Source organism: Acanthopagrus latus, chromosome 19 (genome assembly GCF_904848185.1).
Source record: "Acanthopagrus latus isolate v.2019 chromosome 19, fAcaLat1.1, whole genome shotgun sequence".
NCBI classification, from domain to species: Eukaryota; Metazoa; Chordata; class Actinopteri; order Spariformes; family Sparidae; genus Acanthopagrus; species Acanthopagrus latus.
In genome coordinates, this window is record NC_051057.1 from 18296014 (window position 1) to 18367711 (window position 71698).

Genomic DNA, 71698 nt, shown 5'->3' on the forward strand with positions numbered 1-71698 from the left:
CCTTGTGTCTCCATCTACATGTGTTTGTGTGTGTGACACATGTGTCTGCAGGCGGAGCTGGAAAACAACAAGAGGCCACAGTCACATTGCCAGAGGACACTAGATGACCGGAGTGGAAACCATCAGCACGTTGAAAACCCTCCCACACACTGATGAAGACACACAAACACAGATCCAGTCACACACACACACATTATCCAGATGCATGTACACAAACGCTCCCTCCGACTCCTGCGTCTGATGTGCCGTAGTTGACAGTAGGAGCCGCCGATGACTCACCAGCTGAGAAGTGATCAGCCGGCCCCTCTCTGAGTCACCTGAGCGCTCTGATCGCCATTTGTCAGGGTAATTGCGGTCACAGGTGGGGGCAGAGGGCCAGACTCACCTGCCATCCCTCTGTTTACCTCCAGGCTATGTACATAAAGTCTTACTTTCACGTGTTTCGCTCCACAGTGAAACACAAGACCTGTCCCCCAGTGGACTCAGAAAGCTGAGTCTGCCAATGCGAAAACCCCTGCCCATTCATACAATCGCTGTAATTATGATAGATTGTTAATGCCACCAACTGATCGCCGTCCACGTAAAACTCTAATGGTGATTTAATGGCCTGCATAACAAAGCGACCTCCGATTTCAAGCTGCATTTAAGGCGACACATTAGCAGCGTGGACACGAGCTGAATCGCAAAGCCCTTGACAGAAAGCCAGAGCATTTAAAAAGCATGAGGAAGAGTCACTTAAGGCTTTCTCACAGCAGGAGAAAAAAGCACAACCCCCTCCTCCTCCTCTCCAAAGTAATTACCAACAAAAAAAGGGGACTCTCGAGGGGAGGCTGGGCGTGTGTGCAGCAGCTCAGCTGTTGCCGGAGAATGTCGCACTGGCCTAACCTGATAACAGCACATTTTTCCTCTCGCAGTGCATATTCCACCCACATGAGAGCACGCATAACAGCTTCCAATGGGTTATTCTCATTTTGGACATTGTTTTTTCATCAGCTCTCTCTCTGTTTGTCCCCCTTCAATTCTCACCCCTCCCTCCGCACTGTTTGAATATTATTACACTGTCGATGTCTGCGGGCTCAGGTTTTGTCAAAAACAGTGTGTACACAGAGGCACGGAGCTGAGGCTCAGCAGCAAAACTCAGCCCTGTCAGCCTTAAGATGTTTACATAAGCATCACTTGCCTACAGATAGTCCAATATTAGACATGTAGGACTGAAATGAGATTTTTTTATAAATATATATATGTTCTGTTGTTTGTCTTATCTGACTGAAGGGAGCAGAACTCTCACACTCCTGTGGTCAGATTATTAACCAGGAGCAGTTTACTTGCAGTCACGGTGCCTCTGTTTAGATTCAACACACGCATCTGTAATACAATAAATAGGAAAGTTTTATTTTATGAGCTATAAGCTAAGAGGAGACATTACGGAGGGACATCACCCACATCCTGGTGGAAAAATGTTTTCCAAAACACACTTTAGTTTGAATTTCTGCTCTTAAAGTCGAAATATGGAAGACATTTTGATGAAAACACTCAAACATTAGCTAAAAGTTCAACAAAATGTGAGGAAATAACAGTTTTGATCTATATTTATCATGTTTGGGAGGTCTATGGAAGATAGCACGCTAACCAGCTAGCCCCATCTTATGCCAAAGCTCTGAGGGCTAGCTACACGGCTAACCGAGCTAACTGGCTAACATTAGCTACAGTTAGCAGCAATGAGCTGTCACTCCGGCGATATGATGTCCCTTATTTGTTTTAAGTATGAATTCGACACATAGCCTACTGTTACATATTGCACCTTTAACATTCATGCAGAATGGTGCATTTTTAATTAAATAGTCTCATTAGCATAAAAAATGAGAAACGCTGTAATACATAAAATCATTGTGTGTCTCCTCTTAAACGCGCAAAATGTAAGAATATAACAACCACCAAAGTAACAGTCGCTAACTGCTGCTATCTGTAGCTGACGTTGGCTAGGAAGCTCAGTTAACCATGCAGTCTCTTGAGGTACAAACTGGCAAGGTGCTAGCTGGCTAGCATGCTCACCTCAACAGATATCTCTCGATATTATGTCTAATCGGTTATTTCTTGCACAGTGCACCTTTAAACGTGTTCCTGTCTGATCTTCAAACTGTTTAAGATTCACAGGCAGAGAAACTCATTTTCACATCCCTTCTCACCAACACCAATCTGCACACCTCTGACAGCTCCTCTGAATACATTTCCTGCATTTTGTTATCTGTCTGCGCCACAGTTCCCTCTAATCCCTTTGGTCCTACCGATGATACGGTGCCTCCATTTTGCTCTGGAAAGCTGACAAAGTTCATTCCCCTCCACCATCATACTGCCAGCGTCGTGCAGCACTATGCAAACAATCCTCTCCGGTGTTTTTTTTTTTTTTTTTGTCCTGGCTTGACACAAGGACCCAACACGAGGACCCGACGCAGAGTGACGCACACGCTTTGTTGTTGTCAGATTTGGTGCTGTGATCTGTTTATGAACATACGCACAAACACAGCAGAGCTGATTCAGCTGATTGAAGGAGCTACAATTGGAAATAAGTGCAGGAACTGTTAGCGTAATTGGATGGTGAATCACGTCAGCACGGGGAAAATTGATACCATCATATCCAGAACGCACGGCGAACATGATAAAAACGATTGGTCGGATGTGCTGTGGAGCATCAGAACTAGGATTTGTGCAAATAACACGTCTGTAGCACGGCAGCTGCAATGTCTGGACCACCTACGTGAAGGCTGTGCTCCAGTTTCAGCCTTACCTGACGATGAGATGACAAAAACACAACCCCCAGTGTTCCCTACATTCAGGCTAACCCTGCAAGAATCCGACCGTGTTACGCTTTATGGGCCCTTCATAGCATGCCATCTCGTGTGCGTTTTTATATATGTTGATCGAGGCAGGCATGCATTGCCCTGTGGGGTCCGCGGTTGACTGGTGAATGAGGTTAACGCCAAGAGACAGCTCCCCATCGGGTCAAAAAACCAAGCCCGAGCGGTGGTGGGCAGTGTCACAGCAAATATGTCAGAGGCCCAGGGAAAAGCAGCCGGGAACGTGCTGAGCTGTGTTTCCCCATCCGCTTGTATTCGTGGTGAGAAGCTGAGCCGAACCTCTATCCTTCTGTCTCATCCGCTGCTTCTCACTCGAAACAAAAAAAAGCTCCCGGATCAGTCAGAAGAAATGAGAAACCTGGGAGTAAAACCAACGCCGCTGACTGGATAACGTTGCCGCGGCTTGACATTTTTTTTTTTTTTTTTTTGAGCAATCTAGAAAACACTGCCAGGACGTTCAGGAAAATCTGCTGTGATGAAAGCGGCCGCCTTGCAATGGCACTTCAGCGGCAATCCTTCTTTTTAATCTCGCCGTATAATTTCAAAGGGGTGCCTCGAGGGCACAGTGGGAATAAAAACTTTGCTTGCAAAACTGTTAGGAAAAGAAACGTAATGAGCATCTACCAGAAAACAGCTCACAGGTTGAATAATAAAATCATCGATGACGGTTATGAGTCAATTAAACGAAAGCACCTGAGGGGCTAAAAGATATTGGGGTGATAATTAAAGAAGCCATCTGATTTTGACAAATTGCGCTGCTGACAGAAAAGATGGCGATCATTAAAGGGAAGTCATTATTCTCAGGTTTAGAGACCGGGAGCCGCGGCGGCAGATGGGTTAGGACTTGACATCAGCAGGGTCATTTTGACAGAAGAACAATGTGTGCTGTCTTGTTTGCCCAGCTCCTCACCCCCCCACCCATCCCCTCCTGCTGAACGTTAGTACAGGAAATAAAGCAGGGCACCCTCTCTTAACCTCCTTATTGACTTCCCATTTGCCTTATCTCTCGCTCCCGATGTCACCAGCACAAATTGTACGACATTAAAGATTGACTTCGGGCAATTTTGCTGCCTTTGATAGTAGGAGACTGAGAGGTGGCAACGATCCCAGACAGGGCCTGGGACATATTGGATGTTGTTTTATGCTTGAGAGATGCTCAAGTGGTTGGTTGTTTCCACCGCTTTGGTCCAGACTGAAATATCACAACAACAATTGGATGGATTGCCAATGAATACTAACCTTCCTGCCTTCCCCTGCAAAATAACATTTTCTTTAATAGTCATGTAGGACTGAAACAAGATTTTTGACATGATCTGCTGTTTGTCTTATCTGACTGAACAGAGCAGAAGTCTTAACAGTGCTGTGTTCAGATTATTAACCAAAATCTGTTTACTTGCAGTCACAGTGCCTCTGTTAAAGTTCAACACACGTCTGTGATGAAATAAATAAAAAAGCAATGTTGCGTGTTTTATGAATGTTGAGACAAGTTAAAAGGAGACACTACAGCGACATCACCATGACATGTCTCTTTTCATACTAGCGGAAAGAAATTGTCCAAAAAGCACATTTGGTTTAGTTAGCTCAAATTTCTGCTCTTAAAGTTGCAATATGAAAGAAATGTAGATGAAAAAAAATTACCTCAAATTTAAACAAAATGTGAAGAAATAACAGTTTTGATGTATAATTACTATCTTTGGAGGTCAACATGCTAATCAGCTAGCCTTCTAACCTTATTCCAAAACTCTGAAGGCTAGCTACATTGCTAACCGAGCTAACAAGCTAACATTAGCTACACTTAGTAACAATGAGCTATTACTCAGGTAATATGTTGTCCCCTATTTGTTTTGAGTATAAATTCTACAGAAGTTAGCATGCTAACCAGCTAGCTCCCCGATTGAAGGTTTTTTTGTTGATTCTAGCGACCCCCTTGGGACAAAAGCGGTACGACACCAGCACCTGCTGTTGTAAAGATCTTTGCTATAGCGACAGAGATAATGTATCGCGATGTGGTAATGTATTTATATGTGATGTTATATGTCATGAAGGCGATCCGACCCGAGCACAGACGTTAATAATAACTATATAAAAAAAGCTTTCTTTTCGCAGATGGTCTCGTTTGCTGTTTAGCGGTCTTTTATAATCATCAGAGGAATCACAAGACTGTTTTATAAACACTTAAAAGTTCCACATAGATGTTTTAACTTAAGACCAGTGGTGAAGTTGCTGTACCTGGTATCGCTCCTCTGATCAGGAGGAGTAGGAGCACGGGTTGCTAATGTCACCCCACAAAGCACTGCTAATATTATTTCCTTTTCTTATTTAAATCATTTGCCACAGTTGACAGTTGCACGCTGGCATGTCGCTGCTGACAGAAACACGATGACTGACTGTTTTTTTTTCATGACAGCGGGTTGATTATCTAATCATCTCCTGATAGTGAGAAAACAAACTCATGAGATAACGGCATCAAAATAATAATTGCAAGAACGGCCGTACTTGGCTTCCGTAGACGACGCGTGACGTGACGAGTGTTGAGCAGATTGCTTAAAAAAAGATAAAAGCAATCACATATAGCCAGCTGATAATTACAGCAGGAGACGAGAACAACTGGCCTCTAGGAGAGATTGTCCTCTTGCATGAAGGAATGTAATTACAGCCTGTATGTTTGTGGTCTAACACACACACACACACACACACACACACACACACACACACACACACACACACACAGGGCGCTTATTGAGATTATTTCCAGGCACTGGCAACACTCCGGCACACTGTGCACACCGCATGACACTTGTATGAAAACGCAGCTCGCAGCATTACCAAATATAGGCTGCAGCGCGCCATGATATCTGTGATCGGGGTGGGAAGGTGACAGAAAACTGGAAATAGAAGCCAGTGAGTGTGCCGTACCTACAGATATGAACTGAGAAATGGCTGATTATACTTTTTTTTGATCCGGCTCAAGTCAGATATAAACATGGCAGGGAATTTGCCTGCATTTGATTTTATTTCACACGTTCCACTCTAGCCATTTTTCTAGTGACATGAAAAATCAATATTTACTTTCATGTGGAGATGTGTGAGCACTGTGCTTGAAGAAATGACTTCAAACCTCCCTCCAGCCTAACAGCATCTCGGCACCTTTTTCCCCCCCCATCCTTCCCACCACGTCCGTGCCTCCTTCTTTCCCTCCCCTCTCTCTTTCTCCGCTAGTTATTCTATTTCACGATTTGTCATGCTGCAACGACAGGCTGAGGCAAACGGGCACGATGCTGGTGCCTGTGAGCCGAGCCTCTCAGGGGTTGAGATAAAGTTAAGCTGACAAGTGGGTTCGACTGCGTCACAGTGTCCTTTGAAAACGTTCCCTGGAAGAAGGGAGGAAAGCCGAGGCGAGGCATGTTCCTCCAGAGGTGGCCCCCTTTTACACTTCACCTCTTGGCTCCTCCTGGCACGCAGCTGCTGGCTCGTGCCTCCGGGCTGCTTCTTCAAACAATGCCACCTTCGTGTCGCAAAAGAAAAAAAAGAAAAAAGAAAAAAGAAAGCCCACACGAAGGTGATGGGAACAACAAATTCACCCAGAGGTGACACCCCTCGCGGCTCTGTGCTCTGTTGATTGAAGTTCTTTTCTTTTTCTCTTTCTGCCACATTTCAACATTTCTACTCCAAAAAGATGTGTGTCGGCTGTGGAGCTACTGAGCTGCCACATATTCATCTTAGAAATATAATCCCTCTCTCAACACACACAAACATGCAGGTGTGCCAGATGAAGGCTTTCTGAAAAGCTCCACTCACTCCTCCAGCGGATAGACAAATCCATCTCCCTCTCGTCTTTCTTCCCCCCACACAGTGTTTTCTCTCCCTGGATTGCCCATCCCCCCCCTTCAGCTGAGGAGCACCCTGGTAAATAATTGAGGCATATTCCCGCTCTGCTACTGTAGCTTCCCTGCTTGGATTTTTATCATTTTTTTTGGTGCATATTTTGGGTGTCATCAATATTTTGGGTTTTGGTGAGATTTACAGATGTTGAGGACACATTTTGACATACGAGATGATGTACACTGGCCTTGCAGCTTGTGTACCAGACGGGTTCACGCAGCAAAAATAAATGAGAACTCTTTCCATCATCAGCTGGAGGACCACATCTTCCCATTTCTAATATTTGATCCCCTCCACTTGGTTCTGATATCATTTTGAGGAGAGCTTTCCTTGACCAGCCCAGCAGGTACTGTATAAATATAGAGAGCTAAAAATGAATATATGCAGCAGTTAATGAGATGAATGGTACAAATGATGCATCATGTCACTGAGTCTGAAAAGGCATCAGTTCCTCCTGTTCTGCAAGATCGAACAAACAAATCCTGTAATTCTACTGCAGACTTCAGGGCAGATGTGATATTTGCAGAAAAACGCTCTACAGAAACACTTCATGTCTCTATTCATTATTGGAAATGTAATCCAGCAGGACCCACTTTGACAGTAATTTAGATGCTGCAATGGCAAAAAAAAAAAAAAAAAAATATATATATATATATTTTTTTTTTTTTGACTGACTGACTCCAGTTGGGATCCATAATGAGGCGTTTGCTGACACCTGCTGTCTCGAAGCACAAAGTAACGCTTCCACACACGTTCAACACAGTTAGAGCGAATAGAGAATAAAAAAGACAGAGTGGAATAATTAGAAACCATAACTGGTGTTTACAATTCAGAGAAATGTAGAATATTCTCTACAACGCCTGATGGACAGAAGAGAGAATGCGACATTGTAAAACAGAAACAGCAAAAAGGACAAGGGGTGAACATTTCAGAAGAGGAATGGCAACATCTTCATGTGCTTTACTTCAAGACTTAAAGCACCCTTAGATTAAGAGCAAGTACTTGTCTTTAGCACATGGAAATGTTGTAGGAAATGTGGTGTATTCACCATTCACATGTATTTTGGCCTGAAATTGTACAGTTTTGGATATTATCAAGATTCTGGGCAAGGAAATACCCAAATCATGTGTAGTACTTTGTTTTTTTTCTGAGTATTTTTCCAGGAAATACTGTGAAAATCCTGTTGGCAGGCTGCAAAAAGCCCATTACAAAGAGCTGGTACAAGGCAGAACCACCAACACAGGATGGATGGCTGACACAATTAACTAATAGACGACGTTTACATGTCAGCGACAAGATAAGAGAATAAATCACTAAATGTGTCACAGGAATTAATTGATTTTGTGGAGAAAGGGCAGACCAGACCTTTTCATGTGGGTTTTTCCTTTCCTTTCTTTCTTTTGTGTGCGTGTATGTACTTTCCTGCTTAATGGAAATCAATAAAAAGTAATGTATTCAAGGAAGAAAGAGAGACTCTGCTGCAGGTTTAACTTGAGCATCTTCTTTTTATAAATATCTGAACATTTTTTTGTCCATCCATAAAAATCTGAAACATAATTGAATTAAAATCTTTACAAAGAGGGCAAACAGAAAACAATCAGAGAGCTGCGTCGAAAACATGGCTCGCTCATTTACACCAATCAGAAGTCAAACCGACACATAATCTATTTAAAATTAGACATAAGGCAAAGAGGCTTAAATGGTAAATGCCTGAGATTAACTCTGATTACATTTTTTTTTTAACATCTGAACTCAAACTCATCCCATGGGAAAATAAAAACATTAATTTCTAAAATACAAAACATAAAAACCACATGATGGATCTGTGTGAACTTCAGCTCTTTTTCTAACAGTGTTTCGTACTATTTAGCAGGCGACAATGGTTAAGAGCAACAAAACAGAATATGATTCAACTTTGGCTTTTAGTGCAAACTAGGATGAGTTTAACAGCAACTATGACTCAACTAAGGCTTCATCCTGCTCGGGGTTGAGACATCAAGTATGCCGAAACCATAAGAATACATTCAGATTGTATAAACTGTCCGGCCTGCTTTCCAGTCAACATACTATCTTTCTTAAATGTGCAGTTTAGCATGCAGCAATGGCTCCTGCATATAGATAAAATAAAATTCCAGTGATACATCTTTTCTGTAACCTCCTCTAATGCAGCTCAGTTATGAGTGAAAGAGGTTACTTATACTCTGGTACAGCCATCTTCCTAACTGTCAGGCGCAGCAGTCTCCGACGTCTCCTCCTCCTTAATATTGGCTGGGATTGAGGGCTCGGAACTAGTTTCTTGTGCCTCTCGGATATCAAGGTCACTCAGGTTCTCCGTGGTAACTTCAAGGCCTATGAGGTCGTCCGGTGTCTCTCTGCTCGGGGAAGCGGTAGCGATCAAGTCGATAACTCGCCCTTGCTCGGTCTCCAGGGTGTCTGAGTCTTCTTCCCTCCCTGGAGATGAAGGTCTTTGGTCAAGAGATGAGGTATCTGCAAAGATAAATCGATAAACAAGTGTAGCTAAAGGAGAGTTCCACCTCAGGATACTGTTTGGGGTCAAGGAGCTTTCTCATTTCCTTTGACTTGCCTCATGTAACACTTAGTTAGTTCTCTTAGGGTAAACTTAAAGGTGCACTATGTAAGAATCAGCTTGTTGAACTCGTGCTCCAAACAAATAGGGTTAGCATATCACCAGAGTAACCACTATTCCTGCTAACTTTACTCTATTTATACATCCATGACTGAAGCTGCTGTTAGCTAGTACAGCTGTATTAGTAGTTAGCTGTACCGTTAGCCAGGCAACTCAGATAGCATAGACCAGAGGTAGCTGACTAGCATGCTAACTTCAGAGGATATCTCTGCAGCACAATACTCCTTTGACCTAACAGAAATAACTGCAAATAACTGCTTTATTTTCACGTTTGACATATATTTAAGTACTATATGTATCATACAGGAACAATTTACTTATATGGCATTAATCTAAATATAAAGCAAGGAATCTCTTTGTTTGTTTGTTACTTGCATATCTTGAGAACTGTTCATCCGACCTACTTCATGTTTGGCAGGTGTATTTCTGAGGACCCAACAACATGCAGTGTGAAATTCTGGACACACCAAATACTCAAAATCAATAGATGTTCTCTTGGGGAAGCAGAAAATCGAGTGCTATGCAGCACTGTCGGCTGCTCCAGGACACCTCTCTCATTGGTCGTTCTGGTCTGGTTTGTAAAGTACCAATGTAAATCATCCAGAATTTAAAAATTGTACCAATCAAACATGTTTGAGTTTGAGTCTGTTAGCAGTCCAGGAGGCTTTAAACTGAATCTCTAAACCCCTGACATAGCCAAATAATCTTTGTTGAACAGCATGTTTTGAACAAGCACTGCACTGGTAAAACAAATATGTGAGGCTCACCAACAGCTGGATTAAACGGTTTGTCCTTTTTAAGCAGGATGGCATTGAAAGCATGTAATTGCGCCATTCAGCTGCACAATTCAATCACTTGTAGAGAGTGTAGAGGTACTTACCCAAGCTGCACTGATCACCTGAGTCATCTCCATAATTGGCAAACATGGAGCTCTGGCCGATGTCATTGGTGGAAACCATGTCTGACAAGTCTGGCGTCATTGCTTCGGGTATGTTGGAAATATCTGGAATTCACAAAAGGACAAATGTCCATTTTAATCTGAGTGAAAACAAAGAGATTGTCAGACACTCAAAACAAATTCTCTTAAAATTAGATCTGTTACCGAAGTCTGCAGCAGCCTGTGTGGGTGAGGTTACACATAAGTCCTGCACAGCTCCTTCAATTTGATTCAAATCTACTTTACTGACGTTCGAGGGGCTACACACAGCTTCTGAAGGCACCTGAGAGCAGAGAGACAGAAAAGCACTCAGCAAAAGATGTTTTCGACCACAGAACATTTAATAAAAGGGATATAAAGATGTGATAAGGTCTACCTCAGTGTGGTCACTTGCACCCAGCTCTTCACTGCTGCCAATCACTGTGGATTGAAGAGTATTTCTGTTCTGGGTGTTGGGCGGAGCTGGACGAGTTGGGATTCTGTGCAAGTAGCCATAGCCGATACCACAGCCTAAGCTAAAGTGTGAGACAAGCAAGATGTGGTTTTTATTCTCTAAAGGTGCACTGTGTCATTTTGATTGATACATTTAAATCAGAAGAGAAAAATGCCTCATGATTAAACAAACTAAATAAACAAACTCTCTTTGTTTCATAGTGTTTTACTTTGTTTATATTTTGCAGACCCTGCCACCTTTCAAGCTTTAAACTGTTATTGGGATCTTATTTTCCTCTGAGAACAGCTTGTAAAATAAATATTTCTGTTTGTGTTGTTACCTCATTAACCCTGTAAATATCAAAATGCAAAACTACATTATGCCCCTTTAATGTTAATTTTGTCAGGGGACATCATAATAAAAGGTTGCAGCTCTCTAAAAAAATCAATTTAAAGACAAACAGTACCTTCCCTCTCCTCCCCAGGCTCCATTTGGAGTCACCACGACCTCTCTGCATTGATCCGTCTGTGTGTTGTAGACCAGCAGCTTCAGAGGTTTCCCCTCATTGGCTTCAATCAAAGAGAAGAAGTCCTCAGACTGCAAACGTTAAAAAGAGAAGAACTTAACATTTTGAACTAGATTTGGTTCATGAATGCTAGTGTCTTTTTAAAGTATCCATTCACATAAAATAAACAAAACAACAAAACAAAGCTTACATCTTGTAACACCTGGTCAGCTCCCACGATGAAGTCATCGTGAGCAATAAGGCCAGCTAAGGCTGCAGGAGAACTGGCTTCCACATCCTGAAAAAAGATGGTTATGAAGACATTTTTTTTTTTTTTTTAAATTGATGTCTGCATTCAAGTTTGAATTACCAATATAGTCTTGTATGGCAGTTTAACCCTACTTTTTTTCTACAGCTTTGCTTCTTTTTTTTTTTTTAAATTGCTGAAAGAAACTGTGCTGGCTACTACCTCAAAGCCACTAATTAGCTGCTTTATATCAAGCCAAAGTTGAAGAATAGCCCCTATTGAGGCGACACTTGACTTACCAACACATGCCAAACATTCTCATTGGCTCCTTCAAAGCTGCAGAAGCGGACGCTAGCGCCAAGCAGACCCTGACCGCCCCACATGTTACTGGGTGTCACCTCCAGTTCCCTCACCCGCTGGGTTTTGGAGTTGTACACCTCAAGTTTGACCGCTTTCTCCACATTGGCTTTAAGGAGGTCTTTCAGCAGGTCGCTTTCCTTATTCTGGAGGAACAGAAAAAATATGGATGATTCCAGCTGAGAGATGGCAAACCAGCTGTCATGTAAAACAACATGAAATGAGATTACAGAAGTCCACTCTTTTTTCTCAGAGGCTATAATTTAGGCCTCATGTTTCATTTTTAATTGGGGAAACGAAAATTGGCTGTCAAGCAGGGGTTTACAGTATTACTAGGCACAGAAGCACACATCACAACAAAAAATGGCACCACACTGCATTTAAACAGTTCTAACAAAATGAGTTGATAGGACCAGGCCAAAAAAATAAGTTGGTCTTTGCTGTCTAAGAAAACATTATGTAAATGTGCAGCTTCAAACAACAGTTAATACAGTTGACAAACAATCGATTGGTCAGAATATCTACATGACAAGTGAACATATGCAAATATATATACGTAACTCTGATCCAAAGCTACTTATAGGCATGTTGTGGGATCATCCCACCAGCTGAACATTTATACATTACTATCTACAACTCTGATTTCCTCAGCTATCTGTGTGAAGCCTTACTTTGATCTCATGGCAAACTTCAAAGTTGTGAAATAATATATGTGTATTAAGCTAAGGAACTGAAATTAATATTTTGTCCAGACTCAGGGAACAAAGTGACATCATCTAGCATGCATGAACTCATTGAAAACCAGGCTCTTTAAGTATCAGGCAGATAGAATAGCTTGAAGTCAACACAGCACAAATATGTAAGAAATAAAACCACAGAGTGTAATGTTAAATACTTAGACTATGCATTGAATTTGAACACTTTCACATTAAAAAATTCCAAATTAAAGTTCAGATAAGCCAAATGATGTTGCTACATTAACACTGCACAGTCTCTGAATGTTGTTGCAAGGAAAGTAAGTACTGTCATTAATATTAAAATATGTTGCAAATCATTCTTCAGGTTTCTTGGATTTTTGTTACAAATTTCAACCCAATCCAAGGAAAAATAAGCCAATGATGAAATTGAAAAATGCATAAAAGGACCCAAAAAGAATAATCACAACATATAAAAGGTGAAAACTAGGGACATGAACTAGGAAAGCTCTACATTCTGATTGTGCTGGCAGTTGTAAATAAACACACATATATTTAATGCTAAGCATTCAGTTCTACTCAGTTTGTTTTCATGTGATGATTTAAGCCTCATGGGTCTACTCACAAGTCTGGTATGTCCTATAGAGAGAATGAAGTCAAAGAATGGCTCCAGACCAGCATTCAGGGCAGGTGAGTCCTGCTGAACCTGAAATGTGAACATACAAACATAGACACAGCTGTGTTAGTCGCCATCTTGTGTCAACAAATCACACTGCATTGACCAGGATCTGGGGATCCTCATCGCGAGATAACATGGCACAGTTAATGTTCCTCACACGGTGAATAGGCTGATATGTTACTTAATAATTCATCCTCGCTAGTATCAGTTTCTGCAGTGAGTGCCAAACAAACTCAGCCTCTAGCATAGCTAACAGCCTGGGTGTGTGCCAAGTGCCACCTCATCATGGGCGGACACCATGGACGCTGACCACGGTCTTACGAGTTAATAAACTTGCAGAATAACCCGACAGTTACCAACCAGCTTCCGCAGAGATAAATGCAACGATATGACATGGTCAGAACTAGCATAGTTAGCAAGTCTAGCGAGCCAAAAGTGGGTAACCCAGATTGAAAAGGAACCGGCATTTAACCTTGCACCACGCTACAACGTACCCCGTGGACATGATATCCACTATTAGTTCCCCCGTCCGACAAAAACGAGCTCTGCGGCAGCCCCATTGCCTCCTACAGTTCCGTAACACTAACACTGACTGAATGTCACTGAGGTATAATGAAGTTAGAAGTCATTCCTAGTGGCTATATTCCAGCTTCAAGCTAGCTAGCGCCAACGGCTGAGGCAGCTTGACAGCGGGCGCTTCAGGGCTAGGGAAGCTAATAAATAAAGATGGCGGAAAAATCGAGCCAGTGGAGGGCTTGGTATTCATTGGCAAATTGTGCCAAGCGTGTTCGATTAGCCATCCTTGACGGGGGTATGCTGCGCGGTTGCCTGGCAACAGACAACGCCAGTGTAAAAGCGTTGATTTCAGTAATGAAAATGTGACATAGCTTGTGATAAATTCGGATATTTAATACGTAATGATGTATCTAGAAATACACGGACCGTTTCTAGGCTTCCATGGAGCCTCGCTCAGGAAAACAAAACGTGTTTTTGTTAATGACGATCCGTGTATTAATGACCACTGTTACTGTTTTATCTAGTTTTCGTTTTAGCATTTTATTGGTTTTGCTAGTTAGCTTCAATTTTAAAGCAAAGGTTAAGAACAAACATGCAACAGCTAGCTTCAGTTGTTTACTGTACACATTTTAAAAATATCTCCAATATTTAATTGCTTTACAATGTTAGAAACCTTAGACTAACACAAAAGGAAGTGAGCATTTTACAGGAGGCTTGAGAGACTATATAAAAAGAAATAAAATAGAAGAAAAAGAATTGCGCAGGGAAGTAATACAGAAATAAATACGAGAATAAATCTATGTAAAAATGAATGAGTCAACTGGCCTCAATAGAATTGAAAATTATGTAGGAAAGTTAATATAAAAGTAAATAAATACAAATGAAAACTGACAATTCATTTTTCATTATGCATTTTTTTTTTTTTTTTTTTTTTTTTTTAAATTTGGATATTTTTTGTGCATTTAATTCCACTTTTTTGTGTGCTAGTTTTGGTTCTCCATACCAGCGGGCTAAAAAATAAAAATAAAAAAGACCTAATGAAGGGTGAGTCCTGTTAAAGATGTTAGTCTTTATAAACATTGAAAATGTATTCATTTGGTTAAAAGATTTGGAACGTGCTAAAGTATTTCTCGGGATATCGTCTGCCTGCTCATCTGGACGGAAATAAAGTAGTGTAGGACTAAAACACATCTCTCACTTTAGCCCACAAAACCTACAAATAATGATTATAATATTTGTGATAATGATGACGTTGTTCTTAAAGCATCTTTTATGAAGAAATGCAGCCAATGCGTCAAACATTAAATGAGGAGTAAAAACAGTAATAAGCACAGAAACAGAAGAATGTTTACATTTTGAAAGTTCATATTTTTAGACATTAACCTAATAAATCGAGATATTCAAAACTTTTTTTTGACTTTTTTTTATGCATCTGAATATATATCTGAATCCCCTGATTGAAATAAGAATCTGTCTATTTTTTTAAGGTCCTTTTTTTAAGTAAGTCCTACTCTGTAAACAGGCTGTGGAACATTTCACGGATTGCTGATCAGTTGCATCAGTTATCTGCTGGAAACTCTGTGTTCCAGTCGAGTTTTTTTACAGGTGGTCTGGCTTATACTGCCTACATCTTAATGCACCTGCTCGCTTCTCACCATGATAAGCAATATGAGCTCTCTTGTTTTTTAGTTTTCAAAATGAATGAAAATAGAAGTACATTTACCATTACTATTTAACACTGACTATAAAATTAGGCCTGTCTATGTTGACTTGAGAGATTCATATGATTTCTGACTACCTGTAAAGAAAATACAGTTTTCCACTGTGTTTTTCCACGCCTCAGTGCAACATGGCAAGGTGCAGGTTCTGGATTTTATCACATGGACTGCTGATGTTGGCTGGTAACTTGTTGCCTCACACTTCCTGGAGGTCTTCCAGTCTCAGACTGATATAAATAGTTGAACTACCACTGCTCATCACTGCTCCATCATGATTGGGCTTGTGGCTTTCCTGTCCCTCGCTGGTAAGTTTTTGCAGATAAATACAAACACTTTGCACCACCCACCGTACTCTTTTTCACGTTCATGTTCTTTTGTGCACCAAAGGGCTGATTTGTGCTGAGAAACCCTTCAACCATAATGTGCACAATGAGAGGGTCATAGGAGGAAGCAATGCTCCACCCAACAAATGGAAGTGGCAGGTAAAACACACAGGCATGTTTTGTTTAATTTTTTTTTCTTTTTTCTTTTTTTTTTTACAGTGATTCTCTACAACTGGGATTCTGCAAACACCTTCAGAACTGAGTTGCTACTAGTCCTCATTATACGAAATAATTTCTTTTTGTCTCTCAGATTTCTCTCCAGCAGGATGCATACAATGATGGCAGCTACTACCACATCTGTGGAGGCACTATCATTGATAGTTACAACGTGATGACTGCAGCCCACTGCATCCTCAGGTTGAGTCTCTTATTGGTCCTTACAGTCGTCAATATACTAAATATTCGTTCTTTATCTAGATGTCTCTGTTTGCGTCAAACTGAATGCACCAAATAGTCAGGGACGGATCTTATCAAGCCTGCTCTGCGCTTAAATTTTGTGTGCTGAATAAAAATTGTAGGTAATCATGGTGTGTTTTTGCCTCCTATGTTCCTTCCAGCATGGATGCTAGTACCTATCGTGTGGTGGCTGGTGAGTATAACCTGTACGAGTATGATGGCAGTGAGCAGTTCATCGGCGTGGACAGGATCACTGTCCATCCTGGCTGGACTGGTGACCTTGGCAACGGGTAAGGTGACAGCAAGTCAGACCCCTTTTCTTCATTGAGACACATTTTAAGAAGGCAAGCTAATAGAAAAAAAAGTATTTCATCAACCGCATTTTTGTTATCAGAAATGACATTGCCATCATGAGACTGTCTCAGCCTGTGTACGACAACGGCTACGTGGCTCTCGCTGATCTTCCCTACCCTGGCGAGACAATGCCTAATGGCTTCACCTGTTACATCACTGGCTGGGGACTTATTGACTGTAAGAAGACACTCATGATCACATACATGTCCCATGCACACATTTATCGATGTCTAATAAAACATTCCTGCACTACCCCTTTCCTCACTCTTTTCACAGTCTACGGGACTGTCCCTGCCATCCTGCAGGAGGCCGCCATCCCTGTGGTGGCACATTCAGTCTGCTCCCAGCCTAACTGGTGGGGCAGCCTTGCCAAGGAAACCATGGTGTGTGCTGGAGGGGATGGAGTCATTTCAGGCTGCCAGGTACAGTGAACACCCACGTGTGCATAAGTCTAATGCAGGAGGTTTAATATTCATTTTATTTTGATGGTGAAATATGTATGATATTTAGTTTGCAAACATTAAGAAAAAGTCAGAAAACAATACATACATATGTTACATATTGCACCTTTAAAGTGATCTTTAGGTGAGTTAAAGGGTATTATCTGTGACCCGACAACAAGTGACTAGATGTGGAATAAGTACTCAAATCTTGTACTTAAGGTAAATCAGCAATACCACAAAGCAGTACTCATGTCTCTTCTGTCCCAGGGCGACTCTGGAGGTCCCCTGAACTGTTACACCGGTGGAGCCTGGAGAGTCCATGGTGTTGTCAGCTACGGTCCAGCAGGCATGTGCAACCAAGTGAACAAACCCACCGTCTTCACCAGAGTCTCTTCCTTCCAAGACTGGATCTATTCAGTGAGTCTTCACGATGTGATTCTGAGAATGTCACCACATCTGCATATTTATACTGCCTGACTTTTATTTCTTTGAACGTTTTATTTCAGGTTTTGTAAACTCGTCCAATCTGCCAAATGGAACCAGTCAAATAAAATGACTATGCATCCCACTCATTGGTGTGTTACATGCAGTAAATGCTTACTTGTATTTCTACATTGGGCCAGAGGGTGGCGATAGTGGTTCATGTTTTGCATAAACACAACTCTGACTTCTCTCAGGCTGTCATGTGCTGATTGACACTCTTGTACTTTCTCACAGTCTCAAATGTTTTGCACATTGGATGCATTTTGTGGTGTTGCCTACAGTTAGTCTTAAAATGAAGGGAAAAAAAAGGTTGCAAGGGTCAAAGGTAGGCATGGTGACAAGCCTGATCCTCTGACCTCTCAGGCTGTGACCCCCAGTGGATGGAAAATTCCTCAGGATGCTTCAAACCAAAGACCAAAGGGACGGGACTTCTATTAGACTATAAAGGCTTAAGTGGCATTGTGGCATGGAGTTAAACCCTCTTTAATGTCAGAATCACATCCACCTAAAGACTTAACAAGAACCAGGTTTTGTTAATGGTGGCCAAATGTGAGCTATATGTAGTTACCACTGGCCCGTCTGGGAATACTGGGCATATGTTTGTAGTGGTAGTCAGGAGACTACAGCATGACATCACATCAAGTGTTTTTCTCTTAACCATGGAGACCAGAAACCACAGATGAATTCCTGTGGTTTAGACAAAAAAACAAAAAGAAAACCTCTGCATGTGCGCGGGAACATGTACTGCATTTAACACCAGAGAAAATATAATTATTGTATTGGGTTAAAACATGAAACCATTGGAAATGTTTGCAGTTAACAAGCCTAGACATAAAATATGCAAATCAAAACACAACATGCTGGTCTTGCTAGTGACTGGTCACTTTCTGTTTGCTTATCCTCTGCCCTGAGCTTAAGCTTCAAGCTTATTTTATGCAGCACAACGTTCTTTTTAGAGGAATACGTGTCATTAAAAGGTGCAATATGTAAGAGCCGGCCACTTCTTGAATTCATGCTCCCAAATAAATAGGGGGCTGTGTATCACACGTGTAACTTCTAAAGTCAGCTAACTGTAGCTGCTGTTGGCTAGAACAGGCCGGAATGAGCTTGTTAGCATGCTAACTTCAGTAGACATCTCTGCAGCATTACACATCAACTTCATATTGTTGAAACCCCATTTTCAGAGCATATGGTTTATAATTTTAGCTGATATGGGATTTGGTGCAAACAGCTCTGTTTCAGCTGTTTTAAGTCCCCACTACTAAATACTCTTTCTGATTGGTCAGCTCACACACGCCTGTGCCAGCACTGCTTACAACACCACCAGAGAAGCTGAGCAGAATTAATCATCATGTGCCGAACAAGATGCTAGGCATAAATTATACAAATATGTAATACGGTGAAGTAGTATGATGACACAAAGTCATGGAATTGAAGGTGGTACTACTGATGAGGCGTTCAGGAGCAGTGTTTTCTGCTTAACTATTGACTTTCAAGATCTTTTACATGCACAAGACCCTATAAAACACTGAAGGATGGGTAAAAATCTAATCATAACAAATTAGGATGTGACAAACAGAGTCAAGCATTTAGAAAATGTTTTTTTTTATTATTATTTGGAGGGACAGGCTGTCAAAATGGCTAAGATGAAAGAAACAGTTTTTTTGAACAGCAGGTTAAAGTGTGAATATGTAAAAAATAAAGCAGCTTTGTTTGCTCTGCAGGACCATTCAAGCAGAAATATGTACAACACAAAAGGCAAAAAGTAAGACACGTTTCTTTGAAAATAAAATTTAAAAAAGCTGTACTGTAATACATTACATTGATAAACACTCACTGTTGCCATTTCTTCATGAGAATTGATGTTTTTGTACAAGAGAAACAGATGTTTTGCTTGCAAAAATCAGTGCCCTCTTCATGGCGTATGAACATATATCGGATGGATTTTCAAAGTAATCAAAAAGGCAAAAAGCGAATAATACATTTCCAATGTGCACGCAGCACTTTTCAAAGTATACAATTAATCAGAACAAGTTTTAACAAACAGGACCTGCATGCATAATTTCTAAAGGGTCCAGAAAGGCTGTTGAAACAGCTGTAGAAAGGGTGAGATATGTACATCAACTCTCTAGTGTCCTCACACAGGTGACAGCGGAATCACCTTCGAAAGGTCTTGTTCTTTAATTAACGAGGCAACTCTTCAATTTTTCAGGGTTTGTGTGCGATAGGAATTGTATAATATATGCAGTTCTTATCCACAAAAGCCCCTTTACATGTGTCATTTATAACATAATGCAACCCAAGTCACAGACTTCCAAAAAATTCAGAATACAATCAAATTGATCTTTGCAATTTACTTACTTTTTTTTAGTGGCATTTTGCTAAAATATCAAACCATAAGACTGCCTATGAAAAATACTTCAGAATGCTAGAGAGCGATCACCTTCATAAGTATAACATTTCTCTATAATTCATATATTACAAAGGTTGTCCCGGATTGAAAATGACTCATTTTGCTTTCTTAATAAAATATTCAATTTGTCAGTGATTAGAATTCATTTGTCAACCTACATAAATTAGTTACAAAATATTAGTGTAATTTTCTATGGTTACATTATAGGCAGCGATACAACAGACCCATAATTTAGTTTCAGTGATTAGGGAGATTCCACAGTTTTCAGTCCCAAAGCTTAAATGGAAGCACTGTGCACACACCGTCGGCAGGCATGGCTCCCCTGATAAGCAGGCACATCCAGTAAACTTCACAACACCCCATTTTATTGCCATGAATGTCTTAAATTAAATAACTAATGAAATGATGACATAATAAGTTACCAAAATAAAAGGAAATAAAAGTTAAATGTATAAGAGAATAGATATTAAATACTTTCTGATGGACTTGTGGTCCCGGTTCCCATAGCAACGCATAAATGTGATATGGAAAAAAAAAAAAAAGGAAAAAGGAAGATTGCACTTTCAGGTGAAAAATATCAAACCACAGTGCTTCTTGAGTGAATGTAGGCTTTTATCTGAAATAAATACAAATAAAATCATGAGAGGAAATAATTTAAAACAAAAGTAATAAAAGACAATACAGCTACAGCTTTTAATGGTATGAGCATTATTTTCTAGTTACCCGGCTCATAAATAAGGAACTCCATAATTTAGCGTTGACTGTTGAATCGACCCCATACAACCAAAACAATGCCTATTCATACATAACTATGTATTTTTTTCACAGATAAAGTGCTGATCGAGGAGCTTTTAGAGGGATTTTTTTTTTCATTTTTGTACCATATAAGACCCTTGGGAGAGATCTTGAGGAGAAAGAGTCCACTAGCTTCAGGATTCAACACAGGGAGGACCCTACCTACTCAAGTCAAAGGGAGGACATGAACAGGGCTTTGTTGTGATTTGACTCGGGTTTCATGTGAAGGCCATCACAGCAATGGTCACCATACATTGCCTCCAAAAGCTAGAAAGCTAGAAAAAATCCCTGAGGTGCACATTCAGCTGTGTTGAGATTCCCAACCTGGCCCCAGGTTAAGGTTGATTCCTGTCTAGCATATGGTTGGTGATCTTGGTTTGGTTAAAAGAGCTTTCTTAGGAATTGAGAGCCATCATTGGTTTCTATGGGCCTGCAAGCCAAATTGATCTCTAGTTTTTTTTTTCCCCCACTTTTAACACTAGCTGCCATCTCCACACAGCAATATTCCCAAACTGCTTTGCTAACATTTTGAAGGCAAGTCTGGAATTTGAACATTTATTAGGCAAAAGGGAAATCACAGCTTCCTCCCAAATCACTTCTTATGTGCATGTTCAGTCCTCTCCCAAACCCCTCTTTTTTTTCCTTGCACTGTCCACACATTTTCACGTTTTGTCAAACTTTCACAGACTCCATCACAGACAATTTCATGGCTTCCTCCAACAGCTGATTGTCTGTAAATGTGGCGGGGGGTTCTGGGACGGATTCTGAAAGGCCAATCAGTGACTCCAGGAGGCAGGTCCCTGGGTCACTCGCCGGAGGGAGGCTTGGGTAACTAGGCAACTGAAACTGAAAAAAGTTGTCCACGTGTTCGTACTCCTTCAGGGAGTTGAAGAGCGAGCTGGGCCCCAAGCAGGGGAAGCCATCGAAGAACTCCAGGTCTGACTCTGAGGAGAGACTCAGGTCCATGTTGTAGCTCGCAGAGCGATCGACGGTGGGGGAGGGCGTGCGTGGCACGCTACTGCTATGGAATAGGGCGTTACCCTGGTTGGCATTCTCATCCAAAAGTTCTGAGATGGCTGTTGCTCGATTGTCTGTGTGATCCAACAGTGCAGCGTCTATATTGTCATTCTCGTCAACAAAGTCCACCATGCTAAAGCTACTAAAAGCCTCCGTAGACGGCAGCTGTTGTTCTTGCCGTTGATCTTGGCAGCACATGTCTTTACGCTCCCCACCATCCCGGCTACTTCTCGAGCAGTTCTCTGTGTCGCTGAAACTGAGAATGCGGCTCAGGCCTTTCTCATCGACATCCAGAGGGGTGCGATGCTGGCACAGGCCCTCGCCTGCCTCGGAGTCCTCACTCTGACCTGAAGAGTCTGAGTCTGTCATATCGCTGCTGCAACTGTTCTCTCCAGTTGCCGGCAGTTGTGAGTTTAAGGGGAAGGAGGGCACTGCTGGTAGGGAGGTTGCGTTCTCCTCCTCCTCCTCCGTGCTCGACGGCTCCTCCAGCCTCTTCTCCAGCTCCAGCTTCATGATAGTGTGGATGTAATGTGTCTGTACCCTGGTGGAGTTGAACTCGATGCGGCCCTCTGTGTTTCCACAGCCGTCCTTGGTGCAGCCACATGGGAAAGAGGAATGATCCATCTGTCAGAAGTAAAAAGGAAGCTGTTAAATTACTTCTAAAATGCAAATAAGTAGAGTAGCATCTGTATGTCAAAGACCATATCGTTGAACTTCTTTCCAGCTCTTACCTGGCATTTGATGCCAGCCAGGCTGCAGCTACATGTCTCAGGCTCGCAGAAGCCCTGACAGTCGCAACCACAGTTCTCCCTGGAGATCCTCAGCTCATGCAGCTGCCTCTTCTCCTCCTTGTCGATCTTCTTCACACCGGCTGCTTTGAGCAATGCGTAGCGGCGTTTCGGCGTGTAAGGCTGGAGGAATGATCCCTCCTCCAAGTTGGTTCCACTGATGTCAATGTCCTGCTCCGGGATGTCGTCCACCGTGAGCTTCTCCGCCTCCTCGTTCTCTTGGGTTCCATTCTTAGTCAGCTGGAGAGAACGAAAGGCACCAAATGATTAATTGTCGCACTGAAATTTGGCTGATTATTCCATACACATAGTGGAAAGTCTGCTCACCTTCAGTTTGAGAGCCTCCAGCTTCTCCTCCCTGAGTCTGTTGAGGAATTTTTCCCTGCGTAGGAGCCGCTGCTCCACGGCAAACTCGGCGAGCGTGTACGTGCGGAGGACGCTGTGGCGCTGCATCATGCCCAGAGTGCATCCTCCTCGGCTGGGAACGCTGGTGAATCCCTGGCACCGGGGGAAGAAGAACACTTTCACCTGGTCAAACGTCACGTTGCCTCGCCGTGCTCTCTTGGATTTCTTTAGGATGGATGTTGCTGTGGATGAAGAAACAGCAGGTTTAGAATCACCTTATCCAAGAAGGAGATAAGGGTTGGATAGATTTGCACAGAATTCTTTTGAGCTGCCGCAGTTTCTTTTATGTGCCACTAGATGGCATAATGCCCCACCGCTTGAGGTCTTTAAGCTTGTGCAAACCCTGCTGAACAGACTGTAAAAGGACACCCCTCTGATTCATTGCCCTAGTCTTCAACTGAGCCTTATCATGTACCCAATTAAAAGACACTGCTAACAAGAGTCCAACACGCTTGCATCCTGTAAAGTGAAACCTAAACTACCACAAATCCATTCAGCCTTCTTTCTCACCATACAACAGAACAAAAAAAAACCAAAAACACCCAGCCCAGGAATTTCCCCTCGGTGGCCGACACAGCAGAGGAAGCAGAGCTGCCAGGATCACAAACTGGTGAGTAAATGCTCGGGGCTTCCGGAAGAGGTGGAGGGTGGAAGTGTAGCTCTCTGGACAGAAATAAAAAAGCTGCCCACCCTGGTTGTCCTGCAAGCTGAAAATCTCCACAAATGGGCCGGTTGACTGAGAGGAGTCAAAGGTCCTCTCTCTGGTAAAAACATTCAGGACCCACAGCGACCAGTCATCTTTCTATACCCAAACACAATAAAACCATATGGGAATCAGAGTGGAACCACATGTGGGAACAAGTCCAACAACTATTCCATCTTTATTATAAATTCCACTTCCTCGGCCCAGGAATATTCAACAAGAGGACAAGCAACTTTTTCCCCTGCTTGAGCCGCCAGAGCCGATGTTTCTCTGAGGATGCTGGTGCTCCACATGTGTTGAGCATTACCTTTATTGTGCGGTGGGGAATTCCTTGCACAATTTCTCAGCCGAGGAGCTTTCTAAGGACACACCCTGAACAACTGGCTGCAAAAGTCGCAGAAGCCAAAACTGGGAAAATCTGATAACTGAAGCAACCTTTTAGCCCCGTGCAGGTACAGGCAACAGCCCCACTGTGTCGTCTATTCTGCCGCTAGGGGTAATACAGATGAAAGGAACTGCCAGTTTCAGCTTCACATCCATCAAATCCAGTCAGGCTTATGACACCCTGAGGAGACAAATGACACCTTCTCTGCTGCTTCTAAATGGGATAGCTTTACTGGCTCCCCCCCTTTCACTTCACAATGGCAGGCCACTTTCAGTCCAACACAAACACCGGATTTATAATGGTCTGCACAATCTGCTCTTCTCGACGTGTTTGCATGCCTTCTTTTCTTGATTGGCCAACCCCTCCTTTTTTGTATCCCTTCACCCAGCCTCTTTCAGCACCTGTGCTGGGTGCATGCCCGGGCTTCAGACAAGGCTCTGTGTGTTCCCAGCCTTGGCAACCTGCCACGCTTCTCTTCCTGGCTCCCTGCCTCACCATCCTGGAAACCTCACAACTGTTTGCCCTTCTCCCCGCTCTACAATTCCTCTCCAGCCTCGACTGGTGCCTGAAAGGCCAGCAGACGCACCCAGGTCCAGACAGAAACACCCCGAAGCCATTCGGCCCACACCTCTCCGGCATAGGTGAGGCGGTCTTGTCTGTCTGTCTGTGAGGCTCGGGGAAGAAGGTGGATACGGTGCCAAGGTGAGCAGCCACTGCATAATGCGATTAGCCATTTGCAGCTTCAGGGCATGAAATCAAAAGGGGTATTCATTGCAGAAGTCTGAAATCATTTCTGTGAAATGTTTCATGGGCTGCCAGCTGCCTAAATTCCTTAACTCTCCCCCATTTTTATGGGTTTGTTATCAGAGCCTCCGCGGAGCCGTAAAGACAAGGCGAGAGAGCGCATTAAAAAGCATGTACCATCAGCTCTTTCTATGATTTAGCATCACTGGAAGAGGACACTCACTGTTGAAATTTGTTGCCGGGGAGCTGGGGTTGCTGGGAGTGGAATCCAGGGTGTCCGAGTAGCAGCTCTCCCCCTCCGAGTCCCAGCCCGAGCAGGCAGAGGAGAGGGAGGAGGGTGAGGAGTAGCATGGGTCCTCATCCACCTCCTCAAACTTCCTCTTGAGAAGCCCACTCATGGCGTCAGCGCGAACAATCTGCGGGAGAAAGAGCAGAGACGGAGACGGTTTTAGTTTAATTATTCATTCTTATTTTAACAGCTTTGATCGCTAAAGGATTCAAGTTTTGCCACATGAATGTAAAGCATCTGCCAGTATAACACAGCGAGAACCATGCTGCACGGAAGCTATTGTACACACACAGCCTTGTTCCGAGTCCTGTGCTCAGCCATGTGAGACCGTCTGCATCCCCGATCTCATGCTGCACTCAGCTGAGAGGGGAAATAAGCCATGGCACAGGAAGCAATCAATCAGGCCTATTCGCATAAGTCAACAATTACTGGACCCTTCACCCTCCTCCAGATCCCATCAGCTCTGAAAATACATTGATTAGAGAGAAGGGGCGAGCGCAGAGGTGACCAAATCATCTCGCCGTAGACATTTAATTTTGCATCATTCCCCTAAAGGCGGCCTACCTAACACAGCCAGCTACCCTGTTTAACATGCACACACGGCCCTCGTAGTAAATATGCACAGCTATGCATACTCAAAGATGTTTTGTTATGCAACTCCTGCATGTATTCTTCCAGAGCTCCCGTGAGAGAGGCTGCTGCTTCAGCGATAAAAACAATCAATCCTTTGAGAGAGACACACGGGCAGACAGGCAGAGACAGGAGAGAAAAGATGACCGCCGGTTCACGGGAGGAGGGGGATGCCATTCACGCTCCAAGTCTTCAAAAATATCGCCTGCTATCTCTGAAAACTGTTTAGAAAATGCCTAATTCTATCATAGCTTGAGCAAATAAAGCTCTTGTCTCCTTAGAGCAGAAAAAACACGACACGAAAGACGAACACGTTTGGAGGGAAGGAAGGTTCACTGGTGCTGTGTTTTTTTAACGGTAACGGGACATCATTGCGTCACGTCGCTCTGACAAACAACAGAGAATCTTCACAACTTCTGGGAAGTGCAAGGCGACGGGTGAGTGCCCGACAAGACAGGCCATCGTCACGGTCCGTGGGCCGAGCTCTTCCTAACTTAAACAAGGAGGGATAGAGGAGTGGAGGGAGGAAGGAAGGAAGGAAGGAAGTGAGGGTAGAGGGGGGGAGAGACGGGACTGGGCTCGGCTCCAGCGCAGACACTCCCTTCGATGATGTGGAATGGGAAAGGAGGCTTTTACTTTTCGCATAAATGCGATCATTTCACCATCAAACTGTTTACTGTCTTCGGGGTCGCGGCCAAATCACTCGCAGCTGCTGCAACTCGAGCATGTCGTGGATGCATTTCAATCGTCGTTTATTTTTAGCGGTGTGCGCTCAAATATTTGTTTGGTAATACCTATGATTATGTGAGAATGTTTATGAGGAACTTTCAAAAATCGCTTTTGCACTTTTCTGTTTGCTTTTCATAGATTTCTTTTAGTTAATTAAAGAGTCGGGAGCTTTAAACAAGTTAAATTTATGTCCCAAACATGTCAATTAGTTGACTGAACATGCTGTTCCGCCAAGAGGCTAATTTGTGACCGCTGCTCCTCAGAGGACATGTGTCAAAGGCAGCACACGTCATGAGCACAGATCCTGCAAAAGCGAGAGACCTTCACTCCATGCGTGACCTGCTGCGCGCCTGGTTTGTCTTATCAGGGTGTTATGCAACTGTCAGCACTGGCAGGAACAGCCTGAGCAGGTATACAAGGGGAGGGTCAATTCAGCATGCAACCGGGAGCAATTATGCAAAAGCAATGCTGCCTTTTTTGACAAGGATAAAAGCGAAGGCAGAGTCAAGGGCAGGAGGCTGACACCTTCGTACGGGTGACGGGGGGGCGGCTTTGCAGCTGTAAACGGGGTTACTGTTCCTGCTGCAGTCAGACATTGCTGTCCCCAGAGTACGTATGATGAATGAATCACCTTGCGATAGGTCAAGCCGCCTCATCTACAGTATGCAACAAACCAAAAAAAAAAAAAAAAGGCTTCCTTCGAACTGTGACCAGCTGCTTATTTCCCAGCCTTTACTAAATCGAGCGGGAAATAATCTCCCGACGCCTCTCGCGGCCTCTAATATCATCACATCATGGGATTTGCCTTGAAACGATTTAGGAACACCTGGGCGCAGCATCTGTTGCTCATGTGTGCAATGATCAGACAACAAGTGTGTTCAGAACGCCACACGAGAAGGACAGGAAGAATTCACCTTACATTTTTGCCATACCACCTCCCCTCCTCCCTTTCACTGTGAAAAAAAAAAAAATGAAAACAAAGCTGTGAGGCATCCTCAGGGGAGTGCATAGCGCCAGCTAAGCAAAGTCTTTTTAATTAAAAGCTGCAGTGAGGCAGAAGGGGGTGGAGAAGGGAGAGAGGTGGGGGGGCAGTGGTGTCAGAACTGGGTCATTGTCTCTTGACTGCAGTCTACCTGACACATTGATTTGTTAATCCTGTTCAACGGGCAGAAACAATGGCGAGAGGTTAATCCTGGCAAGGGGACGGCTTGTAGTCAATCTGGAGCTTCTCAGCCTGCTCAGCCACCGCTGCACCCAGAGAACAAGGCCAGGAGAGCAAGAAGAGAGCACGGAACAAGGGACTGGGGCTAAAAAGACAACAATCGTGCAATGACTCATTTGCAAAAAAGGAGTGGAGGGAGGGAGGGAGGAAAAGAAGAAGAAGAAAAAAAAAGAACAAAGATAAAAGAGGAGAATTCGGAGCCCAGGCTCCTGGAGAAAGGCAGCGCCTGTGAATGTCTGTCTAAATGGAGAATGGATGTGATCGGACAGCCGAGCCAGAGAGGGAGCACAGCATGTTTTCAACGCGCACTAAATTATGCATCACTGTCATTCCATCAACCGCACACAGGCAGGCAGATAAAGGACGCATCCGCCGAGGTGCTCCCCAGCCAGTTGTCACGGAGTTGGGAAGATAAATCTCAGGCGACGAGATTTGTCACCAGAAGCACTTCACTGCTCGAGTCAGATGCATAACTATGTCAGCCGAATGAGATCATCTTGATACATGCAGCTACAGGCTGCTAATATGACTTCGGAATCCCAATTCATTTCTATTTTATCTGCGGACAGCTACTCAAGCTCTTATTAGGGAACGTTAAATTATTCAAACAGGGGAGGATGTTTGAAATGTTAAAAAGTTTAGGTGGAGTCAATCACTTGTGAGACCGTTCAGCGGCAACTTGCTCCACCATTCACTTTACAGAATAGTTTTTTTTAAAAAAAAAAGGTTGTGAAGATGGAACGATCCCGACCTTTGTGTCTAGCTTTCCCAGTGCAGAAAGAGACGAGTTTAAAAAAAAAAAAAACGATTTAAAAACACAAAAAACCTAAATGAGAAGAGATGTGAACGTGGATCTCTGACATCACCCGGCAGCTTGTTTCAGCTGCCTCCATCTGCCCCACAGTCCAACAGGACAAGTCACAGTTGACTTTGCCCCCTGACGCTGAATGTTCAGCCCCTTTGCGGCTGATAACAGTGTGGGTGGGAGCGACAAGTTGCACTAAACTTGGCCAGCCGAGAGCGTTTACACGGCACACTGACAACCCTGTGCAGCATCTGAATGACTGACTGAGCAAGTTGAGTGCTCATAAAATGTGATAATGATGAGCCTGGGAGTCTTCCTGCGTGTGTGCAAGCGTGTCTGGGCAGGCCGTCCAACAAACCCACCCCCCTCCTCCAGGCTTCGAGGCTATCGCACCTCTCACTTCCAGCTCTTGTCGCCGAGAACACGGAGGTAATTGATCAGAGCCATCAAGGTTGACGGCGGGGCTGGATTCCAGCTCCCGCACAGCTGGGGGAAACACTGGCTCATTTCTTCGACTCAGCTGTTCCTCAGAAGCGCTCCACCTGCTGGAACAATGCGGCGAGAGCTGCTCCCGTTCCCTCTCTCCTCTATGAGCCTGTTGTTCTCTCGCTGAAAAGCCCAGAGCTCGGCGCTGTGACTGTGCCACAGAAACATTCTGTTCCCCTAGCTGCCTCGACCCGTGCACTCGCTGATTCCAAAAAGGAGAGGTAGTGGGAAGAAGGAGGGAGGACTGCACAAAACAAATAAATAATGTCATGTCTCCAAAACCGCAGGAATTCCACTTTGGCAGCAGTGCTCTTGCTGTAATAGTGGGAGAAGAACACAGGCTCTATCTAACCCAGATGTGTTTTCTGCTGCTAACCACTGGAAAGTCCTGCTCCCAGAAGGCATCTGAGGCGAGCTACCTTTCCTATAGCCACACCTGACAGGGTATTAGCTTGCACGTGCGCCTCGCATACCCTCAGCTGTCATTAATCTGCCGTGCAGGCCAAACTTGAATGGCCGGGAAGCCTTTCAGGAGCCAAACTGTGTCCGCTGAATGATTTACAAACAGAAAGAAGACATTGCATTTTGACTGCTAGAGGAAGTGAAACACAAATATGCAATTAGTTTTGAGAGATTTGCATATGCCAGTGTGTGTAAAAAGGAAAGAAAAAAAAAAGCAGAGTTGAGAAACTCAAGTGAGGAATTCCTTTGCATAACAGCAAACATGCAGCTTTTGGTTTCCGAATGTGTGTGTGTGGAGGAACGGAGGAGGTGGCTGTGGGTTCAGGGGTCGTGCTCCAGTCTGGGACACTGAAGAATGCTGGGAGAGAGGGGACAAAGCAGATGGGAGCTGCTCCGCTGCTGTGTGGGAGACCGTCAGCAGACTCCCCTCCACACACAGAACCTCCCCCCTCCTCTCCTCTCTTCTCCTCACTCTCTCTCTAGTCGTCTCTAGGCACAAAAGCGTGGGGGCCATCCTGCGTGACCGAAATGAAGCAGGCACAGACAACCTTGTCTGAACTCGGCACTGCTGCTGCTGCTGCTGCTGCTGCCTTCTTCTCCCAGCTGGGGAGGCAGATACTAAAAGTGTGTGTGAGCTTCCTGAGGTTGTGAAACATATACTGCAGTGCACAGGAAGTGGTCATCTTCCAGTTTATCAGTACTGTGTCTGACAGCTGCAGGCACCACAAGGTTAGCTGAGTACAGGGGGAGATGGAGGTATGGGATGTTGAAAATTCCTCCAAATGTTGCAGGGCTTTTGTTGCCTTCACGCCTTTTTCTTTTCTTTCTTCTTTTTTTTTAAGTCACAGAAATATGCAACACACTGCATCAGGGTGCAAAAATAATATTAATAATAATTGTAAGCCAAAAATGGAAAATTTGTATTATATAAAGGGCAGAGAAAGAGTCATTCAACATCTCTGCAAATTCCTGAGGAATGAAATGCACAGCAGCAAGTGCCATGTTCCCTCTCTGTAAACAAAGGATCATTCAGCTCTCTGTAGCCTAATTCCAGAAAACATGATTCCAAAAATGATCCGGGTGAGGTCGCGCTAGAGACGATTAGATCCCGCCAGTGTGGAGTCTCTGGGAGAGCCTCAGACTCCGGTGTCATTTCACATTAAACGCGTTAATAGCAGCTCCTGATGAGATAATCAAATGAGAAAATAAAAAAAAAAAAAAGAGCGAGCGCACATGTGTATTTACGCGTCAAGGAAACATCCACGTGCTGACATGAGGAGAGGGTTGGAAAAATAAAAACCGTTCAAACAATGAAGGCGCTCAACATTTTCCACACCTGGCTCGCTGAGGTGAAATATTAAAATCGCCAGTCGCGCAATCAATCATTAAATCTCGATGATGCGTTCACGTGCAGCTCAGCCTGCTGCTCTCTGCACCCCCCCGTCTGTCTGTCTCCCTCCCTGTTGACCCGATCATTCCTCGTGATTAATGCTAATTCTAATGACAGCAGCCCCTGTCAGCTGTGTGTGCTCACATGTAGTGCCTTCAGGAGTCGCTCGAGTTACAAGAGGCGCACCAGCACCGCTGAGGTGAACGAGACACAACTCCGAATACACAAAGCCGACCTCATCAACAGTTCACAGAAATGAATCCACAGCCGAAAAACACACGCTGTGATGTTAAGTAGGACGGGCAGTTCTTCAGGGGAGCAGGGGAAGTTGCTAAAATAAAATACAAATAAAAAAAAACCCGATTAATCAAGTGATCGATGCGTAAATCGATAGGCGAGCCAAAGGAGGGGATCGTTGGAATCTCGCCTGGATCGATTAATTATTATATTTCTTTGCCATTACCCGACTGTGATCACCTGTGTGTGTGTGTGAAGCAGCCGCCAGTTAAAGCTCACTTCCAGCGAGCCGCCAATCATGTCAATATTTAGAAATAAAGCGTCAAGTTAACCAGAACCACGGCGCGTAAAGTGGCTTTTATTTCTACGAGAAATCTACCCAAAGATCGCGCCTAACAGCGTCCACGCACAGGGGCACCTTTTAAACATTTAAATGCCTCCCGACACAACATCCAACAACTCTCCGGCTTCTGTGTGAAACACACACAGAAAATAACGCTGGTTCAATCAGCTCCTCAGCAGCAGCGAACTCTCCATTCTGTCCCTTTTTTTTTTTTTTTTTTTTACTCACCACCAATTCGCGTATCCGATCACCATCAGTGGCAAAAAATCAGCGTCGGGAGGGTGTAAACAGCCGATGGAGGATAACAGTGTGGGTAATCCAAATGGCACGAAGGAACACGGCGCTTTATCCCCGCATATAGACGGCTCCTCGGTGCTATTGTCTGCGTGTGTCCGCCGCACGGGGCTCCGTACCAGCTGAAGCGCTTCCCTTGTCTGTAGCAGACTGCCGAGAAGCGCAGCCTTTTTCGTCAGTGGAAAACTCCCTCCTGGCGTCTGGTCTGACGCAGGCGGTGACACAAGGAGGCTGCCCACGCCGCTTCCTGCCTTGTCCTCCTATGTCACCGTGCACATACGAGCCCACTACTAGACCTGCATGAGAGGGACGCGCTGATTAAAATGATGGTCATTTTAATGTGATGACGGGAATGGGTCGTTTATAATCAAAGAAAAAAAAAAAAGAAAATAACAGGCGGCCTTCAGCCTTTAAAGAGCCTCTGGTGGTGAGTTTGAGGAAATGTGCTGCTGTCGGGTTACCAGACGGACAGATATCAAGTCAAATCACGTCAAGTTGTTTGTTGTCACGAGCAAAAATCATCATTCTGGGGAAGTAACGTAATGCACGTAATGGGATTACGTCATTGGGAGCCAAATACATGTGGCTGGATTCCAATGAAATGAAGTTTTATCAAGTTAAAATAAAGATATACATTGGTCCTTGATACTCTTCTCTACTTGGGTATGTGTGGTAATCCAAAAGTAACGGAGAGTAATCAAACTACATTGCTTTAATATTGGATTGGATTAGGTTAATGACAACAAGATAGATGGATAGAGAGGTAATTATCTGGCAGTAAATGTAGTTGAATAACAAAAGAACAAGTATAAGTACATAAATAATGTGTTTAAATGCAGGTACATAATGTGTACTATGGGTTTTATTCAAGATAAAACAAATAATTGATCTTTAGCTCTTGATGCAGCTCGCTGTCTGCGAAGTAACTAGATAGATACATAAAAGGCATACTGATTGAAGTTATACTGGAGTAGAAGTAAAGATATCACCATAAAATATTACTTTGATTCATGTAAAAGTCACCTATACTAACAATACTTGAGTTAAAGTATCACATATTAAATGTACTTGGGTATCAAAAGTCATTTTCTGTCAAAATTTGCAAATAAATAGCACATTTACAAGTAGAAATATATATTTATAGTGCATAGTTTTCTATTATCTATTATCTAACTTTATTATTAAAGGTATAAAGTAAATGTAGTGGAGTAAAACAGTTCAGTGTTTGAGAGGAGATGTACAGTACTTGAGTAAATGTACTTAGTTACATTCCATCACTGCTGGACGGGATAGATCAGTCTACAGCACCTAATGAGGTGTATGTATTTAACTGATAACTCTTAACATTAATCACTGAACAAAATACATTAAGGCACCCAGAGAGGTTGACAAGAGAATAAAAGCAACAACCAATGAAGAAATGAATGACTAGAAACTGAAGATTGTAGATTAAAGACCATCTGTTTTATTCTTAGATCCTAAAAAAGTTTGGAGATACGTGGGTTTCAAAGGACAGTGAACCTACACTGGAGCTGAAAAACAGGGCTGATGTTTTGGAGATGTGTGGTTTTTCACCAGGAAAGCAGCAGTGTGTTATGCTGTCATGTTTCCCCTCCATCGGCACCATCTCCAAAACATCTTCGGATAAATAAAGAAAGAACTGCGCGCGGCTCCTCAGATTGTCTCCCGTATGAGCTCACTGTTGTGCAGTTAGAAACATTATCATCACCGCACAGATAACATCATCTCTAATAGTGACGTGCTGTAATGCGCTCTGTGGCAGGGCTTGTTTCCAGTCAAGGGAAAACACTGACTAAGCTGTATGAAATTATGACTCAGTTTCTTTTTCATGGAACACAGAACTGAAATGCGGTTTCAAAGGAAACGTCTGGCTTACTATAAGGAACGATCAAAACTACATTCTCGTAATGATTCACGGCACGTCGCATGAACCCAGACTCAGCTGATACGTGATCTGTTTATAGTTTTTGTATCATAATGACGGTTCAGTTTACTGGTGGTTTCACAAAGTGATGTGATCTTTTGTTGTTTCAGGGGAGTTCACATTTTCCAGTGTATAAAACTTTTACACATGATGGACATTTTTAAGGAAGATTCTGGTATTTTTTCCTTAAAGCCCTTAAAGAAAAGTCCTTTTGGGAAATTTGGGTTTTGCTTTGTTGGTAAGAGTTAGGCGAGAAGATTGACACCTTACACATACAGTCAGTAAAATACAAGGCTAAAGCTAGTTAGCTTAGCTTAGCACAAACACAGGGACAGGGGGAAACAGCTAACAAAACAAACCCAAAAATCCATCTATACCTTTAAAGCTCACTAAAAGAAAAACAAAGTGTTAAAAATTATGATGTTATTGAATGTTATGTTATGTTATGTCTTAGGAGAGCTGAAAGGCAAGAGGAAGCTTAAATTTGCCTTTTTTTTAGAAGCCTTCTGACCGTTATTTCGAAAATAAGCTGCACTAGTTCCTAATAAGTTTCCCTGAAATTGAATCTAAATCTAATTTGAAGGAAAAAGAAAATGTTATGTAACAGTTTTGAAAAAGTTGAAGTCATTAGAGGCTGTTAAACTTCAGAAGAAGAGAAGAGCTGCCCCTTTAAATAAATCTTCAATTTGGTGTGGGGAATTGGTTGCTCCCCTAGATAAAACCCTGAAACGGCTGTTCCCAAGGTCAAGAACGAATTTTCACAGCTAATTAATGATCTTACATCAGCACAATATTTGAAATTCCACCGTGTTGTAACCGTTGATTGAATCATTGTCTTCCTGGGAAGCGGCGGCGTCACACACCCTCTCCCAGCTCCGTTGAAATCCTCGGAGGTATTTACAAGTCCTGCTGCCGAGGGCGAGCGCACTGACATGCTCTGCTTTCATTCTCAGCCGGACCTGAACACCGAGGCAAAGTGTTCTGCCAATGTCAATACAGGTGCTTGACTCAGATGCGTGGGGGGAAAAGGTCTCCTAAAGCTGTGTACATAGAGCTATGCTAATTGTCTCCTGCTAATAGAGGGCCCTTTTCTCACTAGACTGTCGAGCCCGAGGCCCCGTCGCCCTCAGGGGAAAAACAAGCACATCCAGCTGAATGACAGCAGAAAATAAGTCCTGCTTTCCAAGATTATAAGTGATACATAATGAAATGACGACAAGATACAGTGTGCAAATGTTTGGATTTACTTGATTTTCTTTGGGGGTAGTAGTAGTTTCACCGGGGCCATAAATTAGCATTTAAACAGGAGCGAGCGCCATTGTGATAATGAGGTGTGTTAGATAACAGAGATCACGGCTGGCCATGCAACTCACTTGAAGCTGTAGTGCCAATGTGAGAAAAGCTGCTGATTAACAAAAACAAAGAGGATACATTACATGTCGTCTTATTACAAACAGTTAGCGTGAAGGGTTTTGACATGAGGATGTTAGTGCAAACGTTAAAGATCCTGACAAAAGATCCCGGCAAGTAACCGTTGTGAAAGAGGTAGAAGAAGTTATTGTTTTCTATGATTAATCGCATTACCTCAATAAAGAGCCAAGATCAAGGTATCCATTTAATCGGTATTACAGCCTGACTGCACCGTCATTACAGCGAGGAACGAAGGGGCCATTTAAAGTGTTACTGCAACCTTTGCATTGTTGTTATTGCCGCTAGAAACAATGAGGGAAGTAGAAGAAGGTGTGTAGAGAGTTAGATGCCAACCTGGGGATCAATCTGAGGAGCTAACGCGATGATTAAAGGGGCATTATGTTGATTTTAGAGAGGAAATTCACACCGTTAGCAGCTCTCAGAGGTAAATAAGGTCCCCAGAACAAGGTTTGAAATTAGAAAAAGGTGGCAGGGTCCGCCACACATATTATATAAACTGTGTTGTCCTTTGAGGTCAGTTTGTTTATTCAGCTTATTCAGTCATGAAAACAAAGAGAGTTTGTTTATCTAGCTTGTCTGGGGATAAAAATCAATGTCAAATCAGTCAACCCAGATCGATAGCGCACCTTTAGAGGGAAAAGGGGAAGGAAACAAGATCATTTTTATGTTATTTTCTCTGATTTTCTGCAGTTGCTTGCCTGTTTATTGTGAAATACTGGACACTTTAAGTATCCAAAGTCCTTCAAAATAAAACGATCTCAGACGGAAAATGTGTAACCATTTGCTTCGAGGCAGAGCAAGGCAGTAAAAGAAAGTGTAGTAGCTAAACAAGTGATCAGGTTAACAAACACTCAGCAGCGCTATCTGCGACGGGAATCTGTTGTTATCTGTGTCGTAATAGAAACACAGACTGGTGTTTTGTTTTTGTTTTCCCGCACCCAAGGTGTGTGTCATTGTAGGTGAGGGTGTGTGTGTGTGTGTGTGTGTGTGTGTGTGTGTGTGTGTATATGTGTGTGTGTATGACGGGGCAATGCTCCAGTACGAGACCGGGAGTCTGTATGTCCAGACAGACTCCACCCATTTAGCTTCCCTGTCGTCCTGCAACTCTTTAAGTCCCAACAATGAGCCATCCACGGCCCGGAGGAAGAAACCGACAGTCACATGAGCGGCAGCAGCAGTCACAGCCATTACTGAGGAATTCTGCTCCCTTTGCAAAAAAAAAAGAAAGAAAAAACACCCCCTAATGATCGCCAACATTAACAATTAGCCCTCTGTCCGACGAGAGCCCCCGAGACATTCTCCCTCACTCTGACACTCGCACGGTTTGGTTTCGGGAGTAAATCCTAATTATAGGCGACGCTCTGGCAAACATCGTATCACTGACACACCTTCTACAGTGTTGTTTTGATGGACGGACATTATGTAAGCGGGGAGAGTAAAGACTTTGTTGTGAGTTCCTGCGTTGGTGTTGGGTCTTTGATGAAGTGTCCTTCATGAGGTTCTCTCGAGATAAACAGGAAATGTCTTAGGCGGTGGAGCTCATGCTTTTTATGTTGTTCTTTGAAGTCCGCTGTCAGACCCATCAATTCCCTTTTTGATAAACAAGGAGAAGTTCCAGGGAACAGTGCGACTCACACATGTTCATCCTCTCTTCCAAGAAAAAGAACTGCGTGTGTGTGTGTGTGTATAGCATGGGGGGGGGGATGGGGGCCCTTGTGCCAAAGCCACTGAATCGGGCCTGAATATATTAAGGCCACTCTCTTTAAAAGTGTGCCAGAGAGTTCATGGTGGAAGACGCCCCTCCAAGAGCACAATAATGGGCTTCAATGCTTTCCATCTGCGGAGGGAGAAAGGCCTGTGACTGCACGTGCTGCGTGGAGTGGCCTCAACAATGTATCAATTTATGGCCATCAGAGGCATCATAAAACTGCTCCCGAGGTGAAGACCGGGGCCGCGGAGTGAAATGCCAAAGCCGTCAATAAATAGGCACGATTCAAGGAGCCCGGTTGCCAGAGTGAAATGTTGGATTGTATGTTTCTGCAAACCGCGGGTCGTTAAACCTGTACATTACATACGCGCCACATCAACCTTCCGACAATCATGTTCAGATTACATCTATACGAGCTGACTTTTCTGTCAGGTGGGGGAGGGGATGCTGGTGATTTGGCAGCTAAGCCAGACAGCTGACCTGAACAAGAGACCCTTGTTCAGGATGCCGTTTCAACACTTGTAAGCGTGAAACCACTGGCAACGTCAGTGGAGACAAAGCGGGTTATTTTTAACAAGACATCAGAACAATGTCCAGCTGTGTCTGTGGCGACGGATAGTTAAGATGGCTGCCAAGCGAGAGACCACTGTTCATGTGGGGTTTCAACCATGTAAGCATGAAACCACTGGATATTTATTGCGAGACATGAGGACAATTTCCAGCCATGTTTGAGGTGACTGCTAGCATAGGCAGCTGCAAAGTGAGAGACCACTGTTCCTGACAAGGTTTCAAAGTTTGTAAGCATGGACCCACTTGATATTTTAAAGCAAGGCGTCAGATGGATTTCCTGCTATGTTTGAGGCGACAACTTGGTGAGTTGGCAGCCAAGCAAGAGACCACTGTTTTGGACAGTGATTTCCTCCATGTTAGCATAAAATCACTGGATATCTTTAACAACACATTTTTTTCAGTTTGCTTTTGTATCAAATTCCAGCTGTTCCTGTTGCGACAGCTAGGTAAGATGGTTGCCAAGTAAGAGTCCACTGTTTGATGCACATGCTTAAGCGTGAAACCACTTGATGTTATTAAAAAGATGTTGGGACATCTTCCATCTCTGTTTTTTTATAACCAGACATAAGGACATTTTCCAGTTGTGTTTGTGGCGACCAAGTGAGAGACCGCTGTTTGAGATACTGTTTCAACATTTCTAAGCACGAAACCACTGGATATTTTTACCAAGAAGCCAGGACAATTTCTATCTGTTTTTTTTTTTTTTTTTTTTTGGCGACAGCTAGGTGAGACATTTGCCACTGGATATTTGTATCAGAACATGAGCACAAAACTGAACATTTAACATAAAGTAACACAGTTTTAAGACGTCCGTTGCCAGCGTTTATTCTGGCAATTGGGTTGATTCAAAGTAAGAAGCAGGAGAACGTCAGCTTGGATTCAGAAAGCTTTCTCAGAAAAGCCTGAAAATAAGCAAAGTATACGTTCACAACAACGTTCGTGTTGATAGAAGTCGAGAGGTGTCCCCTGGAGCAGCGACAGACCAGATGAGACAGTCTGATGTTGTTGTTGTCGCGGCGGTGGTGGTCAGAGCGGGGCAGACGGACACAACGGGGCTCAGGGGGAGCTGATTGATGGCTCCAGCTGTCCCAGAGGAGAGGAACACAGGCAGACAGCTGGTCACCTGTAGCCCCAGACTTGACTGTGATAGAGGCGCTTGGCATTGTGTTTCACTGCAGAGGGCAACCAGTGCAATGCTGGAGTTCAGGCCACTGTTCATCACAGCCAAGAAAACAAGGAGCGGGCCACAGGCGATGAGTCCTGAGGATTAAAAGAGCACTTGAGGAAATAGATTTAGCTGAGGAAAGCAAGAATAAGGCTAATTTAATGGATTTCGAGCAGCAATTTAACACTAAAGTGTTTTGTTAATAAGATTACTTAAAAAACCTGAGCAGAAAACCCACACACCTCATCATCTTTTAATGACAATGCAGTCCCCTAATTATCCAATTTTGTGTGCAGCTAGGACTACAACTGTTGTTTTGACACAAGTTACATGAGAGAAAGAGAGGAAAGAAAAAAGACGAGATGAGCTCACTCAGGCACAGGGATTAATACAGAAGCAAGAGGGAAAAGAAGAAGAAGAGGAAAAAAAAAACACCCTCCCCCTCTCGAGGACGGCCAGCCAATCAGCAGGCAGATGAGCTGGTTTACTTGGAGACCAAAGAATCTGTGTGTAGTGATATGACATCATCAGCTGCCCATTAAAGGAGAGGTCACTTTTTTTTTTCTCTTTCTCCCCCCTTCTTCCTCCACCTTCGAGGATGCGTGGGGAAATGTGATGCAGCTTTCCAAGAGGAACAAAGACCCTTTCAAGCACTTCCTGTTTTAACCTCATATAAGATGGTTGACATGAAAAAAAAGGGTTGTTGAATTCTCAGTGTTCACCTTTTTTCCAGGGCTGACTGAGCTGGATGCTCGAGTAACATTCATGAGTTTCAGCTGTTCAGCCCTGAGACAGGCACGATTCACAAATTCAGCTACTTGCCTCTCACTTGCTGCTTTTCCCTTTGTCGCCGGCTGCACTGAGACGAGAAATGTTCAGTTTTCAATGCTTCCATTCATTCGCCAACAAACAAGCACTATGTTTGGGGCTGCCCTCGCTGCATACTGTATGTGTGTTTGCTCTTACTGCCTCTCTCTGTATGTGTCTTTAGCTTTAGGGGGGAAGAAAAGCTGCCAGTTTGTGTTTTGTTTACTTGGCAGCGTCACTGGGCCGTCTGACTAATGCATGCTGGATTGTCTCTCCCAGGACGTTTGTTCCATGTTTTATTCATCGGTGTGATGTGCGATAGACTTCCCTCTGACATAATATTATTGATTGCCTAATAGACTATCAAAACAATGGCCTGACTCAAGGCATCGGGAGTCAAGGGTACCTTTAATTTATTTCTTTTCCTTTTACAGAAAGTAACAGTTTGCTATTGATGGAAGGGGCTCTGTGTAGTTTTGGATAAGAATTTAAAACCCAGAATTTTTAATTAATACAATATCACTGAGGCAATAATACAAACTCAGAAATAATATTTTCTGTAACTGAATAAACAAACTGTTCTCAGAGGAAAATAAGTTCTCCAGATTATTGTTTGAAGATGGAGACGTGGCAGGGTCCGCCACATATAAACAAAGTAAAAACGCATGAAATTGTGTCGTCCTTTAAAGGTGCTATTTGTGATTGTAGGACGGGTCGGCCGCCACCCCAAAGCAGCTTCATTGGACAAGTTTAACAATAATGAACTGTGGCATTGCGATTAATTATCTAATTGATTAATAAACCAGTTGTCTCTGCTCATTTCACGTTACCAATGACCTTATTTTTTTGGACGTGCTGTATATTTCGTGAATCCAGGAAATCCTCTAGTTTCGATGAGACAGATGGTACTGGCACCCGGAATATTAATAGGCTGAATCTATTATCGCAGTGTGTTTCTTCTTTTGCACCGTGAAGCGAACAGGTAAGAGATCGCCGAACAGCGTCTCTCGTCGAGCCGGGAAATATGTTTCGCGGGGACGGCGTTGCACAAAACAGGATGCGTAAAAAAAAAAAAAAAGAGGTGTGTAAAAAAAAAAGAAAAAAAAATGGTGCTGAAAGGGTTAATGTTGAGTGACACGGCTCCCCTGCCTCCAGCACATCCCTCACCAATACTCAGGCCTGTTATTCACATGACTGAACTAAACCTCACTTCCTACGCCGGACCCTGCGGTTTGGCCTTTATCTCTCCTGCTTCATCACAAAGACGCTGTGATCATCGGAGACTCTTTAGCGGCCGTCACACTCTCCCCCAAAATCACTATGAGACTGTGTTGTCAGCACGCGGGCAGCAGCAGCAGCAGCAGCAGTGTTGTCGGGACACATGTCTTCAAGAATTTATTGGTCTTGAAGGCTCCCTGCATCGTGCAGAAATCAATACATGGCAATCTGTGCTTTATGGCTACATAACAGTGCTAAAAGACGTAGTGCGGGAGTGGATACGGAGATATTAGCCCGGTGGCGTGCCAGACAACAAAAGCGAAAGCCCTCATCTGCTTATTTTCCTTTTACTGCAGCACTTCCTCATTGATGTGTTTACATGCAGCACACGTGCTTTCAAAGAAAGGCAGAGGCCTCTGTGGCACAGGAAGCGCTCAGACAGACACTGATACAGAGCTGATAACACTGGAGTCACACTCATAAATGATCCTGCATGTGCACATAGTGTTCAGTGAAAGAAAATGAATCACCAACTGTGTCGGTAAAGCAAAAACATCAAACAGTTGCTGGTTGCAGCTTCATGAATGTGAAGAATTTGCTGCTCCTCTTTAACAGATTTTGACATTAAATGAAGTGTTTTTTGTGTTTTGGAGGATGTCACTTTGAGCTCTGGGAAATCAGGATGGGCATTTTTTAAAAACATTTACAGACTAAATGATTTATTAATAATGAAAATAAGCACAAGTTGCAGCCAAGATTAATGCAAAATCACATGAAATGGTGAAACTCAACCACCTGACGTAAGTGTTTTGGCTAATTTTTAAGCCATCGTGCAGTTAAAAAAGGGGCACTACGTAGTTTTGGAGGAGAAATTAAAACTCAGAAATATTCATAATATTAATGGTAAAACAAACTCGGAAATATTTACTTTTTCCACAACTGAATCAAGAAGCTGTTCTCAAAGGAAAATAAGTTCCCCAGATGACAGTATGAAGCTATAAAGGTGGCAGGGTCCGCCACATATAAATGTCAAAACAGGATGACACTGTGCTGTCATTTGAGGCAACTGTGTTCATTCAATTTATTCAGTCATAAAACCAAAGACAGATTGTTTTGTCAAGTAGTTTTTAGACTGAGTGAAAATCTAAAAACTACATATTGCTCCTTTAAGAAAACAAGTTATTTACATATCTGTACATGGGTAACTTTCTTCTTCCTGCTCTCATACCTTCACAATGTTACAGTGATATCTGTCGGTGTTATTACAGACACGATTTACAGGAAGATAATCTCTTTCACCAAGAATTGAAAAGCTGTTTCTCTGCCACAGAAAGGTGAGAATCCGACCGAGTGTGATGGAAGTCCCTCGTCGTGTCACACTCTCACTTGACTCAAGGAGAAGGAAACCGCACGCTGCCGTGTTTCCCGTCACAAACTGCACTTCCTCCTTTTTTGCTGCTCTCATTGTCTGTGTGACAATTTCAAAGCGTACGGCATCTCACACTGTCGAAATAGGTGATGCTTGGAAAGAAAAAAAAAACAAAAAACAGACATTTCCGGCAATAGCAGCAAACCGATTACGTCCGCAAGAGGATTCTTAAGAATCATTTGTGGGTCAAGTGTCAACAGTCTGCTTGCGGTCTAACTTACTGAGACAAATAACAACGTAGTAATCACAACTCAGCAGAAAAAAAGCTGAGTTACTCATCAGTTTTTAGATTCCTCTGTTCCTGTGTGGTTTTCTTTCTGTACTTTTGGTTTTGTGCATGTTTGCCATTGAAGTGATAAACAAAACTGATGCATGGTAGACTATTTGTGACTAAGAAATACGACTTGTGTCAGGGTGAAAGCAAACCAGCTAGTAAAATTATCATTAAAGTGTTGAATAGGTACAAAAAGTTTCAGACCGTGTGGAATAGATCACCTCAGCTGGCAGCAACTTAACCCGTCCACTGGACGGGCTTGTGTTTGTCACTGTCACTGCTCAAATTTATATTCTAAGCGTGTGAAAAGATCATGAAAATGTTCCCCACAGAGATAAACCTTGTTGCCACAGAGTAAAATCCTCTTTCTCTAACCAGAAACAGCAGCTAGTATGGTGCTCTCGCAAGATCCACCAGACTCCATTTACACAACCAGTAATTTTATCATAGTAAAAGGCACACACACACACACTTCAACACACAACAAAAACTAAATAAAACTCACCAAAACCATCTTCATCTTTACCTATTGGTCATTTACACACCAACATATCCAAACATAGGGCCCACGTTTAAAACAAAGGGGATTCCAGTTTAAGTTGCTATGAAAATGTTTCACTGCTCCCAGCAGCAAAAAGCTGTGAGCTAACTTTCAAGCTAAGCTCAACACTCAACATTCCCTTTAAGATCTGTATAGTCAATATTTAGCTAAAGCAAGCTGACTTATCTTAATATTTAAAATGAGAGACATGTTATATTTTGTTTGTTTAATCTGTACACAAGCCAAACAGGGTTAGAGCTGATGTGAGAGTCCAGAGAGCCACTGCTCCCCGCCAGAAAGTAGTCCCACAAAAACTCCTGTAAAGCCCCGACCTTTTTGTTTTTACTTGTTTCACTACAGATTAAACACAAATGTGTTCATCTGTGAGTGTTACAGGGGTTTGTAGTCAGATTTTATTAAATTTGAACGGAGCCTGGCTAGCTGTTTCCCCCTGTTTCCAGTCTTTATGCTAAGCTAAGCTAACAGGCTTCTGGCTGTGCCTTCTAAATAGTTGTTCAGACAGTTTTGTTTTCATCTTATTTTACAGACTGGACATAAACATACATGACACGTGTACATTAAGCTGTACAGACGCACAGTTAAGAGTTAAGTTTCCACCTAACTCTTGGCAAGAAAGGGAATCCTAACAATCTGCGGCAACAAGGTCTTCCTGCTTTCCTTACATTTTAACACAGCCTTCAAACAACCCCTTTCGACTATGTTCAGGGGCAGACAGGTAACACAGAGTAATGCAAATGTAGCGTTCAATTACTCATGTTTCTGTAAACATACAGTCTGAGTCATGTGTGCACCCACTCCATTAAAGCTGCTCTGTAGCGTAGTTGGTTAACTAAATCTCAGCTGTCGGCTCTGCAGTAGTTTGCTTGTCGTCAAACAAAATCACCCCGTAGCGTCTAATGAGTGGCATTTTTCACTTGGGGGGGATGGAGGACAATACGGCGCTGGTAATGGGGGAACTGCAGGGGAGGAGCAGGTGGGGGTGGCTAGGGCGGAGGTGGGTGGGTGGAGGGGGAGTGGGACGAGCAGTCGCTGAAGCTCGGAGAATCAGCATCACAGCATGCTGCTGTTACCAGGGCTACAGTGACATGCGGGCCAACTGCAGGTGCCAGGCTGACAACAGCGAGGCCCAATTAGAGACCCTGGGAGAGGGAAGATAATGAAATCCAGCCCCAGACCGACGTGGGTTAACTAAATAAGTCCACAGTCGTTCAGCGCTAACAATAAATGACGACTGGGCTGATGTCAGGGTAAGGAGAGTGGTCAGCGACCCCTGGAAGGACAGTCGTTCAGATTCATAGACTGCAGTGGTTTAGAAGAATTTTAAGATCTCACTAGTTATCTGTCCCTGATTAGCTTGCGTTGCCACACTTTCCCCTCCTCTGACAAACTATCCCCCCTTCCTCCGTTCTCTTTCAGCTGTGCCTCGCTTACTCTGACGCACACACTCCCCCCAATCTACTCGCTTGCACACATGCACGCCAACAGCGTCGGCCTCCGGGGCGAGCCCGGCGACAGAGTGGCCTCAGAATGTGAGAAAAAGGGACAAGTAGCAGTGTTTACCGAGCACTACTGTCCACACATCCGTTCCCACAATGGCCCCATTGAGGGTGGGCCCAGGTTAAAGCCTATTTAAAAGGCTTGTTTAACACTGAGAAGAGGGGCCGCATACCCGAACCGCAGGGAAGGGGGAGGTGGGAGTGGAGGGAGAGGGATTCACAGCGGGCTCCTCGCCCTCCACCCCGGCTTTTTTTTTTTTCTTCAAAGCCGAGCCCCGTGTTGTGCTGACAATTCACTTTATCTTTCTCTCTCGCTGCACTTCTGCTTTTTTCTCCCCCTCTACCTCCTTTTTTTTCTCTTTTTTTTTTCCTTGTGTGTTTCTCTGAAATTTGTTTTTCCCCCTCGTGCACGTGTGCTAGGGTGCATGTAGATGTGCCACAGCCTGAGTTCAACAGAGGACAGGGGCCAGTGGAAAAGGGAGAATGGAGAGAAGGGTGGGAGTGGTTGTAAAAAAAAGAGTAGATTTTGTTTTTAGGAGGGAAAAAGCAGGATGGATGGGCAGAGGGGAGGAAAGAGAGAGTAAAGGACAGCGAGGAGGGAATATTTTCCCCTCCGACCTCCCCTCCTTCCCCCGCTTTTCTCTTCTCCTCATGTGAAGGACAAGCCTGGCGGGGTTGTGGTCTGGCCCAGCGATTGTGTGCGGCGCCTCGCGGTGCCTCACACAGGAACCCCATTAATCACTGGAGCAGGTCCCTCACTCCTGGACACAAAGACCCCACACACCGCTGCTTACACTTGCACATGCGAACACACAAACACGATGAATACTTGCGTATCTGCCTGTGCACGTGAGAGAGGAGGGGGGAGGGAAGAGGAAAGAGGAGAGGATGGAGATTCCTGAGCGTTTTCACAGAAGTACACGTAATTATTTCTAAAATGTTTTGGCAGCGCGCAGCCAGAGGAGAAACTGAGAAAGGAATGCCAAATAGTTTGGAGTCACACCAAGAGAGCGGCCTTGAATTGGTTTAACGTTTAGTCATGGACCGAATTTGTTCCTACAACACAGCACAGTCCTGATATTCAAGTGCCCTCGTCTCGTGATGTCGAGAGAGCTTATTTCATATTCTGCCTCCTGGTGCAAGTTGCAAAAAGAAAAAAAGAAAAAAGAAAAAGAAAACACTGATTTAATTAAGCAAGCAAATAGCTAAAGATGATTCTGGTGTCCTGAGAAATTAGATATCAGTGCGGAGACGTGCAGGCGATGCACGTATTATCCCACAAGTCGAGCAGGCAATGTTTTCCATGTCATTTGCTGGAGAAATCCCTTTAGCAATTCTATTTCCATCGGCTGCCTTGAGCATGAGTCCATGTGTGCACAGACGCTCTATAGTAGGAGCCGAGGAAAGGACACCGCTGAGGTCATCCCCTATATTAAGACTACAGGCTCCTCTTACCCCCCGACAAGCACTGCAAAAAAAAAAAAAAGAAAAAAAAAAGATATCGACCTTAGCAAGTCATTTACTCCCACGTGCGCTTTTGAAGTGAAAAATTGAGTCATTACGTGATTAGACATGTTTCCAAAATTTGCACGAGGGGGAAGTAATTAGAGAAAACAAAATATATGTAAATATTGCAACTACTTGTGCATTTTTAGGGAAAATTAACATATTTTGAGCAACAAATGACACCTCTTTCCAAACACTGAACCTGTCAGACATGACAGAGTGAATCACACTCTCATCAACACGTCCTCACATTCATTTCTTCTGAACAGCTGCAGAAATGTTCATTTTCAGCATTAAAGGGGCATTACGTAGCTTTGGATAAGAAATTCAAATTCCTCCATCCCAAAGCGATGATCAACTTTTATACAAACAGCACCTTTACATGAAAAATTGTCTTTATGTGAAGCAATTAGACCGCACGAGGAAAAGTGACTTATTTTAGCAAACTATTGTGAATAAAGAATTCAACAAGATGATTCTCTCTGGTAACATATGTAAATAATAGATGCCAGCACATTTTTTGTCAATTGTTTTAAGGAAAATTAACATATTTTGACAAAAAAATATCACCTCTTTTCAAAAACGTGTAGTCTGCCGTCTGAAGAGCTGTGAAAATGTTCCTTTCCTGCCTTCATAACGAGCTGCGTGCTGCATGTGCGTCTGCAAACATAAAAATTAAAAAAAAAAAAAAAAAAAAAAAGGCCAACAGGAAATTGGATTGATTGATAGCACAATCTGCAGGTGGAGGAGGGGGAGGAGCACTAAAATGTAGAGTTGTCTGGCATACGAAGAAGACAATCATCATGTGTGGGTATGTGTGTATTTGAGTGTGTGTGTGTTTGTGCATCCTCCTCTGCTCTGCCTCTCAGACATCCCCCCTCTCTCATACCTAATCCCGGCCCAGCCGCTATAATTTACTGCCCCGTTGGTAACTAGCCATCGACAGGGAGGAGATGAGGAGGGGAGAGGCGGGAGCCAGAGGCAGGCTGAGGGTCAATGGCTATATCGAGCACATAAACCCCCATGTAATGAGCAATATTTGTGTACCAGGAGGAAGGTCGACAGGGTGAAATGCAGAGGGAGTCGCGCGTCACATGCAGACACAGGGCTCTGTTAGTCAACAGCTATGGCACATGTATAATCCATTCCTGTGTTTGTGAGAGTCTTCCATCTTTTTCTCACTTGTTTTTTTTTTTTTATGACGTGTCGTTTATTGTCTTTATTGCTTCCCGTCTGCGACCAAACGTGCCGCCGCCGCCGTCGCTTATAAAAAGTGATTTCTGATCTTAATGAGACTAATCCCGATGAGCAAAAGATGAAACTGGAAAAACAAAAGCCGCACACACTTAAAGGGGGCCATTTGTCACCGTTTGAGACGCGGGCGTTAACTGTCATGTGTGGCAGAGTGAATCACTATCCTAATTATGTGTTATTGCATAATCGATGTCTTTTATCGTGATGAAGCAGATTCGTTTCCCCCCCAATCCAGCGCGCCATGAGGGCGGATATGCAAAGGAGAGGGGGGGGGGCGATGCTGTGGTGCTAAATGTCCATCGATGCTGTAAATACTTCTGTCTCAGCTCTAATGATTGAAAACACACAGCAGAGTGGATCCAATCAGCCTCCGAGTAGCTGACCTCGAACCTGCGTAAACACACTTTATGTTTTTGGTTTTTTTTCCCAGAAGAAGTGCGAGCGCTTGTTTTGTTTCAAAACTCATGGAGAGATCAGGGCGGTGGTTCCTGTGCGTTTTGAGATTTGACGCGACCAATCGTGGCTACTTTAATCATCTCAGTCCTGATGTGACCTCACACGGCTCTCTGCAGATGTATCCAGAGGGCCTTTGGGGTGCGTGTCACCCCTCGCTCATCCCCGCCGGCGAAAGCCCCCAAGCCAGATTGGCCCAACGTAAGCTCCTTTCTAACTGATGGGGCTCAGGGATGTGGAGCGACGGGCTGTGCTTCATGATAATTAAAGGGGCACTACCTAGTTTTAAAGAAGAAATGCAAAGTCAGTTTTAATATTAATGAGGTAAAACTCAGATGTGTGTATTTTTTCCGTAACTGTAGAAACAAGCTGCTCTACAAAAACAGGAGGAAAAGAAGGTGTTTGAAGCTCAATAGGTGGCAGGGTCCGCCACATATAAACAAAGTAAAAACAGCATGAAACTGTATTTTCCTTTAAGGTCAGTTTATTTGTTCAGTTTATTCAGCCGTGAAAACGAGGAGAGTTTGTTTTTGTCCACTTTGTTTAGGCATGAAAAAAAAATCTTCTGCATCACGGTGCACCTTTGAAACGCTGAGCCAGGCGTGACCAGGCATTTGGCTCGCACGCTAGTCGCAGCCGCCGTTAATCATGTAAACAACTCACGGCCTCAGACTCGCACACAATGGATCCATACGCACGGGCAATCAGCTGTGAAGCTATCAGTCCTGGTATCAGCAGTCATTACGGTAACGACTGCGATACCGCTGATGAGTGTTTATTTTTTGGGGAGCGAGAATGGGCTGACTGATCGACATCGATGTGCTAATGGCCGCCCTGATACCCCAATTAATTAAACCCCTAAAAAGCAAACAGTGTCTGTTTATTTATAGCTTTCCGGGGTTAATTCTCGAGTCGATCAGGTCTGTGTTTGCAGGTGTGATTAGGAAGATGTTGATGGAATCTGACGCCTCAGCGCTGTCGAACAATAATGTAACATAAGCAAATAGCCGTCGACGTAGCGGCACGGCAGATTAATTTAATAAAGCCCTTTAAAGGAGCACTACGTAGTTTTGGGGAAGACATTTTAATCAGACATTGATTATTTTATTCTTAAACAAACAAAAGAAACAAACTCTTTTTGTTTCCATGACTGAATAAACTGAATAAACAAACTGACCTTAAAGGACAACACAGCTTCACACTGTTTCACCTTTCTAGCTTGACACAGTGTTTTGGGGACCTTATTTTCCTCCAAGAGCAGCTTGTTTATTCAGATATGGAAAAATACATATTTCTGAGTTTGTATTATAACACCATTAATATCATAAATATAAAAATTTGGGGTTTAAACTACACACTGCCCCTTTAAGAGGACTTATGCATTTAACACGCAGCTTGTAAATCGTTCCAAATCTAATTACAAGTCCTTTTTTTTTCTACGAACCATTTATACGTGTACTCTTAATTCAAAGTGTTGTTATAATAGCAATCGGATGAGTTAATCTATTAGCATCCAGCTGCTGGTTTACAAGGGAGAGTTGTTGTTTTCTAGAAGAAACAGACCTGCGACCCGCGTCCAGTCTGCAGAATTCAACAACAGTGGCTTTAGATAAGAGGAGGTATTACAGAATAACATGTTTCCTTTCTGTCTGATTAATGCATCAGTGACAGATGCTGAGGGGATTAGGTCTAGATTAGTATCCTTTCCGTCGACTCTGTTTTTCCCCCTGCGTTTGCCACATTGCCTTTCCAGTGCTCCTTTTTCAAGAAACAAACAGGATCAGCTCTCCCTTCTTGTTTTTCCTCGTACCGTTGGTGTTGTTTTTTTTGTTGTTTTTTTTTTCTTGCGTTGTTTTCATCAAACACGTCTTTACAAATCGGCTGCTTGACCTCGGCTGGACAAATTAAAATGTCAAACAGCTCAGCCAGGTGCTGTCAAACAAAAGCCCCCCCCTCCCCGAGTGGTGTGTTCGGTTTCACTTCACCGCTCTGGAACTCCGTGTGCTCCTTTCTAAAGCATGACTCATTAGTTCACCTTTATTAACCTGACTCATCAGCGTGGCAGGCAGGATACAGGAAAGTTACATTTCTTTTTTGTTTTTTTTTTCAAGCTTAACCTGCCAACAGGGAGGGAGGGACCGCTTCTGGGTGGATTCTGGCATCTGTTTAGCCACCGAGAGATAAAGCTATCAGCGGCAGGGCCTGTTCTCCATTGTTGAGAAGAACACCCAGACCCTAATGAAGTGCATGTAAACGGCATAAAGGGACCAGGGTGTGTCTCTTCCTCTCTAACCTAAGTAACGCCGGGTTTTTCTCAGTGTTCCCTGGAACTGCATTCACAAGCAGATGTCTGCTGGCGGGGCCTGCCAGATAATGACAAAGGATTAAATCGCCTGATTCCCACACCAGCAGCCCACTGTGTTTGTCTACCCTCTTTAGCCACAATTTATGGGCTCTGCAGAGCTGAGATAGATCCACTATAGGAGTATAAGCCTCAGAGGGAATAAAGAGGGGCGCTAATCGGTGAGGAATAATTCCGATTCAGGGCAGTGATGTGGGATTAATAAAAATGCAAATTTGCGGAGATGTGATGGAATGATTTCTCGCGCTGATGACATGTTGAGCCGACGCACATAAAGAAGTTGTTAAATCGTTGATTTTCGCAGCATTACATTCCGTGTTTTTGAAAAAAATAACAGGCGAAAAGCCTGTAAAGCTGCTGTAAGTGATATTCCATCAAAAATAAGTATTAAATGGCTCCATATTCCAACATTGATCAGTGTTACAGAGTGTGCCAAGCATTCATGTGGTGACATAGAGAGGATGGAGGGGACTGCTAACTGCAAAACAGACAGGAAGTTAGCTAACATGACAAAAAAAAACCTGTTGTAGCTTTAATGAAATGTTTTGAAAAAATTTGGGAAATGGGGGAAAAAAGTTAGTCAGTTAGTTAGAGATTCACTCTCATAGGAGTGAGAGTGTCACAATAGCTCACAGCCCGTTAGCTTAGTTTAGCATAGAGAATTAGGATCAGGGGAAACAACTAGCTTAAAATGTACTTAGTATGAATTAGAAGTATTTTTATCCAAACTATCATGTTTATCTGACCATAACCAAGTTGTTCTTGTGCCTAAACCTCACCAGCATTAATGACAAGAGAACATTTTAAACTTGAACCTAAAGAAACATAAAGATTTAACTTGACTAAAACCATCAAATCGCAAATGACGAACGTTGAAACTCATGCCACAGACTTTTCCTTGACCCTGACACCAAAACTTGATTAATGCCATGTGTCTCGTTGCACAGTTCAGCTGTGTTTTGGCACGTGTCCAGCAGTTGTAAGATTTCACTGTGGTCAAATCAAAGAAGAATAAGCTCTTTCAAGCAACCTATTGTCACTGTTTTTCTCTGATCCTCAAGGCCTCAAAACTGAGATGCTTCTTTTTTGTTGCCAACAAAAAAGTGAATGAAAGGCTACACACATCTCAGATTTGATTCAAAAGGACACATTTTGGGTGTTTTTTTCGGTTCACTGCCTTCATTGGATCGAGAAACTAAACTGCAAACTAACATCGTTTGATTAAAGTTGACAAGGACGATGCTTATAGACTAGCCAGGTTGAACTTGAATGTGCTATCTTTTTAAAAAAAAAAAAAAAAAAAAACCTCAAAGAGACAAAAATAAACAGAGCAGAACCTGCCGCACATGATAACCAGCAATTTGAAATCAAAACATAGATTTTCGGGGTTTTATTTGAAAAATACAGAGGCAATTTTTGTCTGAACACGAGGACGCTTTGGATCCACACCGCTCATTTCTGCTGGATGATTTGTGCACCAAAACCTGGCAGACTATCATTTGTGTGTGTGTTTTAATTCGGAGTCCTACTGACTCCTGCAGTTCTGCGGGATCACCCGAAAATAACACTGTGTGTTTGTCATTTAGGGATAATGTAGCTGGCTGGCAAAGGAGAGCAGCAAAGCAACAATTAGGGAACTGTTCTCTCCCGGGCTCGCGAACAGGAGACGAGAGGAGGAGGTCACTGTTTTCATTTGGTCAGGTTTGCTCGGCCACAGTGTAATAATCAACTGGCAGACTGGCTTTACTGTAAAGAGAGCGCCCGGGGGGGGAAGAGAGTTGAAAGCAGGACACGCGTGTCTCATTTCACTCTGGCTTCTTTATGCAGCGCCGGGGACATGAAAGTGTGAGAGTCGCTTTTTTTTTACATTCGCGATGCACATTTCTATCCTGTGACCTTGCAAATGCATTAATTCTCCCCGCTGACACGAGAGGCGGCACTTTTCTTTTTTTTTTTTTTCCACCACGCTTGTATGTGACGAGGAAAGTATCCTGACAATCCCCGTCTTTGTTTGCAGTAAACTCCAGCGCTCACCTGTGACTGCAGTGCCATTGGCAGCCATCCAGAGGTGTGTGTGTGTGTGTGTGTGTGTGTGTGCATGCGCAACTAAGTGTACAAAAGACAAAGAGAGGGCCAGTCAGGCGCCTGTGCGTTGGTTTGCCTGTTTCCACACAGTCTGGGCCCCAGAGGAGGATTTGCAGGCCAGATAGGATTAGGCTGCCTCTCTTTACACAACAGTGATGGGGATAAGGAGTCCGCAGAGCTCAGGAGCACTCCAAAGCCCCATTAATACACAGCAGCAGACGCGGCACAGATGAGTACCTTAAACAGCTGAGCCCACTCCTGTCCATGTTTGGTTATCAATGCTCTGCCGCTGTGCCACCGGTCAATTATTGCCCGTAACCAGCAACCAGCACCCCCCCCCCAGTGGAAAGAAATCTCTGAACGCACCAATTATCCAGGACATCGCCTTGTTAGCGAGCCGCAGCCGCTTTTTGATCACATTTCAGCTGGAAGCCTCGCAAAATCTTTATTTCATCACGGCACTTAATCAAAGCAGGAAGGAAATTCAATATTCCGTACATTTGGTTTATTCAATCAATGCATGGCAAACTGTAACACGCACGGTGGAATCCAAGACGGTGACAGCTGTAATCATGTCTCGAGTTTAGTGCAGCGGAAATGTATTTTCCATGTGCGTACATCTAAAATATTCACATTCCAGGTTAAATAAACAGTGTTATCATGTCATCTTCATATGTAATGACATACTAGATACATTAAATAATACATAACTGAACATATCCAATTATATATTTTCAAAATACTGACAAATAAACCAAATATTGCAAATATAATTTGCAATTTTCAGCAGACACTGAATGGTACAGTAAGTAGGTAGGCCCCCAGTTACCACCATAATTCTTTCAAAATGTCTTGAGAACTACACCAAATGATTTGATAATAACAATCACTGTTTTCCAACAGGCAGGTAATAAATAGTTGGTGACTTCTTTAACACATTTCCAGGAAACTTCCAACTGGTGTCTGCTAAACTTCTGCCATTCAGTTTATGGAAGTACGTATCTTATCATTCACATCTTGCCGATTTAACAGTGAACAACAATAAGCAATAAGGAATGAAACTAAGTCCCTTGATTCTTAGAGTTTATGAAGTTGTATTTCCCTGTAATAAGCACTTTATGGTGGCTATTTATACAAAAAAACAACTGACATTTATTAAAAAATAAAGGTAGCACAGTTGGACTGACCTGCTGATATTTGGTGAAAAATGTAAATGTTTACTACTCGTTGGAAATTAAGCTGCAACAACTCAATTCGATTTAGTGGCCGGCTGAGGGGAAGTCAGGCTGAAACTAGTGGGGAATTAAATTGGCATTTATTATTACATTAAGCAGAAACCAGCTCTGGTATCTTCCATTCATTTATTAACTGCTTGTTGGAAAATAGCAGAATATCATTATTAGATCATGTTGGTGTAATTTACTTATAAATTTTGAGGTCACTATTTTGGTAATTGGGCGGTAATTTCAAAGAAATTTCACATATGTTGCTGGGTAATTGCCCCTTAAAAAGCATGAAATGTCCTGACCTGTAAAATCAAGTGTTAGAATATGTTATACAATATATGAAAATGGCAATACCTGGCATATTTTTCCATTATGTATATAGATAGAATATGTTATTTGATATATCCAGTTACATGCATACATGTTCCCAAATTGAATTAACAAGTAATATATGGAAAATGTCAGTATATCACCAATGTGTCACCTAAATGTGTATCAATTATGAGCAAACAACATATTCGCACACATACACAATATATTGGCAACATATAAGTCTCCATTCAAATTGTTCATATATCATATTATATTTTTCAGTATGTGTCAATATGTGCTTGTTCTGTGAAGGTCCCATTCATTATCATTAATCCAAAAACACACATCGAGCATTAGTCGTCTCATTATCTCTGATTATCTAATGAAAACCGACAGCTACAGCAGCCCCAGTGGGTGGAAACAGACCAGTCCCAGTGCGACTTCCTTACTGGTAGCTCACTGGAGAGGGTTACATAAGCGGAGAGGTCCTCCTGCCCTGCGAGGGTTCAAACAGCCCTAATCACATTAACACAAGCCACTTGCAGCTGAGTTCAATCTAACTGCAAACTCTCCCTGAGCTGAGATAAGACCTCCCGGAGCAGCGGCAGTCGCTCATCAGACAGTCTGTTTGCTCTACTTTGATCCTCTTGTATCACTTCGATCAAGTCTTTATGGGAGGAAGCGCACAGAGCGTTGCTTATTCTGCCATCAGTTCTACACACACACTGACTCAGAGGTGGGCCGTCATCAAGGCGGGCGCTTGCCACTAATTTCTTCCCCCCTTCTTGCTCTCGTTCCTGTCTTCAGAGCTTCCACTTCATCTTCATCTCATCCTAAAAGTCTCCTCCTCTTATCTCCTTCATTTGCCACCTCCTGCAGAGCGCATTGATCTCTGCACAATCTGCCAGCCTACATGTCCCACAGAGGCTGCTGGGCCCAGTGTACAGTACAGCGAGTTGAAAGAGGACAAACCGCTCGACTACACATACACCACACCACATTACACTACAGCAACAGCGGCCCAGTTTCTGAACATTTCCTGTATGAGACTATTAATCGTGACGTGAATATGAATTAAGATCACTCTCTTTCAGTCAGGCTTGTGTATACTACTCCTATACTATACTAAACAAACTGATGCCGACATCTTTTGAATCTACGGTATCGTCCCACAGAGACTGTGATTGAAGTTGCTGTAATCATTATTTTTAGATCAACATCTGATCACATGGCTGGGTGTAATCTGGTAGGGGAAAGCTGTTAACCAAATCTGCAGTTGCCCTCTGCCTCTGAGCATTTTAGCTCATTGTTTTGCCTTGAAGCATCTAAGGTGTTTTGGTTCAGTCTCACTGCTCTCATCAGCAGGATTTTTTTAGATAGAAAGAGCCTTAGATTGTCTCTTTACACTACATGCCCACTAATATCTATAAACAGATATCTGCATATGAAATGTTGCTATCAGAAGTGTTTTGGTTTCTGTTTGTAGTCAGTGTTTGTAGTCTGAGCAGTACTGACCAATCACAGCAATCTCAGAACCCGCTGGTTGTGGTCTGAAGCTTTTTTATTAGCATGTTTTAACATTTATAAGCATTAATATGCAGAGAAATCAGTGAGAGGAGTAAAAGAAGTCTCAGACATGTAAGTAAGACTCCTTCTCACTCCCAACTTGTCAAAGACAGCAGCTTGTTGAGTAGCCTCGAGCTTCAAACTACGAAGTGATGAACTTTGAACTAACTCCACTTGCCCTTCTAGTGTGCATTTTAAATGTACAGGGCTCTGTGGTCAAGGTTTCACATAGAAAAGTACTCTGAAATGTCCAGGTTTACTGACAAGGAGTTCACATATGATGCCATGTACCGTCCTTTTGATTGTTGTTAATGTTGATGCTCAAAACTACTTGGTTAGGTTTAGGCTCAAAACTGCGTGGTTAGGTTACGACAACAAAACTGCTTGGTTAGGTTTAGGCTCACTACTCTACTAGTATTATTATCATACCCTTCGACTATGCCATGCCTCTCCACGTAGCTATATAAAGACATACTTCTTTCCTAGATTGGTGTTGGACGTTAGTAATCCGAAATGAACACATTTCCTCAGGATACTGGGCTGGGATTATGCAAATGAGGTAATTTTATCGCAAATGACTGGAATGATCTGCAATTATTTGCAAACAGGTCTCTCAACTGCTTGGCATCAGCGGGTAGAAAAGGTTCCACTAGTCCGATGCTAAATCCCAAATTTCATGCCACCAAATTACTTGGTGGTTGCAGAGTGCTGATGCACAGTATTCTCATTGATTCAAAAGGCGAGGAGATTGACATGCAGCCAGTTAGACGGCACTCTGCTGAGATTACTGCTACTCTCCCACTCTGTCCTGGTGCTTGAGATTAGAAATACAAATAACCAGCTGGCGGACAGTGAAGGCATTATTAACCAAGGTGTCGGTACAGAGATGTGCTCAAGGCTTAATTTCACCACAAGTCTTCTATCTGCTTGTTAAAAGCTGATTAGTGTTAGCATTAGCCTCCTCGCTCTGGATCCGAGCGGGCAAAGAAAGGCTGCAGCAGTGATGGCAAGCCGTGAAAGAAGAAGGAGGTCGTAAAGAGTCCTGTTTTCTGACACCACAGACCGTTTCTTGTTTCTTTTCTTTTTTTTTTTTTTACAGGGAGGGTCGGAGGGTCCAGAGTGGAGCTGTGTGTCTGTGCGATCATTGAGCTGCGAGGTCAGATCACGGTCACAGACGTTTTACAGAAAGAAATATAGATCTCAAAACAAAGAGCTCTAGAAAAAAAAAAAACTGAGAGCTCATTAAAACTCACAGCTGTGGAGGGATGGCAAATTAGCAGAGGGGAGGAAAAGGAGGCTACTTTCACTGTCTGTTCTCTGCTCGGCTCACAGTGTGCAGACCTGTAGATGGAGGGAGGGGAGGGGATGGGAGGGGAGGGGGGTCAGCTGTATTTAGCAGGAGAAGCTTCCTGTGCGTGGGCCTCATGGCGCCGAGCGGGGGACGGGATCCACAATCCAACTTGCTGTCTCCACAAAACACCCTTTGCTACAAAACACACACACCCTCTGGCACCGATTCTGCTCTCAATTTCCTGCCTGTAATTCTGGCTGCTGGTCAGAGAAAAAAAAAAAAAGCAAAAAAAAAGCAACTTCCTAACAGTGAAAAGGACCGAGGACAATCATTCACTGCTCAGATCACGTGTAAATAATCAGGCTTCATGGCACAAGAGAGATGTTGTGTAAGAACAGAGGAAAGGGGGTGGCGAGGAAATTTGATTGAAACAATTAGTGACACTGACTAATGAAAATGTGATGTATCCAGGAACTAATTATTACTCTCAAAGTCAGGACAAATACACTGACGCTCCACCAGCTATCATGACTCAACTGCAACCGATTTCACATCTTTATTATCAGCATAAAATGTAAAATACATTTTTACAGCGCTCATTCCTGTGCGCAGCCACGATTATTGATTTCCTCTCCGGTCAATAAAAAGCAATTCCCCTTAAGGTGCACAAAGCATTTGACTACCAGAATCCTGCCTGCGCATTTGACTATCAGGTCTGTGTGAGTTTTGGCAAATGAGGTGGAGCGGAAGTCACTCCTGGGTGCAATTGAACAGCATTAAAATGGCCTCTGAGCTATATTCCAGTTCATCATACCAGAAAATATGATTATCACTTCCTTTTTTCTGTCATTCAGTGCCCCTTAGATAAATAAATACATCAAAATTGTCATATTGTTATCATAATTATTGATTGTCATTTTGCATCATTGCTGACAACTGCACAATAATGATTTCTGCATTTACAAAATTAGACCCTGTTGCATTTTGGGATTGTTTGTACAAAGTCGGCTCTTTTTGATCAATTGTGAGGATTCTTAAGGGGACTTTAGGGCATTAACCTCATATTCAAGATGTGAAAACAGGGTTATTTTAAATGCAACTGAACTTGACTTAACTCTACGCAGACTCAACTTTGACTTGGATGGACTTGACTTGAAACATGATGACGAATGACTTTAATTGTTTAGGTTTTCCTTTTCTAGACTGGCTCAGTGTTCAGTGTTTCGCTGTTTCAAAATAATGGCGATGGGATATTTTTTGCTTGAGTAGGAATTAAAACACAAATAACCTGTGATGTCATAAAAAGGGGGGTTTACAGCTGTGCTATCAGCTCTGTGAGGCTACGCTGCCACAGTGGTGCTCTGAGCGGGATGATAACCTGCTAACATGCCAACAATTACAAGGTTTATAGTGATTTCTTTGACTTTATACAAGACAGGGTTGTAAAACAAACTGAAAGTTCGTAACTCCTAATAAGTAAGTACGCACCCAGGAAATAACACATTTTATGAAATTTATGCCTTGGTGAATGTAAACAACATCAAGACGATGATGATGATAATATGGTCAGTATCCTCGCTTCAAAAGTTCGACATCTCGGAAGAACTGTCCAACAACTTCGACTGTGTGTTAGCACAAAGCATCAATGATATAAACACAGAGTCCACCAAGCAGCAGCTTGATCCTGGATCTAGTGGTGGAGACAGGTCTCTGTAAAGATGTGGGCACATTAATCTCTTATGTCCTAGTGTTTGGACAGCCCATTTGGTCTGTTTCATTTTCATGAGCCAGAAGCAGCCTTAAATCAATAGTTGGATTAGCTTGACTTTCATCCCGACGCTCTCCCTCTACAACTTAAGGCGGTTTGGCTGGTCAGGTCTGATGGTTGGAAAATGTCGTGGACAGTGATTATATGAAAGTCTGCCATTGTCTTCTCCAGTGCTAATGATATAATTTCTGCCATATTTATTCATTATCAGAGTCGAACTTTGTGGGGGTGAAAAATACAATAGAGCTTCCATTGACTCGACAATGCTGACGTACTGATTTTTGCCGACAATAATGTGTGTGTTAACCACATGTTAGCATGCTAACACAAAGAAAAGGCTGGTGGGAATGTCAGCAGCTAGTTTTTGCAGCTGTAAATGAAAACATCAGACAAATTAAAACTGTGATGATGCAACAGGAAAAAGTCAGAGGATCACAAATGTTATTTTAATTCGTCCTGTGGGAGTCATGAATGTGTGTACCAAATTTCGAGGCAGTCTTTCTGGTGGAGGGTTCACCACAGTCAGTAGGATCCATCCACTGAATGTTTGCACATTATTATTTCGGTCTGGTTGAAAATGTGGTGGACCAACGGACCGTAGGAGCTAGCACTGCCCGACAGCAAACAAACAAACAAAAATAAAAACTAACAATTCAGCAAAAATGACCCCCTCCCCCAAAATGTTTATATCACTGCTACTGTTCTCAGATTGCTTCATATAAAGAGTTATTACCACTGACACAGACATGTAAAGTCAGACTGGACTTACTAAGATGCTCTGAAGAAATAGGACAACAGTGCTCCTCACAATGTGCTTACACCAGCAATGTATAGTCGAATCAAATACCACACATAGAACCAAACATTACTTAAAAACAGCCACAAGGTGCCCAACCCCTAATTAGCCTGGCCTTTGGTTCTCATCCATGATAAACAACCTTAGCGAGAGCAGCCTTGTAATTAAAAACCTGCAGAAACCCTGACGTCCACATGCTGTAAAACAAACATTTATTCCTCCAGTATCTCTTGACTTCGTACACCCATGCCGGCCATCTCCTCGCAAACAATTCCTAATTCATGGACATTACAAGACCCAGAGGATGTTCCTAATTACAGGGCGCGTGTAAACCAAACCAAGCCTGGTTACCCCTGGAGGGGTAAGAACACAGAAACATCAGGCTGGAGCCAGTTTTATTGTTGCTGCCAAGGCTGTGGAGGAGAGCATGGAGGAAGTCCTAAATCAATCCCTGCTCACTGAGGGGCTCACAGTAGGAGAGAGGCTGTCATCAACAGGAGGTGGATCTGTCACGATCAATTACAAAACCCCAGGGAGTAGCCCCTAATGAATTTTGAAAACCAGACTTTGCCTCTCTTTGTTTTAATTTGAGGGACTTTTCTGGTAAACTCTGGTAAAAACAAGAAAAATCCCCCTTTTTCCCCCCAATAAATACCGCAAGAACAAGCCGTGAATATGCTTTCAAAAGTTTCGTGCCTGTCTGAATGTAAAGATTTATGGAAATCCTTTTAGCCTGCATGTAAATGTGTTCATAAAGTTAATCTGACTTAACTCTTACTTCGCAGATAAAAACAAATAATTATATGCAATATGTGTTTCCTGTTTTGAAGAATGTTATGTATTCTTATGTAACAAAATACTTGACAGAATTAAAAAAAAACAAAAAAAACCCAAAAAGCTCAGTATCTGCTGTTCAGATGGAGCCGCTTCATTAGCCGCTCTATCACATATTCTGTTGTCAGTCGTCAGCGCTATCAGCAGACACATTAGAGACCACCTTTGAGGGCTGGGTGACAAAAACACAGAAACAAAACTAATATTTAGCTCCATCTTCAACCCAGAAGGGGCCACTGAAAATCTGAAAATACTTTATAAATAATTAATAAACACTGTTTAGTTAATCTAAAACATTATATTTAAAGGCCACTAGTTGCAACTGATGTTGACAAACTTTAACAGTTTGCTTAACAAATGCTTTATAAAGTGTTTCATTGTTTGTTCGCAGTGAAATAACCGTTAACAAACGTTCTTGTGATGGTAATTTTAAATTGTTACCAATTTATCAGTGATTATAATTGTGATATAACAACTCATGATTCTGCATAAAAACTTTTTTATTCAGTGCTAATAAAGCTAACTTTCGAATGCACTAACAAAGAATTTCTACCCTGTTGGAAACTAAAAAATTTGTAAAAAAATTCTGTTCAACTTTTGCAGCCAGCCAACAGGTTGATAACAAACCCCAGACAGCCCGTGTTTACCACAGCGTACAGCTGCAAACTGAATCTAAATCATTAGCTTTCCCACGACAATAACAACAAAATTTATTGCATTCGAGCAGGACGGACCCCCCGGTGCCAAGTGCAAGGACACTGTGGCATATTGATTCCTGCAGAGCTCTACCAATGTTCTCCGCATATGTAGGTCAATGAGGCTGCAGACTCGCTCAAGTGCAGCTCCAGTCAGATATTTAGGTCACACCCCAATTACAGCGAGGCAGAGAGATGAGCTCTGCAGGGGAAATATCTTTATGGAATACAGCCATTTCTTTGAATATTATTTTGTAGTTTATTTTGAGACTGAGCCCTGGCAGGGGCTCGGAGCAACAAGCCGTGGTAGCGGAGAGAGATGACAGCTCGGGTGATTGGGTTTGAAAGTGGACCTGTCTAGCCTCTATGCTAATGCTCTGGCTCCTAGACAGTCTTGTGTTGGCGACGCTCTCTCCAGCAAGCTCCGACCCTTTCTTTTTTTTTTTTTCTTTTTAAGATGACATCACCATTCGTACAGGCACGTTGACATCACTGAGAGAGTATGTTTTGGAAATCACACACAGTGGATCTGACAGTTTATACCTTGGCGCCGTGCACTTTTGTCCCCCTATTAAAGACAATCTCTCCATCATATCTGCATGTTGTCACCGCTTGATTAAAACTCAACTCACATCCCCCCCCAAAAAAACAAATCCATAAATCCGTCCCGCATGCTGAAACTCAATGTGAGTTTTTTTTTTTTTTTTACAAGAGGCAGAAGAATGTTGCCAACCCCATTTTACCTCTCCGAGGGAAGCCCTGGGAGAGTAAGCAGACTGAATGTAAAGTCAATACCATCATACAGAAGCTCTGCATGTGGTCTGAGTCAGATCAGCCCTGGGAGCGACTCTCAGCGAGGGGTGGGGGGTGGATGGATGGGAGGGCTCATTTGAAATCCTTTGAATACACAAAAGAATTGCAGCAGATATGTTGAAGTCTGAGGTGAAACTGAAAACATGCTACTGCAGGTGCTGGGGAATATAAAAAAAAAAAAGACTTCTCTTTTACAGAAAAAAGGAAGGGAACAGTGACAAAGACAGGCAGTTGTCAAGAGGAAGGTTGTAGGAGAACAAGTGTTCCTGATTTGCAAGACTGTGATTAGCGTGACAGATTTAGCGCATGGTGACAAGACGGCCCTGCACTTTAATTGGGGGTTTTCTGCTCTGTGTGTTATTTTAAACTAGCTTATGATGATTATGGCGAAGTGACACTAACTCAACTCCCACATATGCTGCTGGCAAAGACTCTGGTGGATGAAGAAATAGTTCTTACTTATATTCAAAATAAAATCAGTCTTGCATCATGTGCTATGAATAACAAAACGCAATACCTTGCAATCTTACTTTTTTAGATGACATATATGCCTGTTTTAAAGGGACTTAAAGGGTATATGATGATCACAATGAGAGTCTAATGTGTCTGATGAGCAAAAACTGCTCACACATGGAAATTCACCCCGCCTCCCGCCACTGAGCGTCAGTGGGTTAACTGTGGATTTTCCAGTTGCTTTATTACCACCTGGCACTCCACATCTCATAAACTGGTCCAGCTGCAAGGTCAGGAAGAGAAATCCCCGGCGCCGTGTTGTGCATAAATGTACTGCTAAATAAAACAAATGACATCTGACAACAAAGACGCACTTGAATGGGACAGCCTCATTTTCAGAGAGCTGAGCCATCAAACTTTGAAAAAAAAAAAAGAAGAAAAATTTCATAGGAAGTTCATGCATCATTTACATGTCTCAAAAACAAGTCTGAGGAAAGTCCCTGTGATTTAATAACACCATAGAGGGGTTTTGTCTCAGCTGCTGCCGCCACAGTTCGAGTTTTAAAACATGAAACTGGGTATTCCACTCACAATTTGCATTGTATTTCAGCTTGGGTGTAGGGATGGCGATGCCGGTCAGTTGGTTGGTCTAGACTGAAATATCACAACAACAACTTGACCAGACATTCATGCTCCCCAGAGAATGAAGCCTGCTGATTTTGACTTTTACCCTCCCGCCAACCTTAAGGTATCGTATTTAATGGACTGTGTTAAAAGTTTGCTACAGATATAAAAGGTCCCAAGAGGAGTGATTCTAATAACTAGACAAGGCATTTACTGAAGAAATTGTGGTGTGATTGCTTAATGTTGAAAAGCTGATGCTAATCTGCACTGCTGACTTTACAGGTTGAATAACACCAATAACGTATGAAAGAATTTGACTATTTTTAAGGTTTGTTTGCAAGCTAACGCTAAACGTTGTTGACGGTATTCCCATCAGCCTATTTTGTGTTTAGTCCTAATTAGCAAATACTAGCACGCCAACAGGCTAAACAAAGATGGTGTGTAAGTTAAAGATTAATGTCGATGTTTTGTAGTTTAGCATGTTAAAAGAAAAGTCCACCTGTGTGCACCATTCTGGAGCTGCTAGCATGGCAGCTAGCATGACCCTAAGGCTGCCTTCGATTGGGACAATGTTTACGAGAAGTAATTTGTATGTACAGCCCCATTTTTGTCGTAATCACAATCTCGTAAATGATTTTTTTCTGAAAGCTTTGTGTTAAAGAGATGTGACGCATCTGCTGGCGTTTTCAGAAATGGCAGTGGCCATTTTTGGATGGACGGTAAGTTGATATATTGTATTTTTAGTCAGATATAGTTTCACATAATGCTTTTTTGAATGCCTTTTCATTCACACATTATGGTAGATTTTTCCTTTGCTTGTTGAATTGTTAGCGTCAGTGGTTTCTATATGCTGTTGCCTCACAGTGGTGTTTTCACACAACTTCCCATGTCGTCACCACAAGCTCACAGTTCCATTTGCAGCATTAGTCTTATTTAACCATTTAAAATGTGTTTCATATGCAGGGAAACAGATCTTGTCCACACATGAAGCAGAAAAAACCCCCAGCAGCATGAACTTCACAGGAACGCACAGGTGTAATTAATGACATTATCTACTAATGGCTGCTCCATCTGGTGACAGTGAGCCGGCGTGCACAAGACCTTAAACACCCAGCTGAAAAACAGCCTTGATCAAGGTTGCTGCTTTGACACGTTGAATTCACGAGAAATACCAGTTCTGCATTCATCTCAGAGTCTGAGAGCAGAAAGTTCCCCCGTTTTTCTTTCCCAGTCAGAAGAAAAAAAAAGATCTTACAATTTGGAAACGCTGCACTGTCACTCGGGCTCTTCTCTTAATCTCTTCCATGTTACTCATCACCATCAGCCACATTGAATATTTTGACTCCTTTCCCGCTGAAAAATTCTTGTGAGCTGTACTAACAGTGAGCGAAAGCAGAAAATATTTCCTCCCTAATCTTAAGCCTGTTATTCTAAGGCTCTTTCCCTCTGGCAGGGAAGACACACAGGATGGCTTTCCCAGTGTTATCCCTTAAATCTTCCCCGAGTTATTGCTGGCATTAGTTTGGCTATTTCAGCTGTGATATCAAAGCAACACAAAAGACGCATTGGAACACAATGTCCCATGAAAATGCACGAGGGAAAACCATGAAAGTCTGTAAAAGATCAATTCCCTGAGCGGAGGCAAAGGTCCTCAACAAAAAAGAAAGCTGAATTACATCACGTGGAGCTAATGAGCGATGAGTCTCTGGATTTCTAGCAACCAGACCTGTGTCTCATACACAGTGAGGCATGTGTCGATGGCAGATAATTACATGGTTTACACTACAACACACACACACACACACACACTCGAGCAAATATGTCTGCTCCAGGAGGTGATTTTCACAAATGGAATGCATGATCTCAGTGTGTAAATGGAGGGTAAAACCATAGACTGGAAAATACGAGACCAAGCCCTTAAAACATAGCGAGGAGTCAACAACGCGACAAGGGGGGAGGGTGGGGTTTCCCGACGAACACTCCCATGGTTATTTTCTTTTTTTTTTTCTCTCTCTCTCTCTTTCCAATTCTGCTGATGCCATGGAAACTTCAAAAGAAGTCACAAAACAAGGAGAGAGGGGGAAAAAAGATCTGTTTTGTTTTCCCTCTGCCTGCTACTAGGTGACTTGGCAGATGGCCTGGTGGTGGTGGGGGGGTGGAGAGGAAACCAGAAGTCTACAGTACATGAGGCAGCACCTCATCAACGGCGACTGATGTCCTGATCTTATCTCCAGACACCTGGTCGGTCAGCAGCAGCGCTACGACTGCAAGCAATCAGTGTTACGGATCAAATGTCTGAGCGGCGTTACCGGCCTGCTGCGCACAGATAGCATTAGTCATGTGTTTGAAATGTAAGCTGAGGGGGAAATCGGAACAATATGCGCTCACTGCTCCGGCAACCATTCCAATTTACTCTCTACAACAAAAGGTGACATTTAGTGTCAGCGCTGTATTTTGACATTCCAACGTCCAAACTCCATAAGAAAGTACACAATTTTCACATTTTATTCATTCGGCACCGTCGCCTCTCAGCAGCAAGGCTCACCAGGGCGGCTGGTATCCCCGTTTCATCCCACAGTGCAGAGTCATGCAGGTTAGGATACTTGGCAACTTGCCCGTAGGTGTGAATGTGGGTGTCAGCGGCTGTCTGTCTGTATTTGTCAGCAGCACTGTGATTGACTGGCCACCTGTCCAGGGTTTATCCCGCCCCTCTGGGATTGGCTCCAGCCCTCCTAACGGTTGTGACTAATTGGCAGGTGAATGTTAATGGTTAAACCCCAAACGGCCACATTAAATAAGATGTCTGTGTCGCAATCAACGTGTAAAACTCGACATGTGTAATCAGCATGCACAATTTCAGGACAGTTTCAGCTGATCTGATACAGCTTCTAAAAGGCATGGGAGACGAGTTTATCACACTAATAAACTGAAAACGTCGGGATTGAGGCGTGAAAGAAGTATGTGATGTGTCACTGTTCACATGTGTGGAGGAGGTAGAAACTGTGGTGTTTTAATCCTTGTCCTATTTTTTTTTTTTAATCTGATTTGACTCTCAACATATTATACCTCAGTGACCATTTAAAGTGTAGTTATAGCTCTCCTCATTCATTCAGTTTCTTGTCACCTGTAAAATAACTGCCCCAGGATGTTGCCAAGATGGCTGCAGATTGGCAAGACTCGCCTTAAAGGGCTGTGATTTTATCACCTGTATTGATTTCTCCCTTGGGTGAAAGTTTTTTCCCTTAAAAACAGTGTGTTGTATTACATTTCAGACATTCGCTGTCCTCAAACCACACGTGCGATTGTGAAATAAAGTCTATCTTGTTGGCGAGTTGTCTGAGCAACAGATGAGCCCACGGAGGCTACAGTATTGTGACATTCTCACATGTGGAGCTATTCATCACACATGTGGATTCATAATCCAGTCCACATGATTTGAATCTAGCCTCTCGCTCATCGGACCCAGGTGTCAGACGGCGCTCTGCAAAGAACAAATGAGGGAATTTCTTCAGCAAGAATCGTGTTAATCTATCCAATAGAGATGCAAAGACTTAAAGAATCTGTGCAATAGAGATTTGAAGTGGTTCTTACATGATCGCCCCCCCTTGGTGCCGCACCTCATCCACCTGGTGCCCTTTTGATTTTGCCCCTCAAACATCCTTAATCATTTGTTTTTTCCTTGCTTATTCCACGACACAAATATTCTTTTATTAGATCCAGTGATCTAAACAGTGCAGGCAAGGACTATTACGATCTCCATAAACAGCAAGCTTGAGTCACTAGTATTCGTTCAAGGACGCGATCCCTCACTGGCTTCCCATCTGATAACATGACTAATTGCACACACTGTCCCTGCAGTGGTGGGTGCTGCTGTGCTCCTGATGTGCACTTTGAGGGTCGGCGCTCGCCAGATTAATGCAGTGTAACATTTTGAACGCGCTGTAAACACCTTCAAGTTTTCTGTCGGCGAGCTAACGCTGCCTGTCATTATAAATGTAGACATGACAGAGAGGGGAAATGGAAACGTCTCAGCTCCAACGCTCACTGAGGGAAACACTGACTCAATCGCGTCCTATTCCTTACACCTTGCAAAAGCGCCGCTGAAATGGTGCGACATCGGAGATAAGTCGTAATGACTACCTCGAGAACGCTAACTGGTGATTATTATTGCAACGTGGCAATTCATGCAGAGGGTGGCGGACCCACCAGACAGCAGAGCTACTGTATGTTAAATAATGTCCTTACAGTGAGATTACTCCCCATTCATCACTCACACACACACACACACACACACACACACACACACACACACACACACACACACACACACACACACACACCCTCTATTCACCCGGATCAAAGGGAGAAGGACTAATCATCCATACATTACGACACAACGAGACTGCCTCCGGTGTGAATGCATTTCCAGCTTGCTTATTTTAATAAACTCTTCAGCAGCATCACCTTTCACCTGCATTTTAATATTCCATTCAATCTAAATAAGCTGAGCATTTTCAACACCCAACTGGCAAAAAGAACCTGTACAGAGTGAGCCTTTTTTACTTCAGACTGTCTATATCAGGCCTCTTATCTCTCCGTCAGTCATGACAGCTGATTGCTCCTGCAGGGAAACAGCAGCGTGTAAAAAGACCACAGGGGAAAAACGCCTTAAATGGTGAGTCGGCAGCTTGCAGCCAGGTGCTCCGGGAGTCCAAAAGGACGCGGATGGCCAAAGGTCACTGGAGCGCAGAGCTTGAATTACATAATCAGAGTTTGTTTTAGACTTTACCAGGCTGGCTGTCCAAAGAGTGCAGCTCATTTTAAAAGCCCAAAAAAAAAAAAATGTGGGGACATTTTATGCGATTGCAGCATCTGTTGAATTAATCCGATGGCGCAAGTTGGTGTTTGTACAAGAGTGAGACAAAATCAGAGAGAACCGGTGCAGTCGTGTCGCTTCCAGTCCAGTTCACCTCACTGTCCCGGTGTCAGATTCATGCCAGCAACAGAGAGACAATCAGCAAATATTGACATCCGCCACAGTGTCCTTTTCTCAGCCGTGCTGGAAGTTGCCCAAACTTGAAATGTATTTTATATCTACGAGTTTCCTGGGAAATGCTAATGGGTGATACTAACAAGGTGTAATGATAATGGACACACCATTCAAGGCTTTATGAGCTTACGATAAGTTGGCTCAGCCATTATCGTTTTGATGGTTGTTTTCACTAAGAAATCTTCATGAATGAATGACGGTGCTGTGTCAAAGAAGGACCACAGTTCTCTTAAGGTATCACAAAGGCTTTGAATGATGTGGATATGGTGGCTTTAAAAACAAACATGTCGTCAATTAAGCAACCATATAATTAGAAATATGAGGAATGTATAAAATGGACTCATTTGAAAGACACTTGTCATGTAGTCGCTTATCCTTCCTCTATCTACTCCTTGTAGTTCAAGTCAAGGGAATTTGGTGCCTTTTCCAACAGGTTTCAAGGAAAAAGTCAAGGGAGCATCCAGGACAGGTGGCCGCTGCGTTGATGCAGCTGGGATGCCAACGCAGGTGGTGTCGTTGAAAAAGGGGAAATGCAGGGACGTCGGCAAAGAAGTCGACACTGGCTCAACGTTTGCTTCAGTTTTTACTCAGTCAGATCTAAATGATTGCTCATGAGGTGTGAAAAGTCTTGCCAGGATATTTGGAAGTAGGAAAATTAGTAGTTCTAGTATATATATATATATATATATATATATATATATATATATATATATATATATATATATATATATATATATATATATATATATATATATATATATATATATATATATATATATATATACACATATACATACATCCATGACGTTTTCAGTAGAAAAAAAATCTTTTTCAGTGATTTCTTTTTTTTTTTTTTTTTAATTTTTTAGTAGAAACGTTTTTTCACACACACAAAAAATGAAGGAACTCAGAAAAGATTATCCTGGCAAAACCTCTTTTTTTTTTCCCCCAAGAGACCTCACGTTGCACACACAGGAGGGAAAAGAATTTAGATCAAATTTAAAAAATGGATCACCAGACAAAAAAAAAAAAAAAAATCTCACATGCCTTCAGGATTTCTGCAGGAAGTTGCTCCATTAGCAGATCAAAATCGTTCAAAATCATTCTGTCTTTTTTCAGGATTTAATCACATTAATCTGTTGCTCACACTGGACAACCAGCCTCCAGAATCACAGCTCTTTGCATTTTGTAAACACAGCGGCTGTTTCATAACTGAACACCCACTAATGACGTAATGGCAACGAGTTTTTCAATGGTGAGAGGAAACTGGAGCACCTGAAGGGCTCCTGGTCAAACTGAAAAAGACCAGAGACATCAGTACCTCAGTACCCTGTAAAGCCCTGAGCTAGTGAAAGTCTCAAATTTAGATTTTAAAAAATGTCAGACCTGAACCCATAAAATGTTCCCATTGCAGCACACGACAGACCTACACTGTCTCCGGTCACACATGTGTTTAAATAGACACAAGCACAGGAACTGAACCCTTCCCTCGACTCAGGACGGCAGAGGGACGCCTGGCGTCTTTGGGTGGTCCTGTTCTCCCGCCACCTCTCCACACAGCGTCTAACACTGGTGTGACATTCCTCGCGGGGGTTACCACAGGGTCTGTCCTTTCCCATTGATGTTTGGGAAATTTTAAGAATTTTTATTGAGCTTTGTAGGCCTCGCTGCTCTGTGGACAATAGGGAGGTGGTAGAAAGGAATGCATGTATTATTAAAGGGTCAGCTCACGCAAAATTAAAAGAAAACATACTTTCTTGCTTATCTTCAGAACAGCTGGTGGCATTGAGCCACTGAGGAAGTCTTGTTGATAATTCACTCAGGTTTAGAGATATCCTCTGGCGAGATCACTGACACCAGCCTGATACAACAGAACTGAGTGGAATTTGTAAATCACATGGTCAGTATCATAAAAACTGATTAAAATACAATCAAAATAATAGACACTGTTGGTTACCACGAGAAGCAAATCAAAATCTTTTGAAAACGAACTGACTAATAATCAACGGAATCAATGAATGAATGGCAGATTTGACATTTTGATGTTATGAGATATACACTGAAGTTAGCATGCTAACCAGCTAGCCCAGGGCCTCTGTCGGTGCAAAGCTCCTGTACTAGCAGCGTAAAAACTCACACTCTCCATGCTCTTGATTGGGGAAGATCATATTTCTTCCCCAACACTCTTGAGTCCAAAATCACCAGCTGCACAGCTAACTGAGCTAACTAGCGAAGGGGACCTACAGTTGGCTAAATCTCACATATTGCACCTTTAAAAGGTGACCTGTCAGACTTGTATGATTACCACAGGTCTATACATTTGACTATAAACTAGGATATTTGTTTCCACCAAGGTCTTTTTAGAAATGTTAAACTTTACCCAAGCAGCCACTATGAGAATCGAAACGAGGAAAAAAAAAAAAAAAAAACGATTCAAATAGTGCAGCTCATTCACAGTTTTCTTCATTCTTCTGACCTCAAAAGACAGGAACCTCTGTGCACAATAAACGTCCACTGATTTTTTTTTATAGAGACTTCCTGACTTCCTCTGATGTTTTATAGTTTTCATATTCTTAAAGGAGCAGACGCAATTCGGTTGTCTGCCTGGCAAAAAAAAATAAAAATAAAAGAATAAAAACGTGTGTGCTCAGCTTCTCATCTCATGCCAGTGACTGCAAACCGCCTAAAGGAGAACAAAAAAGCATTCTTCCAAAAATTAATATACTTAGATAGACTCCTAAAACCCTTTTATGCTTCTAATATGAGATGGGAGCAGTTTCTGTTTTCCTCAGAAGACCGACACTCGCTGGCGGTGCCGACCATCCTCCCTTTGTCTTTACTGCCTCTGCGGGCTTTTTGGCGCTCGGCGCGAGGGCAGGAGGAGCCCCACTTGGCACGAGGGGAGGATGATTCCCGAGCAGCCTGTCGACTTCACTCCCTAATGCTCTTTCGCCTGCCCCACTGACTGAGTTTTTAATAAATGATGAGATGTGGTATAAATAAACCACAAGGCAGCGCAACCGCCAAAAGGCAGAGAGAGAGAGATACCAAGGTAACACACAAGAGGTGATAAATAAGTCAACAAGGACTCATTTGCACAACTTGGTTTCTATCACTGTCATCGCAGCACTACGTTAGATTGGACTCGAGAAGTGGCGGGGTTTGCACATGCATGGATTATTTTTGGAACAGAAACAGCTAAGTTGTGCAGCACTTCTCTTCTGTATGATTTCTAAATATATCTCAAAGGGCAAGAGCTGCTTGGTTTCTTGCTCTTCAGTTTGCTTCTTTCACCACATCCCCCTGTAACAAGCTGGGCCATTCATTTACATGTGCATCTTCATTGCTTTCTTTCATATATGTACATATATTCCTAAATATGACACATGTTTATAAAGTTAATGTAAGTTAACTTTGTTAATGTAAGTTAATGTAATGACTTGAGACTGTAACGTGAGGTATCAACCATGCAGGGTTTAGCTTTAGTGCTGCAAGGATTCAAGATAATTAAGACAATCAATTGCTAACTTTTTTGGTTTTTGTCATTTTCCAAGCAAAAAATGCCAAACATTTGGTGGTTTGCAGCTTTTTAATTTTAAGGAATAGCTGTTTTTCTTTGTTATTTATGACAATTAATGAGTTATGGACTGTTGTTTGAACAAAAGAAGCGATATGAAGACATCACTTTTGACTCTGGGAAATCAAGATGGCTGTTCTTCACACCTTTTCAACATTTTATAGACTAAACAATTGATCAGTTATCAAAAAAGCATTCTGCAAATTCATAGATTGTGACAACAATCATTAGTTGCAGCCCTAAAGCATGAAATGAAGGTTATGAATTACAGATCCATTGCAAAAAATACCCTGTGAATGCATTCAAGTGTAACTAAACGTTTTTGTTTTTTTAATTTTTTTTTTTTACACACATTAAAGTGTGTTTACAGGTCTTGTGGCCTCCGACTGTGTATGCAAAAAAAGATATACATCCTTTTGTGGCCGCGGAGGAAGGAAGTGATGTCACTCAGCGGTTAAGTTGAGAAACAAATATCCAACATTGACTTTTAGGGCGACTTGCCGATGCTGTGCTTACGACTGAACTAGATTAAAACATTTAAAACAAATAAGCTCCGTAACAGATAGACCAAACACACGCACATACGTTGCCTTGACACTATTACTCATAGCCAGCGAGGCTGGTTTCTTCAGCAGCAGCTCGTTGATTCATATGCCAAGATGTGGGGAAATCATAACAACAGCGCCGACCTTCTTTATCTTCAGCCAGCCGTTGAGAAAGCAGAGGTGTTTTGCAAGAGAATATCAGCCTATATTCCAACT

The 71698-nt window shown here is 42.9% G+C and overlaps 3 protein-coding genes across 3 annotated transcripts; 1 reads left to right on the plus strand and 2 right to left on the minus strand.

Annotated features, from left to right (window-relative positions):
- Nucleotides 1-8216: 8216 nt before the first annotated feature.
- LOC119008968 (Golgi reassembly-stacking protein 1-like) lies at nucleotides 8217-13976 on the minus strand. Its single transcript, XM_037079764.1, has 9 exons — nucleotides 13732-13976; nucleotides 13184-13264; nucleotides 11806-12009; nucleotides 11471-11557; nucleotides 11221-11351; nucleotides 10698-10836; nucleotides 10487-10604; nucleotides 10265-10387; nucleotides 8217-9224 (listed from the first exon to the last, which is right to left on the minus strand). Exons 1-9 carry the CDS (start codon nucleotides 13795-13797, stop codon nucleotides 8956-8958), a joined length of 1218 nt encoding a protein of 405 aa, XP_036935659.1. The 5' UTR covers nucleotides 13798-13976; the 3' UTR covers nucleotides 8217-8955.
- Nucleotides 13977-15711: 1735 nt separating this feature from the next.
- On the plus strand, nucleotides 15712-17619 carry LOC119008969 (elastase-1-like). Its single transcript, XM_037079765.1, has 8 exons — nucleotides 15712-15776; nucleotides 15859-15953; nucleotides 16105-16211; nucleotides 16412-16540; nucleotides 16645-16781; nucleotides 16881-17026; nucleotides 17315-17464; nucleotides 17554-17619. Exons 1-8 carry the CDS (start codon nucleotides 15743-15745, stop codon nucleotides 17560-17562), a joined length of 807 nt encoding a protein of 268 aa, XP_036935660.1. The 5' UTR covers nucleotides 15712-15742; the 3' UTR covers nucleotides 17563-17619.
- A 3791-nt stretch (nucleotides 17620-21410) lies between these two features.
- csrnp1b (cysteine-serine-rich nuclear protein 1b) lies at nucleotides 21411-25195 on the minus strand. Its single transcript, XM_037079218.1, has 4 exons — nucleotides 25004-25195; nucleotides 22871-23130; nucleotides 22487-22783; nucleotides 21411-22379 (listed from the first exon to the last, which is right to left on the minus strand). Exons 1-4 carry the CDS (start codon nucleotides 25176-25178, stop codon nucleotides 21411-21413), a joined length of 1701 nt encoding a protein of 566 aa, XP_036935113.1. The 5' UTR covers nucleotides 25179-25195.
- Between the last annotated feature and the right edge of the window lie 46503 nt (nucleotides 25196-71698).

What these genes read in the sequence shown, in the direction of transcription:
- LOC119008968 (XM_037079764.1), bottom strand. Translation starts at nt 13,797, where the DNA reads ATGGGGCTGCCGCAGAGCTCGTTTTTGTCGGACGGGGGAACTAATAGT. An exon ending in AGAATGTTTGGCATGTGTTG is followed by an intron (nt 11,558 to 11,805) that starts GTAAGTCAAGTG and finishes ATCTTTTTTCAG; the next exon opens with GATGTGGAAGCCAGTTCTCC. An exon ending in CTGACCAGGTGTTACAAGAT is followed by an intron (nt 11,352 to 11,470) that starts GTAAGCTTTGTT and finishes TAACGTTTGCAG; the next exon opens with TCTGAGGACTTCTTCTCTTT.
- LOC119008969 (XM_037079765.1), top strand. Translation starts at nt 15,743, where the DNA reads ATGATTGGGCTTGTGGCTTTCCTGTCCCTCGCTG. An exon ending in GGCTTTCCTGTCCCTCGCTG is followed by an intron (nt 15,777 to 15,858) that starts GTAAGTTTTTGC and finishes TGTGCACCAAAG; the next exon opens with GGCTGATTTGTGCTGAGAAA. An exon ending in GCAGCCCACTGCATCCTCAG is followed by an intron (nt 16,212 to 16,411) that starts GTTGAGTCTCTT and finishes TGTTCCTTCCAG; the next exon opens with CATGGATGCTAGTACCTATC.
- csrnp1b (XM_037079218.1), bottom strand. Translation starts at nt 25,178, where the DNA reads ATGAGTGGGCTTCTCAAGAGGAAGTTTGAGGAGGTGGATGAGGACCCA. An exon ending in TGGAGGCTCTCAAACTGAAG is followed by an intron (nt 22,784 to 22,870) that starts GTGAGCAGACTT and finishes CGTTCTCTCCAG; the next exon opens with CTGACTAAGAATGGAACCCA. An exon ending in TGGCTGGCATCAAATGCCAG is followed by an intron (nt 22,380 to 22,486) that starts GTAAGAGCTGGA and finishes TACTTCTGACAG; the next exon opens with ATGGATCATTCCTCTTTCCC.